At 37.4% G+C, this 60948-nt stretch overlaps 1 protein-coding gene across 1 annotated transcript; it reads right to left on the reverse strand.

Annotated features, from left to right (window-relative positions):
• Positions 1-34209: 34209 nt before the first annotated feature.
• On the reverse strand, positions 34210-37045 carry LOC132284536 (transcription factor bHLH94-like). The gene is made up of 3 exons (XM_059786644.1): positions 35768-37045; positions 35094-35483; positions 34210-34724 (listed from the first exon to the last, which is right to left on the reverse strand). The coding sequence occupies exons 1-3, from the start codon at positions 36242-36244 to the stop codon at positions 34629-34631; spliced, it is 963 nt and encodes a 320-aa protein (XP_059642627.1). The 5' UTR covers positions 36245-37045; the 3' UTR covers positions 34210-34628.
• Between the last annotated feature and the right edge of the window lie 23903 nt (positions 37046-60948).

Consider the following 60948-nt stretch of genomic DNA (forward strand, 5'->3'; position numbering starts at 1 on the left):
GAACATGTTGAATGTTTAATTTTATGGTGTTGAATTTTAAATGCCGTGACATTGAATGTATGGAACATATATACATGCACATACCATTGGGTTTGCATGAAATGGGAGAAATTGTTCTTGAAATAAATATGGGGAATTTCAGGGAAGTGTTTTTGATGAAATGGTTTTATGTGAAACCCGGTCGCTGCGGGGTTACTAACGGGCCGGAGGTTAATATAGCCTAGAAGGGACTAGGGAGTCACCCTAGCGTGGTTGAGCTAGCTGGGTCCCATAATGACGCCGCGGTGTTACCAAGGGTCAAAGACACTAGCCAATCCTCCTCTCGTGTCGCGGCGGGGCTACCAAAGGGCGGGCTGTATTAACAGTTTGGAAACGATGTTTTGGATTATGAAAATGGGGAGCGACACTAGCATGCATTGCATCTCATGCCATTGCATTGGATATACTTGAGATTGAATCGTTATGCTATATTATTTCCCAACATTGTATGATCCCCATTTCCCATTAGCCTATGCTTTGTTTGGATTCACAAGGATACAAGATGTGTATCTTAAGTGTCACCTGCTGAGCTTTATACTTACCCTACTATTTATATTATTTTTTTCAGGTCTTGGAAATGAACTGGTGGACGACAATCCACCTCAAGCTTGAAAGTTGTTAGAAGGTTGTTTCCTATTTTGTATTTTGACCGTTCTATGTATATTCGTAGTTGTGGAAATGTAACTAAGTTAGATTAATTGGTGTGTGGATGTTCCACCATGAGAGGAACTATGTTGAGGTATAATGAACGAATGAATGGGATGCTGGATGATATTATGTGTTTTGTGTTTTGTGACAGGTTGTTGAAGGCCCATTTTGAGGGGAGGTTATGCCGAATTTTTTTTAAATTTTGGCATCAGCTAGGGTCGTTACAAATTTGGTATCAGGGCGATGGTTCGACTACCATTAGGACGACGGGTAGAGGCTTACCTAGGGTTATCTAGGAAGTCATTTGCATTGTTATTTCCTTGTTTGGAAAAGTGTTTTGCTATTTGAAAAAGCATGCTTAACTGCTTACTTGCTTACATGCTTATGTGTTTATATGCCTATATTAATGTGTTCATTATTGCATAGTATTACATGCTAAATGTTTGTACAGTATCTTTTTGCTTTGGGTTGTTCATGGTTGGACCTTAGTGTTATCGTTATTGAATTGTTTCCTTTGTTTTATAGAACGACGTCACGGCGTGAGAAAATCAGGGAAGTTGGCCCTAGACTGTCTAGGGGTGATGTTGGTGAAAGCTCCAGCTCCAATCCGGAGGAGCTAAATGATGAGGACACACTTCTTAGGGACTTGATTCCCCCGAGAGTTGTCCCCACAAGGAAGGATAATGTTGAAGCACCCGTAGAAGTAGGTGAACGTTCTGTGGCACTGGAGTTTAATCGTTTGTTGCAAAATGTCGTGAGGGCAACGATTGCTGCTCAGTCGCAGTCGGCACCACAACCTACAGTTCAAGTTGAGGAGACGCCAGCTCAGAAGTGTCTCAAGATTATTAAGGGGTTTTCTCAGCTGATGCCGGTTATGTTTGAGGGCGGTGCGGATCCAATAATAGCAGATGACTACATGGAGCAAGTTGAAACTCAATTGACTTCTGTGGATGTGACGGAGGATCATTTGAAGATCATCCTAGCTACTTATAAGTTTGCTAAGGATGCCAAATTATGGTGGAAGTCGGTTACGAGCCGGTACAAGGTAAAAGAGATGAGTTGGGACAAGTTTAAGGAATTGTTTTATGAAAAGTACTTTCTGCTTTCCAAAAGATGGGAGTTACAAGACCAGTTTCATAACCTTATCTAAGGGAGCATGTCAGTGGCAGAATATGAAAACAAGTTCACTTCACTTTCTCGCTTTGCTCAAGAAATGGTGAGAGATGAAGTTAACAAGACTCGGAAGTTTGTTTCTGGTCTTAATGATCGGATGAAGCCGTTGATCACGACACAATTCATCAAGGTATATTCTGAAACAGTGGAAAGGGCTTTGATGCTGGAGGCTAATAATAAAGAGAAGGATGCAAGAAAAGAGCAATTGAAGCAAAAGAGGGGTGCAAGGCCATCTTCAGAAGGATCTTCTTGGAAAAGGAACAGAGGCGGTCCATCTCAGTTTCAGGGACAGCAGTCTGCACGATCTGCTCCTACCACTCCGTTGCCAGCTGGGTCTGATAGGAGTGCAGTTGTTTGCTTTCAATGTCAGCAGCCTGGGCATTACAAGTCTAGTTGTCCCATGAGATTGACTTCAGTTTTTTCAGCTCCGAAGGCTTGTTATGGGTGTGGCCAGCAGGGCCATTTAATTCGGGACTGTCCGAGTCAGGGAGCAGGCACCACTAGTGGTAGAGGGTCACGGTACAGGCCGTTACAGTCGGCTACGGTTCAATCAGGTTTCAGACCACCGCCGCCACCACCACAGCCTGCCTTGCCTTCTCAGGGTTCACGACCAGCTAGGAGGGATACTCCTACTGTGTCGGCACAACAATCTGGTGTTCAGATTAGTAGTTCAAAGGCACAGGCACCACAGGGGCGTGTCTTTGTGTAACGACCCTAGCTGATGCCAAAATTTAAAAAAATTCGGCATAACCTCCCCTAAAAATGGGCCTTCAACAACCTGTCCCAATACACAAAACAAAAAAAATATACTTCAGCATCCCATTCATCACACCTCAACATAGTTCCTCTCATGGTAGAACATGCACACACCAATTAATCCAAATTATCATAATTACAGTCCCAAAATACATGGTTAAGATCTAAAGTCCATGTCTTACAACGTTACATGATACAATTACATGAAAATATATACCATGATTCCATTAGTTTCATTTACATTAAACAAAAGATAAGTTCGTTCTTAAATTACAAGGCCATGAATACTAACTTAGTTACATTTCCACAACTATGAATATACATAGAATGGTCAAAATACAAAATAGCAAACAACCTTCTAACAACTTTCAAGTTTGCGGAGGATTGTCATCCGCCGTTTCTTTGCCATGACCTGAAAAAAATAATAAGTATGCAGGGTGAGCTATATGCTCAGTAGGTGACACTTAAGACACGCATCTTGTGTCCCCGTGAATCCAAACATAGAATAGGTCAATGGGGATCATACAATATCGGGATAATACAACATTCCAATCAAACTCAAGTACAAACAATGCAATGCCATGAAATGCGAATGCATGCCGATGTCGCTCCCCGTTTTCACATTTAAAATCCGTTACTTTCAAAATGTTAATATAACCCGCCCTTTGGTGACCCCGCAGCGACACGAGAGGAGGATTGGCTAGTGTCCCTGACCCTTGGTAACCCCGTGGCGTCATTATGGGGCCCAGCTAGCTCAACCACGCTAGGGCGACTCCCTAGTCCCCTCTAGGCTATATTAACACTCCGGCCCTTTGGTACCCCCGCGGCGACCGGGTTTTCCAAAAACATTTTCATCAAAATACTTTTCCCCAAAACTCCCTATTTTCATTTCAAAAACAATCTTCCCAATCATGTCTTGTGATACCCCTCGATTCTAGAGCCACGGGTGATCAAGTCCGAGCACAGATCCGAGGGATACCAGACAATCAATATGTAACCAAGCAAGAATAAAACTGAATTAAGAATAAAATAATTATACGCTGAAAAGAATTCTAATTGTAAAACCTCCAAAATAAAAATTTTAATATAAATAAACTTTCCAATCCGTACAACTCGGGAATCCATCTAGTGGACCCCTAATATTTCCAACTGGTAAAACATTTACAGAATTAAAATCCAAAACCAAAATAAGAAAGAAAATCCTATGTAGTCGGAAGAGTGAGTGACTGTATCTGCATCACCACAATCAAACCCTAAGCCTGGTACTCACGAACACCTGAAAAATAAAGGTGGGTCAGGCCCACATGCAAGTTCCATCCTACTACAATCCGTACATAAACCCGATACGCAGATACATCCTAGATAGCTCGGCAATATCTACAATAGTCCATAGATATATAAATACACACTATAGGATGCTCACTAGCCTATAACATAGTTCAGCTTGGGTAGAAGGTGACATATAAAACACGCTTTTCAGCGGCCAAGTACCTAAACCTACCAGGGAACATTAGCTATATCTAGCTACTCAACATTTGCAATATACGCACCCTAACCGTGATCAGGAGACTCAAGCTCGTATCACGGTACCATAAATATATATATAAATTCCTTCCTAATGCCTAAAGATAAAACAAGCATCCATTATGTCGTTCAACTGTTTTAGTTGACAGGACATGTATCCATGTAGGAGTTAACTATTTTAGTTAATCCATTCCGTATGTAAGAAGGGGTAGGACTTAGCTTTTTGATCTAATCCATCCCTGATATGTCACCGTCCCATGTCGGTACAAATAATGCAAATGATCCATAAACGATGCACATTCAATAGAACATTAAATAAATCCCGAAACCAACATAATAGAAAACAGATATTATTAAGATCCTATTATGCATCCAGTATATGATTATATTCATAGAACCTCCTTTTAAATTGTTAAAATAAGAATAAACAATTTAAACCATCCATTTCCATGTAATTGACAGAACAGAAATTAAGACAGTTCAACAATTATCCTTCATAACATAATATAATGAATATCAGAATTTTAAACTGCACATTATACTAGAATTCCAAAACAACACATCCATACTAGTTCGTTTAAAATGTAAAAATGATGACTAGCATTTACATCCTCTCAAATCCTTTATGGCATGCAAATTTATAATTAAATCTCATGGCATCTATGTAATTCCCCATTATAAATTTCTGGGTCGGATATAATGACACTCCAAAGTTTAAGTACATCATATGAAACTTCAAAAGTATTTTATACCAGTTTCATTTAATTTGCTAACACGAAACTAGCAACTAACCTTCCATTACTCCCGACAATATACAACTTATTAGATACGAGTACATGACGTCATAACCAACATTCCTGGAACTGAACTATGCTAAATATATCATGGATATAAATTCTAACAATAATTACAATGACAGTCCAAATTAAGTTGTCAAAACAACTTAGCAAAACAAGCATTCCTCCTTCCTTGACAGTAGGCCGATCATAAGCTTATGTTTTATGACATGCATTTAGGTTTAGCACCTTAGCATAAACCAACTATTTGAAGGCTTTAACAAGTTAATTTTAATCATTTAAAACCCCCCATCACTTTCCAGTAATTACCTTTAAGCCCCTGACCTTCAGAAAATTGCAGAAAACACCCGTAGGGGGTTTTTTCCCCATGGGAGCCGGCTCCCCTTTATTGGAGCCGGCTCCTAGGCTTCTAGAGCCGGCTCCCCCTCATGGAGAGCCGGCTCTCTCTTCATGGGAGCCGGCTCCCACCATTTAGGAGCCGGCTCTCACCCCTGAGAGCCCCTCTCTGCTTCACTGCTTCGTCTTTGCTTCCGGCAGAAGTTCCAACTGTCTGTCCTAAGTTTCTTAAGGATTTTAAGAGTTCAATTTAAGCCCTAATACTCCTAGAAACTCCTTTGATTTCCCTAAGAATAGTTTGGCAAAAATCTAATTTGAAGACAAAAACAGTTTATGCAAACAACCAATTCAGTTCTTCTTCGCTTCCGGCGAAGTCCAGTGTCATATCCCAAACCTTTGTAGCATTCTTTGGATTCTATTTAAGTTTTTATAGTCCTAGAACCTCTCATACTCCAGTGTAAATCAAACGACAGAAATTAAACTCACAACAGAATAGTTTAAGCAACAATGGGTTTAAACTTTAAAAACACAGAACAGATTTCAGAAATCATCTAGCAATGCATAAAATCCGTTTTTAATAGTTTAATTAAGTTCCTGGAGTCTATATAAGATGCACAGAACACAAGTTTATGGGGAAAGAGATAGTCTGAAACTTGCCTATGAGATTTTGAATTAAAACCTCTACGCCGTCTCTACGTTTCAGAATTCTCCAGATTGTTTTCCTCCTTTAATAAACCTTCTATTCCTCTGTTGTTTCTTGACTTACCCACGAGCAACTCCTCTGCTCGTCCTCTATCCTTCCTCCATTAGCCTCACAGATTCTCTCAAGAACCCTCTCTGTTTTCCTCTCAAAATACTATTCCGTGAATAGGGTTTTGTTTTTGTTTCTCCAACCCTAGCAGACCATACAGTTTTATATATATAGGCTATTATTTAACCTATGTTTAATTCAATTAAATTTAGCAGTCAGCTACACCATGAATAAATGAAACCCTAATTTAAATTAAAATAACCCTAAAATATAAACCATATAAGCCATAAACAAGACACGTCAATTAAAACTAATTAAATTAAAATAAATAAATAATTAATTTAAAATACCAATTCAATTAAACAATTAATTTAAAACCAATAAACAATTAAAATAAATCAATTTATCTAAAACAAATAATTTACACTTAATCAATTAAACAAACCAATTCACTATATAACAATTAAATTAAATACACACAAATAATAATAAATCAACTAATTTAACCAAATAACAAATAAGTCCAATAATTTAAATAAAAATGAAAAACAAACCAAAATATTCCCATTTTATCCTTTTGAAAACTAGGGGTATTACATTCTTCCCCCCTAACAAAAGGATTCCGTCTTCGGAATTCACGAAACTCTGAATTAATAACTTTACAAAATTCATTTCCGTTTTCGTGTGGCACAGCCGCTTATATGAGCTCCACCAAATTCCTAACATAACCAACAACATACCAAGTTTCTATGTAAAAGAAAAATAGTAAATAATGTACAACTCCTAGGTTGTATCTAGCAACGATCCAATCTTACCCAATATTTAATGAAGGGTAACCATCCCTCGTCCTTCCAATTCCATAGAACTAACACATAAAAGTCCTATGCATCCAGCGCTAGTTATTTAGTAACGCTAAACAATAGGCTATATCCTAACTCGAGTGACAACATCCTGGAAAAGTCAGTGTAATACATAAAACTGACCTTCCTCTCAAAACATTGTTTCCAATACGAAAGTCCTCCCAACAACCATTTCCTGATAGAAAACACTCATGTACGAGTTCAACTATCTACAAAATCCGACTGCCGCCTCCAAACCGTGCGCAATCATTACCAAAAGAGAGCATGGTTCTCCAATGTATCCTTACATAAAGTCAAGGTCTTATTAGATAGCCTCGCTTCCATGTCGGACCAACCAGTAAGAGATCGACACAACCCGACTATCTAAAATCCCAAACATTGTTGCACGAACCTCCTTGTGCCAACAATAGCACAGATAATATCTGAAACGGTAAGTAACGCTTTCAATTACCCATGCCAACCTAGGATATGTATCCTAAGCATATATGCCATGATTAAATAGAATATCAGGATCCCATTTCCCGTCTAGAGATGCGAAGCATAGTTGTTGCTCCAACACCTTCAGGAAGCTCCTTTGACATAGCACCGGTTATCTTCCATATTGAATAACCACATGCTATAACTCCGTTATCAGCGCAATGTAGAACTAACATAACACACCAAAGCAACACCACTCACAATGATGTCCACCATCGAACTTGCTTATCCACAACTCTTAATCCATATGGAATTAAAATTCCAAACAATATCTGTACTTTCTACCAACCATCGACCTCCTGATTAGTCCTACTTCCCTGTTGATATAGGAAGTGGCTAAAACCTCCAATGATATTCGAGCCTCAATTTCCCACCTTGTTAGCAGGTGACACTTGGAGACAGTACTATACTTGTCCCTATCTGTACCAGCTCACCAAAACGAGCCTGGCATGTAGTGTTGTAACTCCTATCCATTTGACTACACTACAAAAGTTAGGAATTTTACATCTCAGTCACTCCGACCTTCCTAGAAGCAGAAAGACATCTATCAATCCTCTTTCAGTACCTTAAACTCATCTGAAGAAGGTACTACCTCCTATGAGGTCAGCTCAAATATTCTAAGTTGACCACTTCGATTTCCCTGGTAACAGCGGGTATTATAATTTTCACATGTTAAACCGCAACGGATTGCGCAATAACCACCGAATGTTCAATTACTATATCGGTTGATAAGATCACCTTCGTCCCTATTACTTTCACCAGACGAAGCTTAATGCAAAGTGTGAATCACCACATCTATCCAGCTAAGCCGTCTCGTGATCCGTGCTATTCGTAGGAACTGATATCTTACTAGTTCCCAAATCAGACAAAATGAAGCTGATTTAATTTTATCAGCCAATGATATCCCAACCAAAATCCTGACCCTTTTATAGAATCGGTAATCTCTCATCTAGATCCATGGAAACTACTCTGTCAGTCCCGCTCTAGCATGAGAAGTGGCCGCAAGGATCTAATGATCTTTGACGGTCCATCTAGATTATGTACCAGATATCAGACTTTGAGACAGATATTAGATGTTTGGTCTTATCCTCAAGTCTTTGACATCTTACCTTTCTAACATAAATAAGTGGCTATTAGACATCCCGTCTAACTGCAACCGCATATGGAAATCTTTTCATCCTCCAAATAGTCAAAAATTTTTGAGCAACAACTACTTGTTGCGAACGGTAACCTAAAAAAAAATTTCCATATTATTTGTGCAAATGAGTGACTCTGCCTCTTCCTTGATATGCATCGCCAGCACCTCCTCCTAATGACACCCCCCTGATGAGAAAAATTCTTGATTAAGAATTTACTGATGACTAGTGAATTCGTCTACTAACCTCAGTCGGTGTCATTCCAACAAGTACTTAAACCAGTACCAAAATCCTCTTACTGACTTAGGAACACCTGTTTAAAATTTTCCTAGAAGATATTCAACCAAGCCAGTTCCTTCGATAAACCAGCATGACGTTACAGCTTATCCACTGAATCTATATCATTTGACTCAAAACTGCTGGTTTTTTTTTTTCCTTATCCCATCCTGAACACATACTACAACCACGCACGTCTAGGTTCATTTGATTGACTAAAGTTAGATATACTAACCAAATCCTATGATCACATGCCTACAATCCTAGCATAATTAACGTTATTCCTCCAAACGGTAATTAACTGATACTTGACGAAAAAGAAACACGTAAAGCACACACAATAAAACACAATAAAACACAATAAACTCCTACGTAAAACATCGTTCCTCCTAGCAAAGAAAATTTCTTTTAGAAATCAACTTTACCCGATTAGTTCACAATCTCCTTTCTACAGTTTCGGAGGTAATCACTTAACCTCGAAACATAGCTCAAAACCAACTCCATTTGCCTCAGCAAATGCCAAAGGCTTAACCTTCATCCTCCTTATACACAGGATACAAACCGTCTAATGTAGCTGTATAAAGCGACTTAGATAGTCAAAACATAATCCCCATACTCCCCGAAACGTGTTATATAATCTTTGCTTCGTTCTGAGAAGAACTTCATCCGATTCCCAAACCCCTGAAGAGTTCCCTTTATCTACCTCATTTAAAGGTAATACACAAGGTTAACTATCTACCTCAACTCTATGAGTATCGTTCACTATACTATTAGCGAACAAGGTCACTTTCACGTGATCCTTGCTTTTCAACATTTAATACCCTCTTTCTTGGGTTTGTTGAAATCTCCTCCACTAGAATCCTCTTTGGACTCCTATTCCTCGGTTGTCTCATTTATGAGAATAACTAAAATTGTGTTGGTCCCTTTATACGGCGACCTAAAACACACTCCTATATCCCTCATTGGCTTATACTTCAAAAAGAAGCGCCAACCGGAACTAAACCTTAAATCCCAAGTTCTGCTTCTGATAGAGAACTCGATAACATACTCCTCTACTCCTTCGGTCTGGTTTTGCTGTCGCCACAGACCCCATCCTCCTTCTAGTGTCAACCATTCCATAATTATGGAATATAATTGACATCAGGAGCTCCTCCTAATGAACCGTAAAAGAGTACAACGAATCCTAATATGGCTCTAAGTTTTTTTTAAGAGACGCAACGCGAAAGACTTCTAACAAAAGACACTCCTAAGGACACTAGAACCTGGAGTGCTCTGATACCAACTGTGATACCCCTCGATTCTAGAGCCACGGGTGATCAAGTCCGAGCACAGATCCGAGGGATACCAGACAATCAATATGTAACCAAGCAAGAATAAAACTGAATTAAGAATAAAATAATTATACGCTGAAAAGAATTCTAATTGTAAAACCTCCAAAATAAAAGTTTTAATATAAATAAACTTTCCAATCCGTACAACTCGGGAATCCATCTAGTGGACCCCTAATATTTCCAACTGGTAAAACATTTACAGAATTAAAATCCAGAACCAAAATAAGAAAGAAAATCATATGTAGTCGGAAGAGTGAGTGACTGTATCTGCATCACCACGATCAAAGCCTAAGCCTGGTACTCACGAACACCTGAAAAATAAAGGTGGGTCAGGCCCACATGCAAGTTCCATCCTACTACAATCCGTACATAAACCCGATACGCATATACATCCTAGATAGCTCGGCAATATCTACAATAGTCCATAGATATATAAATACACACTATAGGATGCTCACTAGCCTATAACATAGTTCAGCTTGGGTAGAAGGTGACATATAAAACACGCTTTTCAGCGGCCAAGTACCTAGACCTACCAGGGAACATTAGCTATATCTAGCTACTCAACATTTGCAATATACGCACCCTAACCGTGATCAGAAGACTCAAGCTCGTATCACGGTACCATAAATATATATATAAATTCCTTCCTAATGCCTAAAGATAAAACAAGCATCCATTATGTCGTTCAACTGTTTTAGTTGACAGGACATGTATCCATGTAGGAGTTAACTATTTTAGTTAATCCATTCCGTATGTCAGAAGGGGTAGGACTTAGCTTTTTGATCTAATCCATCCCTGATATGTCACCATCCCATGCCGGTACAAATAATGCAAATGATCCATAAACGATGCACATTCAATAGAACATCAAATAAATCCCGAAACCAACATAATAGAAAACAGATATTATTAAGATCCTATTATGCATCCAGTATATGATTATATTCATAGAACCTCCTTTTAAATTGTTAAAATAAGAATAAACAATTTAAACCATCCATTTCCATGTAATTGACAGAACAGAAATTAAGACAGTTCAGCAATTATCCTTCATAACATAATATAATGAATATCAGAATTTTAAACTGCACATTATACTAGAATTCCAAAACAACACATCCATACTAGTTCGTTTAAAATGTAAAAATGATGACTAGCATTTACATCATCTCAAATCCTTTATGGCATGCAAATTTATAATTAAATCTCATGGCATCTATGTAATTCCCCATTATAAATTTCTGGGTCGGATATAATGACACTCCAAAGTTTAAGTACATCATATGAAACTTCAAAAGTATTTTATACCAGTTTCATTTAATTTGCTAACACGAAACTAGCAACTAACCTTCCATTACTCCCGACAATATACAACTTATTAGATACGAGTACATGACGTCATAACCAACATTCCTGGAACTGAACTATGCTAAATATATCATGGATATAAATTCTAACAATAATTACAATGACAGTCCAAATTAAGTTGTCAAAACAACTTAGCAAAACAAGCATTCCTCCTTCCTTGACAGTAGGCCGATCATAAGCTTATGTTTTATGACATGCATTTAGGTTTAGCACCTTAGCATAAACCAACTATTTGAAGGCTTTAACAAGTTAATTTTAATCATTTAAAACCCCCCATCACTTTCCAGTAATTACCTTTAAGCCCCTGACCTTCAGAAAATTGCAGAAAACACCCGTAGGGGGTTTTTTCCCCATGGGAGCCGGCTCCCCTTTATTGGAGCCAGCTCCTAGGCTTCTAGAGCCGGCTCCCCCTCATGGAGAGCCGGCTCTCTCTTCATGGGAGCCGGCTCCCACCATTTAGGAGCCGGCTCTCACCCCTGAGAGCCCCTCTCTGCTTCACTGCTTCGTCTTTGCTTCCGGCAGAAGTTCCAACTGTCTGTCCTAAGTTTCTTAAGGATTTTAAGAGTTCAATTTAAGCCCTAATACTCCTAGAAACTCCTTTGATTTCCCTAAGAATAGTTTGGCAAAAATCTAATTTGAAGACAAAAACAGTTTATGCAAACAACCAATTCAGTTCTTCTTCGCTTCCGGCGAAGTCCAGTGTCATATCCCAAACTTTTGTAGCATTCTTTGGATTCTATTTAAGTTTTTATAGTCCTAGAACCTCTCATACTCCAGTGTAAATCAAACGACAGAAATTAAACTCACAACAGAATAGTTTAAGCAACAATGGGTTTAAACTTTAAAAACACATAACAGATTTCAGAAATCATCTAGCAATGCATAAAATCCGTTTTTAATAGTTTAATTAAGTTCCTGGAGTCTATATAAGATGCACAGAATACAAGTTTATGGGGAAAGAGATAGTCTGAAACTTGCCTATGAGATTTTGAATTAAAACCTCTACGCCGTCTCTACGTTTCAGAATTCTCCAGATTGTTTTCCTCCTTTAATAAACCTTCTATTCCTCTGTTGATTCTTGACTTACCCACGAGCAACTCCTCTGCTCATCCTCTATCCTTCCTCCATTAGCCTCACAGATTCTCTCAAGAACCCTCTCTGTTTTCCTCTCAAAATACTATTCCGTGAATAGGGTTTTGTTTTTGTTTCTCCAACCCTAGCAGACCATACAGTTTTATATATATAGGCTATTATTTAACCTATGTTTAATTCAATTAAATTTAGCAGTCGGCTACACCATGAATAAATGAAACCCTAACTTAAATTAAAATAACCCTAAAATATAAACCATATAAGCCATAAACAAGACACGTCAGTTAAAACTAATTAAATTAAAATAAATAATTAATTAATTTAAAATACCAATTCAATTAAACAATTAATTTAAAACCAATAAACAATTAAAATAAATCAATTAATCTAAAACAAATAATTTACACTTAATCAATTAAACAAACCAATTCACTATATAACAATTAAATTAAATACACACAAATAATAATAAATCAACTAATTTAACCAAATAACAAATAAGTCCAATAATTTAAATAAAAATGAAAAACAAACCAAAATATTTCCATTTTATCCTTTTGAAAACTAGGGGTATTACATGTCTCATGGTATGCATGTACATCATGTTCTTAATGCCATGGAAGTGAAGGCTTTCACATTATACAATTGTGCATACATTACAAGTACTCTAAAAAAATTACACATGCCATCCCATATCATTCTAGCAAGTTTTACAACAATATAAGCACGGTAAATCAATTTATCAAATAAGAAAATTAGTCAAATAAACATGTTCTCATACAACTCAAGTAACACATTTAATCATAACCTCATATATAACACTTACATCATCTTTAATACAATTAATTTAAAAATAAGCATGCTTTTCAATAATTTAGGAGGTATAATTCACAAAAGAGCAAGAACATCATGAGTTAAAGGCCCCTACCTCAAGATTGCACAAAATCCTTAAAATGGGTCCTTAAATTTGAGCTTCCAAAGAGGACCAAAAGCTGGAATTTCTGGTACTAGCACGTAGAGCTCGTCGTGCTCGTCGTTTTGCCTCAAACGGCACCTAAATCCGCCAAGAATTGAGAGAGAAATCAAGGATTGAAGTTGAAAAAGAAAAAAGAAAAGAAAAAAAAAAACAGAAGCAGCGAGAGAGAGAGATATAAGGTGCCCGAGAGAGAAAGCAAATTGGAATTAAATGGGTCTGTAATGACCCTTATATCTCAGGGGGGCCCCACAGTTGAAATGTCATTATACTAATTATATATATAGATATGTTAAAAACTTTACATTCTCCCCCAACTTTAAAAGATTTCGCCCCCGAAATCAAGACATACCTGGAGAAGAAAAAACTCTGGATACTTGGAGCAAACCTCCTGTTCGAGCTCCCAAGTAGCCTCCTCGACTCCGTGGTGTCTCCAAAGGACTTTCACCATTGGTATCGTCTTGTTCCTCAACACCTTTTGTTGTGTGTCAAGAATCTGAACTGGTCCTTCCTCGTAGGAAACATCCTCATCAATGTCTACATCAACCCAACTCAAAATGTGAGATGGATCTGGCTCGTACTTTCATAACATCGATACATGGAAAACATTGTGGACCCTATCCAACTGTGGTGGCAAAGCAAGTCTGTAAGCAACCTCTCCTACACGGTCCAAAATCTCAAATGGTCCAATGAATCGTGGAGACAACTTGCCACTTTTCCCGAATCTCATCAATCCCTTCCGTGGAGAAACCCGAAGAAAAAAGTGGTCTCCCATCTCAAAGGATAACGATCGTCTTTGCTTATCCGCATAACACTTCTGTCGGCTCTGAGCTGTAAGTAACCTCTGTCTTATTAACTTAATCTTCTCAGTAGTCTCGAGTACAATGTCAGGTCCTAAGGCGGCTGTCTCACCTACCTCAGTCCAACAAACAGGAGACCTACAAGGTCTACCATACAACGCCACAAATAGAGCCATCTGAATGCTCGCCTGATAACTGTTGTTGTAGGCAAATTCAATAAGTGGAAGGTGATCCTCCCAACTACCACCCAAGTCAAGCACACATGCCCGAAGTATATCCTCCAAAATCTGGATAGTACGCTCCGACTAACCGTCAATCTGTGGATGGAATGCCGTACTCAGGTGCAACGCTGAGCCGAACGCTGCTTGAAGTCCTTCCCAAAACTTCGAAGTGAACTTAGCATCCCTATCTGAAACAATGGTTACTGGAACTCCATGCAACCTTACAATCTCCTTCACATAAAAAACACCAAGCTTCTCTGCATCATCTGTTGCCTTAATAGGCAAAAAATGAGCTGTCTTGGTCAATCTGTCAATGATGACCCATACGGACTCATTGCCCCTTCGTGACCTTAGAAAGACCTGTCACAAAATCTATAGTAATATGCTCCCATTTCCATTGCGCTACATGTAATGGTTGCAACAAACTGGCTGGTCTCTGATGCTCGGTCTTCACCTGCTGACAGGTAAGGCATTTAGCCACAAACTGTGCAACATCTTTTTTCATCCCGTTCCACCAATATTGATGTCTCAAATTGTGATACATCTTGGTACTACCTGGATGAACTGCAAAGCGGGAAGTGTGAAACTCCCGTAAGACGTCCTCACGACAAACAGTAGGAATCACCAACAAACCCCTGAACCGTAGACCCCCATCTGTATACAAAGCCCAATCTTTCATTGTCTCACCACTGGAGATCAAAGCGTGAATGGCATCTAAATCCGGGTCCTGTTTCTGTGACTCAATCACTCGTACAACAAGAGTAGGCTGAGCCATAAGACTAAACAAGAATGCCGGCCCGCTGTCAACATCGTCATCAAAACAATACAATCCCATCTCTGCCAAATCCTTAAGCATCTTCCACTTCCGAATAACCAGACAGGCCAAAGTTCCATGAGATTTTCGGCTTAAGGCACCTGCTACTACATTTGTCTTGGCCGGATGATACTGCAAGTCCAAATTATAATCTTCCAAGAATTCAACCCATCTTCTCTGTCTATTGTTCAAGTCCTTTTGGGAGAAAAGGTACTTGAGACTTTTATGATCCGAGTACACCTCGAATCTTTCACCATACAAGTAGTGTCTCCAACACTTCAAAGCAAACACAACTGCCGCCAACTCCAAATCATGAGTAGGGTAATTGTACTCGTGAGTCTTCAACTGTCGAGACCCATAAGTCATTACTCTACCATCCTGCATCAACACACCCTAAACTATCACGTGAAGTATCACAATAGATCACATAACCCAAGTCACGCTCAGGTATCACCAACACTGGAGCCGTAGTCAATCTTGTCTTCAATTCCTGGAAAGATGACTCACAGGCTTCATTCCATGCGAACTTAATCCCTTTTCAGGTTAAACGGGTCATAGACGCTGCCAAACGGGAGAAATCTTTGACAAACCTCCGGTAGTAACCCGTTAGACCAAGAAAACTACGGATCTCAAACACATTCTTGGGTTGCTCCTAATTCAAAACAGCTTCAATCTTTGATGGATCAACTGACACTCCGCCTTCTGAAATAACATGTCCCAAAAACTTCACCTCTTGTAGCCAAAACTAACATTTCTCATATTTGGCATACAACCAGTGCTCCCGCAAAATCTGTAAAACAATACTTAAATGGATCTCGTGTTCCTCCCGAGATCGTGAATACACAAGAATGTCATCCACGAAAACTACCACAAACTGGTCCAAGTAATCGTGAAAGACGCGGTTCATTAAGTCCATGAATGCCGCTGGAGCATTAGTCAAGCCAAAAGGCATAACAAGGAACTCATAGTGTCCATACCATGTACGGAATGCTATCTTCGGGATATCCTCATCCCAAACCCGCAAATGGTAATAGCCAGACCTCAAGTCAATCTTGGAGAAACAACTGGCTCCCCTCAACTGATCAAATAAATCATCTATCCTTGGCAAAGGATACTTGTTCTTGATGGTGGCGCGATTCAACTTCCGATAATCGATGCACAACCTCAAAGAACCATCTTTCTTCTTAGCAAACAAGACCGGTGCGCCCCATGGTGACACACTCGGTCGGATGAAACCTTTCATCCTCAAATCATTAAGCTGTCTTTTTAATTCCTCCAATTCAACTGGTGCCATACGATACGGTGCTATAGAAATCGGCGCGGTACTTGGCATTAACCCAATAGAGAACTTCACTTCTCGGTGTGGAGGCAACTCTGTCAAATCCTCCGGAAACACATCCAGAAAATCACGAACAACTGCAGGATAATATTATTCCACAATATCATCCTCTTCAGCTATAAGGGTAGCCAAAAAGTAATCACCACGACTCCGTCCACGAATTCCATAAAACGATGAAATGTGGGAATCACTCCGATCTCCCACGAAAAAGAAACAGTCTCCCTCGGGAGTACAAACTGTAACCCTTCCTCTGTAACAGTCGATCGTGGCATGAAAGAAAGCTAACCAATCCATCCCGAGAATGACATCAAAGCTAGTCATCTCCAGGAGGATAAGGTCAAACACAAAAGTCTGCTCGGCTATCACAATGGAACAGTCCCTCACGACCCGGCTCAAAGACACTGAAACTCCAACTGGCGTATTAACACACAACGCCCGATCCATAAAACTGACCTCTAACCTCGATGCAAGTGCAAATGATGATGAAATGAAAGAATGAGATGCACCAGAATCAAACAAAACACGGGCCCAAGAACCAAACACTGGAAATATACCTCGGAGAACTGAAGATCTAGGAGATGCATCAGTTAGTGCAAGGGCAAAGACACGCCCCTGCGGTGCCTGTGCCTGTGAACTACTAATCTGAACACCAGACTGTTGTGCCGACACAGTAGGAGTATCCCTCCTAGCTGGTCGTGAACCCTGAGAAGACAAGGCAGGCTGAGGTGGTGGCGGTGGTTTGAAACCTGATTGAACCGTAGCCGACTGTAACGGCCCCTGCCGTGACCCTCTGCCACTAGTGGTGCCTGCTCCCTGACTCAGACAGTCCCGAATCAAATGGCCCTGCTGGCCACACCCATAGCAAGCCTTCGGAGCTGAAGAAACTGAAGTCAATCTCATAGGACAACTGGACTTGTAATACCCAGGCTGCTGACATTGAAAGCAAACAACTGAACTCTTATCAGACCCAGCTGGCAACGGAGTGGTAGGAGCAGATCGTACAGACTGCTGTCCCTGAAACTGAGATGGACCGCCACTGTTCCTTTTCCAAGAAGATCCTTCTGAAGATGGCCCTGCACCCCTCTTTTACTTCAACTGCTCTCTTCTTGCAGCCTTCTCTTTATTATCAGCTTCCAGCATCAAAGCCCTTTCCACTGCTTCAGAGTAAACCTTAATGAACTGTGCTGTGATCAACGGCCTTATCCGATCATTAAGACCAGAAACAAACTTCCGAGTCTTGTTAACTTCATCTCTCACCATTTCTGGAGCAAAGCGAGAAAGTGAAGTGAACTTGTTTTCATATTCTGCCACTGACATGCTCCCTTGGATAAGGTTATGAAACTGGTCTTGTAACTCCCATCTTTTGGAAAGCGGAAAGTACTTTTCATAAAACAATTCCTTAAACTTGTCCCAACTCATCTCGTCTACCTTGTATCGGCTCGTAACTGACTTCCACCATAATTTAGCATCCTTAGCAAACTTATAAGTAGCTAGGATGATCTTCAAATGATCTTCTGTCACATCCATAGAAGTCAATTGAGTTTCAACTTGCTCCATGTAGTCATCTGCTATCATTGAATCCGCACCGCCCTCAAACATAACCGGCATCATCTGAGAAAACCCCTTAATAATCTTGAGACGCTTCTGAGCTGGCATCTCCTCAACTTGAACTGTAGGTTGTAGTGCCGACTGCGACTGAGCAGCAATCGTTGCCCTCACGACATTTTGTAACAAACGATTAAACTCCAGTGCCACAGAACCTTCACCCACTTCTACGGGTGCTTCAACATTATCCCTCCTTGTGGGGATAGCTCTCGGGGGAATCAAGTTCTTAAGAAGTGTGTCCTCATCATTTAGCTCCTCCGGATTGGAGCTGGAGCTTTCACCAACATCACCCCTAGTCAGTCTAGGGCTAACTTCCCTGATTTCCTCACGCCGTGACATCGTTCTATAAAACAAAGAAAACAATTCAATAACAATAACACTAAGGTCCAACAGTGAACAACCCAACGCAAAAACATACTGTACAAACATTTAGCATGTAATACTATGCAATGAACACATTAATATATGCATATAAGCACGTAAACAAGTAAGTAGTTAAGTATGCTTTTTCACATAGCAAAACACTTTTCCAAACAAGCAAATAACAATACAAATGACTTCCCCGACAACCCTAGGTAAGCCTCTACCCGTCGTCCTAATGGTATTCGAACCATCGCTCTGATACCAAATTTGTAACGACCCTAGCTGATGCCAAAATTTAAAAAAATTCGGCATAACCTCCCCTAAAAATGGGCCTTCAACAACCTATCCCAATACACAAAACAAAAAAAATATACTCCAGCATCCCATTCATCACACCTCAACATAGTTCCTCTCATGGTAGAACATGCACACACCAATTAATCCAAATTATCATAATTACAGTCCCAAAATACATGGTTAAGATCTAAAGTCCATGTCTTACAACGTTACATGATACAATTACATGGAAATATATACCATGATTCCATTAGTTTCATTTACATTAAACAAAAGATAAGTTCGTTCTTAAATTACAAGGCCATGAATACTAACTTAGTTACATTTCCACAACTATGAATATACATAGAATGGTCAAAATACAAAATAGCAAACAACCTTCTAACAACTTTCAAGTTTGCGGAGGATTGTCATCCGCAGTTTCTTTGCCATGACTTGAAAAAAAAAATAAGTATGCAGGGTGAGCTATATGCTCAGTATGTGACACTTAAGACACGCATCTTGTGTCCCCGTGAATCCAAACATAGAATAGGTCAATGGGAATGGGGATCAAACAATATCGGGATAATACAACATTCCAATCAAACTCAAGTACAAACAATGCAATGCCATGAAATGCGAACGCATGCCGATGTCGCTCCCCGTTTTCACATTTAAAATCCATCACTTTCAAACTGTTAATATAACTCGCCCTTTGGTGACCCCGCAGCGACGCGAAAGGAGGATTGGCCAGTGTCCCTGACCCTTGGTAACCCCGCGGTGTCATTATGGGGCCCAGCTAGCTCAACCACGCTAGGGCGACTCCCTAGTCCCCTCTAGGCTATATTAACACTCCGGCCCTTTGGTACCCCCGCGGCGACCGGGTTTTCCAAAAACACTTTCATCAAAATACTTTTCCCCAAAACTCCCTATTTTCATTTCAAAAACAATCTTCCCAATCATGTCTCATGGTATGCATGTACATCATGTTCTTAATGCCATGGAAGTGAAGGCTTTCACATTATACAATTGTGCATACATTACAAGTACTTTAGGAAAATTACACATGCCATCCCATATCATTCTAGCAAGTTTTACAACAATATAAGCATGGTAAATCAATTTATCAGACAAGGAAATTAGTCAAATAAACATGTTCTCATACAACTCAAGTAACACATTTAATCATAACCTCACATATAAGACTTACATCATCTTTAATACAATTAATTCAAAAATAAGCATGCTTTTTAACAATCTAGGAGGTATAATTCACAAAAGAGCAAGAACATCATGAGTTAAGGGCCCCTACCTCAAGATTGCACAAAACCCTTAAAATGGGTCCTTAAATTCGAGCTCCCAAAGAAGACCAAAAGCTGGAATTTTTGGTACTAACACGTAGAGCTCGTCGTGCTCGTCGTTTTGCCTCAAACGGCACCTAAATCCGCCAAGAATTGAGAGAGAAATCAAGGATTGAAGTTGAAAAAGAAAAAAAGAAAAGAAAAAAAACAGAAGCAGCGAGAGAGAGAGATATAAGCTGCTTGAGAGAGAAAGCAAATTGGACTTAAATGGGTCTGTAATGACCCTTATATCTCAGGTGGGCCCCATAGTTGAAAAGTCATTATACTAATTATATATATAGATAAGTCAAAAACTTTACACTTTGCCCTTGCACCAACTGATGCATCTCCTGGATCTTCAGTTCTCCGACGTATATTTCCAGTGTTTGGTTCTTGGGCCCGTGTTTTGTTTGATTCTGGTGCATCTCATTCTTTCATTTCATCATCATTTGCACTTGCATCGGGGTTAGAGGTGAGTTTTATGGATCGGGCGTTGTGTGTTGATACGCCAGTTGGAGTTTCTGTGTCTTTGAGCCGAGTCGTGAGGGACTGTTCCATTGTGATAACCGGGCGGACTTTTGTGTTTGACTTTATCCTCCTAGAGATGACTAGCTTTGATGTCATTCTCTGGATGGATTGGTTAGCTTCCTTTCATGCCACGATCGACTGTTACAGAGGAAGGGTTACAGTTTGTACTCCCGAGGGAGACTGTTTCTTTTTCGTGGGAGATCGGAGTGATTCCCACATTTCATCGTTTTATGGAATTCGTGGACAGAGTCGTGGTGATTACTTTTTAGCTAGCCTTATAGCCGAAGAGGATGATGTTGTGGAAGAATATTATCCTGCAATTGTTCGTGATTTTTTGGATATGTTTCCAGAGGATTTGACAGAGTTGCCTCCAAACCGAGAAGTGGAGTTCTCTATTGAGTTAATGCCAGGTACCGCGCCGATTTTTATAGCACCGTATCGTATGGCACCAGTTGAATTGGAGGAATTAAAAAGACAGCTTGATGATTTGAGGATGAAAGGTTTCATCCGACCGAGTATGTCACCATGGGGCGCACCGGTTTTGTTTGCTAAGAAGAAAGATGGTTCTTTGAGGTTGTGCATCGATTATTGGAAGTTGAATCGCGCCACCATCAAGAACAAGTATCCTTTGCCAAGGATATATGATTTATTTGATCAGTTGAGGGGAGCCAGTTTATTCTCCAAGATTGACTTGAGATCTGGCTATTATCAGTTACGGGTTAGGGATGAGGATATCCCGAAGACAGCATTCCGTATACGGTATAGACACTATGAGTTCCTTGTTATGCCTTTTGGCTTGACTAATGCTCCAGCGGCATTCATGGACTTAATGAACCGCGTCTTTCACAATTACTTGGACCAGTTTGTGGTAGTTTTCGTGGATGACATTCTTGTGTATTCACGATCTCTAGAGGAGCACGAGATCCATTTAAGTATTGTTTTACAAATTTTGCGGGAGCACCGGTTGTATGCCAAATATGAGAAATGTGAATTTTGGCTATAAGAGGTGAAGTTTTTGGGACATGTTGTTTCAGAAGGCGGAGTGTCAGTTGATCCATCAAAGATTGAAGCTGTTTTGAATTGGGAGCAACCCAAGAATGTGTTTGAGATCCGTAGTTTTCTTGATCTAGCGGGTTACTACCGGAGATTTGTGAAAGATTTCTCCCGTTTAGCAGCGTCTATGACCCGTTTAACACGCAAAGGGATTAAATTTGCATGGAATGAAGCCTGTGAGTCATCTTTCCAGGAATTGAAGACAAGATTGACTACGGCTCCAGTGTTGGTGATACCTGAGCGTGGCTTGGGTCATGTAATCTATTGTGATGCTTCACGTGATGGTTTAAGGTGTGTGTTGATGCAGGATGGTAAGGTAGTGGCTTATGGGTCTTGGTAGTTGAAGACTCACGAGTACAACTACCCTACTCATGATCTGGAGTTGGCGGCAGTTGTGTTTGCTTTGAAGTGTTGGAGATACTATTTGTATGGTGAAAGATTCGAGGTGTACTCGGATCATAAAAGTCTCAAATTCCTTTTCTCCCAAAAGGACTTGAACAATAAACAGAGAAGATGGGTTGAAATCTTAGAAGATTATAATTTTGACTTGCAGTATCATCCGGGCAAGGCAAATGTGGTAGCAGATGCCTTAAGCCGAAAATCTCGTGGAACTTTGGCCTGTCTAGCTATTCGGAAGTGGAAGATGCTTAAGGATTTGGCAGAGATGGGATTGTATTGTTTTGATGATGATGTTGACAGCGAGCCAGCATTATTGTTTAGTTTTGTGGCTCAGCCTACTCTTATTATACGAGTGATTGAGTCACAGAGACATGACCCGGATTTAGATGCCATTCACGCTTTGATCTCCAGTGGTGAGACAGTGAAAGATTGGGCCTTGTATGCAGATGGGGGTCTACGGTTCAGGGATTTGTTAGTGGTTCCTACGGTTTATCATGAGGACGTCTTACGGGAGTTTCACACTTCCCGCTTTGCAGTTCATCCAGGTAGTACCAAGATGTATCACAATTTGAGACGTCAGTATTAGTGGAACGGGATGAGAAAAGATGTTGCACAGTTTGTGACTAGATGCCTTACCTGTCAGCAAGTGAAAGCCGAACATCAGAGACCAGCCGGTTTGTTGCAACCATTACCTGTAGCGCAATGGAAATGGGAGGATATTACTATAGATTTTGTGACAGGTCTTCCAAGGTCACGAAGGGGCAATGAGTCCGTATGGGTCATCATTGACAGATTGACCAAGACGGCTCACTTTTTGCCTATTAAGGCAACAGATGATGCAGAGAAGCTTGGTGTTCTTTATGTGAAAGATATTGTAAGGTTGCATGGAGTTCCAATAACCATTGTTTCAGATAGGGATGCCAAGTTCACTTCGAAGTTCTAGGAAGGACTTCAAGCAGCGTTTGGCTCAGCGTTGCATCTGAGTACGGCATTTTATCCACAGACTGACGGTCAGTCGAAGCGTACTATCCAAATTTTAGAGGATATGCTTCGGGCATGTGTGCTTGACTTGGGTGGTAGTTGGGAGGATCACCTTCCACTTATTGAATTTGCCTACAACAACAGTTATCAGGCGAGCATTCAAATGGCTCCATTTGAGGCGTTGTATGGTAGACCTTTTAGGTCTCCTATTTGTTGGACTGAGGTAGGCGAGACAGCCGCCTTAGGACCTGACATTGTACTCGAGACTACTGAGAAGATTAAGTTGATAAGACAGAGGTTACTTACAGCTTAGAACCGACAGAAGAGTTATGCGGATAAGCGGAGACGGTCGTTATCCTTTGAGGTGGGAGACCACGTTTTTCTTCGGGTTTCTCCACGGAAGGGATTGATGAGATTCGGGAAAAGTGGCAAGTTGTCGCCACGATTCATTGGACCATTTGAGATTTTGGACCGTGTAGGAGAGGTTGCCTACAGACTTGCTTTGCCACCACAGTTGGATAGGGTCCACAATGTTTTCCATGTATCAATGTTACGGAAGTACGAGCCAGATCCATCTCATATTTTGAGTTGGGTTGATGTAGACATTGATGATGATGTTTCCTACGAGGAAAAACCAATTCAGATTCTTGACACACAATAGAAGGTCTTGAGGAACAAGACGATACCAATGGTGAAAGTCCTTTGGAGACACCACGGAGTCGAGGAGGCTACTTGGGAGCTCGAACAGGAGGTTCGCTCCAAGTATCCAGAGTTGTTTTCTTTTCCAGGTATGTCTTGATTTCGGGGACGAAATCTTTTAAAGTTGGGGAGAATGTAACGTCTGTAACTTAAAAAGGCAAAAGAAAAAGAGAAAAGAAAGGAAAAAAAAAATGTATGGGACCCACGAAGTTTAAGTGGTTATAAGACCACGTTTTTTTTTTTTTTTTTTTCCTTTTTTTTTTGTTCTCTGTTGTTTCTTCTGTCTCGCAGCTCTCTGCCTCTTTGTATTTCTTTTTTTCTTTTTCTTTTGTAAGCTTTCACTCTTGATTTCTCCCTCGTCTCTTATCGGATTAAGGTGCCGTTTGAGGCAAAATGACGAGCACGACGAGCTCTACGTGCTAGTACTAGAAATTCCAGCTTTTGGTCCTCTTAGGGAGCTCAAATTTAGAGACCCATTTTAAGGGTTTTGGCTCACTTTTGAGGTAGGGACACCTTAATCCACTACTTTCTTGTTCCATTGTGAGTTATAATCATTTGTTGTGCCAAGCATGCTTAATTAGAAGTTAATTGTATCAATGATTATTTTAAATGTTGTATAGAGAAATTCATGTATTTGAATGTGAGTTGTTTTATATGTAAAGCATGCTTAAATGTATTTTGTTATATCTTAATGTGTTAATAATTACTTGGGAGATGTTGAACATGTTGAATGTTTAATTTTATGGTGTAGAATTTTAAATGCCGTGACATTGAATGTATGGAACATATATACATGCACATACCATTGGGTTTGCATGAAATGGGAGAAATTGTTCTTGAAATAAATATGGGGAATTTCAGGGAAGTGTTTTTGATGAAATGGTTTTATGTGAAACCCGGTCGCTGCGGGGTTACCAACGGGCCGGAGGTTAATATAGCCTGGAGGGGACTAGGGAGTCGCCCTAGCGTGGTTGAGCTAGCTGGGCCCCATAATGACGCCGCGGGGTTACCAAGGGTCAGGGACACTAGCCAATCCTCCTCTCGTGTCGCGGTGGGGCTACGAAAGGGCGGGCATTATTAACAGTTTGGAAACGATGTTTTGGATTATTAAAATGGGGAGCGACACTAGCATGCATTGCATCTCATACCATTGCATTGGATATACTTGAGATTGAATCGTTATGCTGTATTATTTTCCAACATTGTATGATCCCCATTTCCCATTGGCCTATGCTTTGTTTGGATTCACAAGGACACAAGATGTGTGTCTTAAGTATCACCTGCTGAGCTTTATGCTCACCCTACTATTTATATTATTTTTTTCAGGTTTTGGAAATGAACTGATGGACGACAATCCACCTCAAGCTTGAAAGTTGTTAGAAGGTTGTTTGCTATTTTGTATTTTGACCGTTCTATATATATTCGTAGTTGTGGAAATGTAACTAAGTTAGATTAATTGGTGTGTGGATGTTCCACTGTGAGAGGAACTATGTTGAGGTATAATGAACGGATGAATGGGATGCTGGATGATATTATGTGTTTTGTATTTTGGGACAGGTTGTTGAAGGCCCATTTTTAGGAGAGGTTATGCCGAATTTTTTTTAAATTTTGACATCAGCTAGGGTCGTTACAAAAATCCTACCCATATGGGTGGAATCATGAAAGGGAATTAGGATCCCTCTACACAAGAGGAGAGGTTACGTGCACATCATGTGCACGACCTCGTTTCAGGCACATGACGTGCTCATGATGTGCACTCATGGATCCAAATTTCATGCGGTTGATAGACCAATTTTGGAGGTAGTTTTTTAGATAGTGGAAGTTGAAGCAAATACATTTGAGTTTTCTAAATATGATCGAGTTGGGTCGCATAGTTACGTTCTAAAATAAATAAAGGTGTAGTCTTTCTAGAAATATTCTACTAATGGAGCTTTGATGATGATCCTAACTTCATATATAGATAATAAGTTAGTATTATTACTCAATTTGTAAGAATATATTTGATACTGTCAAAGCTTGCATCAAATGATATATTTACTCATATAGAAAGTTTTAGTTCTAATTGCCCCTTTTTTTTTTTCACCAATCTGGTAGTAGTGAAATATATGGTTTGTAATCGGTTCTCCATTTTAGTATCACCGATACACATCCTCCCAAATTGATTTTGCTAGCTTTAAACAAATATGGTTTAAGACACAATACTCAATTCTAACTAACTATAATAAAGTATTTAAATGAAATTTGAAAAAAAAAAAAATTCTTTATTTTTAAATGTTGCTTCTTACTTATAATTATTGTAATATTATCTGATTGTGATTCAAATAGTTAGATATACTCCGATATAGAACTAACTAAAGTTATATGTGAGGCTTTTCAAACTTTATGAGACTAATAAGGTACTGATTTATGTTGAGTTTATGTAATTCTTTAATTTACTACTTTGATATCTAAGCACTAGCATTTGAGTTTTCTGAATAAATAAATGTGTAGCCTTTCTAAAAATAGTCTACTAATGGAGCTTTGATAATGATCCCACTTCATATTTAGCTAGATGATAAGTTAGTATTGCTGTAAGAATATTACAGCAATATATTTGATACTGTCACAGTTAATATCAAATGATATAATTACTCATACAGAAAGTTTTAGTTACTTTAGTTCTTGTCACACACACACACACATATATATATATATATATATTTTCCTCACCAATCTTGTGGTGGTGAAACATATGATTTGCAAATCTTTCAAGTTGGTTTTGCTAGCATTAAACAAATCTGGATTGCTGAAACATAGCACAATCTTAAGTAAAATATTAAAATGAGAGACGGAGTACATTGTTTGTGATAAGTTTGAAATATATTTTCTTAATTTTTAAAAGTTGCTTCCTAATGGAAAATTATAATAAAAGTTGTGATTGAAATAGTTGGTGTACTCAGAATTTGTACATAGGAATCCTTAAAAGAGTGTTGCTCACATCAAGGTGATACAACTGTCAGTTTGAACGAAAAAGAGAGATATAGATGGATAGAGATGAAGAGAGCGTGACGTTGAAACAAATATCTTGGCTTTTCCATTGAAAAAAAAAAAAAAAAAAAAACATTTAAAAGTGTTTATGGTAAAATAGCAAATTGTACCGAAAAAATTATATACACAGTACACATGGGTGATGACACATTCTTCTCTCACACAGATGTCTAAACTATACAACTTATACAGTTAAGGAACCCAGGTAGTCCACTGGAATAGAACCTTCAGAGTAGCTCAATACAGATAACATACTATCCTTGACCGAGTTAGAAACATCACTCAAATAGATCTTTTTCTTATTAACATTGGTTTTCTTGCCCGAGAGCTCAGGGTGGTATAGGTTTGAAGTTTTGCAGGCTTCTTTATTTTTCTTTTTTCCATGCCCTTCATTGTGGTAGTATTGTATTGTTGGTGACAAAGGCGTTTGCTAGCATTCTCACCAGTCTTCATGGCGACAATGTTGGTTGTTGCGATTTCAACGTTCTTGTATGACCAAATATTATATTATGTTTGCGTGCGTAGCTATTTGATGGCATTTAAAAACGAATGTCTTATATGAAAAATATGCATATGAGGACTATAAAAATCTAGATAATAGTTTAAATTGTTTTTCGGACAAATTACATGTAAAAAATATGTGAATAAAATATCTAGAAAATTATAACTCTAGAATAATCTAGCAAAACTAAGTGGGTTGAAGTGGTCTATAAATGTACGAATAACTCAATAATCTAGCAAAATTAAGGGGTTGAAGTAGTCTTTAAATTTAAGAAAGTATTTGTCAATGAAAACCAAGATAGCTAGTTTATTTTCTAAAATCATGTTCACTGGTAAGTGCACTACTAGTTCTTTTATATAACAAAATCAAATGTTAACAATCAAACAGAACTCCATCTTTATCATATTTTACTATCACTCTTTATCATCAATCCAAACTCAAGGTTTGACATATCCTAAATATTATTATATCAGTCCCCTTTAATATCCGATACTTCAATGCAAAAAGATATAAATGAATTTCATTAGACGAAAAAACTAAAATCTGTTCTCAAAAAAGTTGTTTCTTAACACTGTTACATAATAATCCTTTAAAGTCCTACATATCTAGCCTTGAATCAAGATTCAAGACCGCCCAATAAAAGAGGGCATTTTGTGCACATCATGTGCACGACCTCGTTTCAGTGGAATCAACATTCAGGATTCCCTTCACACAAGAAGGGATTTTGTGCATATCATGTGCATGACCTTGTTTCAATGCACAGGATGCCTCTGCATAGGAGGGATCCAGATCCCTTTCGATTCTATTTGATTGACATAAATCTTTTTGTTAGTTTGAAACGTGTCAAAGAATAAAATAAAAATCAAAACTAAATAGTCAAACTAAACTCCCGCCATAGTCTGTGTGTGTATATATATATATATTTTTTTTCATGTTTTTAACGATACAATAAAAATCAAACTTAAATCATCATATTTTAACTTTCCCTTGTTTTGATCTTCCACCTCTGTTACCACCATATTTATTTGATGACATCATTATAAATGTACTTAATGGCATTTCATTATAGAAAATTATTTTTTACTACCAATTAATGAGATGTAACAATAATTGATTTGTACAAAAAAAAAAAAAATGCGAATAGTGTTCACTACTTGTGTTTCATGATTCTTCATTTCCTCCTGTTTTTTAGGAGGACAATAAACACAAGTAGTGAACACTAAATTTTTGAGAATACCTAGATAAGAACAAATTGAACCACCTTTTCTGATTTAATACTACTTTTGATTGCGTTTAGTATATAGCTAGAGATAGGAACAAATTGAACCAATTTTCAAAGAGATGATCAGGTAAGAAAAAATTCAACCGATTTCCTGTTTTAATTCGTCAAATACTCCCTCACTCATTTTCCAATAAAATTAACCATTACTTTCAATTTAAACATTGTTTCCTAAGGAAAATCATACTGAGTTATATAACTTATCCAGTTGTTGTGATTTAAATAGTTGGATACACCTACAGCTTTTCGTGATGATTTAAATAGTTGAATATGCCTACAGCTTTTCGTGATTCGTCAAACTGTGCTAGAATACTTTGTTCGCATCTTCATACTAAAATATGGATCAAAAGGCTATAAACAGATATTTTATTGGATAATCTGTTGTAATTCTGTTTCTGGGCTTAGCCGAAGTGTTTTCTTTTTTTTTTACCAGGCTTAGCCAAAGTTAACCGCTTTTATTTAGCTTGTTTCGGCCTGTGGGTTGGGCTTGTTTTACATTAGGGATTGGGTTGGTATTGGCCTTTGCCTGATCTTGATTATAATGTTACTGCCGAAGAATTTTTTTGAATGGTTATCGACTAACAATGTCAGTGCTAGATTGCATATGAAATTTCTTTAAGATTAACTCTTTCCATATACAAGTAGAAAATTGCAAAGGATCCGGTTAAAGGTAATTCTTGAGTGTAATTTTTTTTTTTTAACACTTGAACCTTTATGGCGCAAATCAAAATCTAATTGAGAGATTTTTGTTTCAAATAGTGAAACTTATAGTGATGTTCTCTTGTTGTGATTCAAATTGTTGGTATACTCAAAATGGTACATAGTTACTTAAAATCCTAAACACATATGGGCACTAGTATCATCAATTTATAACCTTTTTTGGTCTAATAATTTCATAACAGTACAACATAGTAGTAAAATATATATATAAGATTACACAATTTTTGTAGTAAATTATTGTGCAACATTTGAGATGATAAATGATCTAAAAGGCGGACAATTCGATTGTTTTATGTTAATAGAGAATGACATTACAATAATGTTATTAATTATAAAAACATCATGATGATGTATATCTTTCACTCACATAAATGGAGTTTGAGTCAGATACATCCGATTTTCGAATGTTATATCATTACTCTTTAAATAACTGTCCTGTATCATTACTTTCTAGATAACTGTCCTGTATCATTACTATCGAGAGAATCAAATGTAAATATCTCATCCATAACTGATTACCAGGAAGAACTATAACAGAAATTTGAACTTCAAATCTTAGTCGTTTGGGGTTGAGGTGGCTGTTGTAAGATTCCAATTTTTTTTTGACTTTTCAACAATGAAATGAGAACAGCACGGAATTCAAGTTCTGTACATAGACTGCAATGAATTCATTTGTGGATTGAATCTTATTATAATGAGTTGTTGATTTGCTGAAATTTAAATTTCACACAGATTGCTGAATATATTGTAAATCTCATGTTATCAGTGAATCGTTGAGCAGAATTTGTCAGTAGAAAAAGAACATGCAAGTGTTTTTCAGTCAACTCTTGTCATAATCACATGCTACGTACATGTATTAATAGCAACTTAGAAAGTAAGAACTTCTGGGAACCGTTCTTGTACAAAAGTACTTTTGGGTGGCTTTACAGCTTTCTTTTGAGCTCCCATAGCTTTTTTGCTGTTTCAAACTTCTTGTGAGAATCAAATCTCCTCAAGCTTTGTGAATATTGAACATGTATGTATGTATATATATATGTGTGTGTGTGTGTGTGTTTGTCATGATATGAACTTTTAGAAAGGTCAATGATACTGTCTATGATTTTTTCAAAAATCCTGATCTATATATGTATATAGTCCAGCTAGATGAAACATCTCTCTCCAAAAGGTCTTTTGGCATACATGCTTGTACAGGTTTGTGCAAATAATTGTAGACATCTATTCAGGTGACCTCTCTTGTGATGTCCTCACTAAATTGTGTTAGGAATGGAAAAACAATCACACAATAAACACAAAATTACTGGGCAAAATTTTTGCCTATGTTTACGGAACCCATAAAAAATTTCACTATCAATAATGGGAGTTAACAATAGAAAGCTCTCACGAAATCCTAACAAATCTCACTATCGATGATGGGTGTTTACAACATAGAGCTCTTACAACACCCTAACAAATTCGAGTGCTAGCTTTTCAACATTAGCAACCTTAACACGAAAGAAAAAGAAAACTTACATACAAAGGGCGTCCACAGGTATAAAACATAATTAATCTCCAAAAGAAAAAAATAAATAAAAAATTGTGATGCAGTCTCCACAACCTTAACAAATTTACAAGTCTTATTTATTTTTATTTTTTTAAAAGGTTAATCAAAATGAGTCTTAATTTTAGCAAAACTGAAGTCATTAATTCAGTGTATTAATCAGGTCTTAATTATATATATATATATACACATATATATATATTGATAAATGCACTATCTTCAAAGGATAAAATTATATATAACATACTTCCTTATCCCATAATACCTAACTATTATGGGACAGAGCGAAATATTCTAATCAGGTCGAAATCAAAATTTATAGTTTCACAAGCTTATTGCAAAAATGTCTTGAGTATTAAAACACAAATATGCTACTAAAAATTTAGTTGCTAAAATATCATGAAACAGAGAATTGGAATGAGGAATTTGTTATTTTGGTCTATCATTGTTGGGCGTGTAATTGATGTTTTTATTGACGAAAGTCTTCTGATATTACTTTAAAGAACCTGCAACGAGTCCGCACAAGGGTGTCTCTTCCCCGCAAATATAGAACCATCATTGCTACGAAATAGCTGTCACTGAAAGACATGTTTCATCTTAAGTCCCTATAATCATATATATATATATATATATACACACACACACACGTGTGTATATATGTATATATGTAACATTGTTGAAATTTTACCGCAACTTTACCAAATAGTTACCACTTTGTTGGTTAATAAGTGTTGCAAGTTTATAATTATTGAAACTTTTGCGAAGAATATTTGTCTTGGATTGCAAACCATTTAATCTCTTATTTGAACATTTTTCTTACTGTTTCTTCCAAAAAATTCATCCACTAGTCCATTCCGATCAAATATAGTGACAATGTTTTATTGACTCTTAAAGAGACTGAAACATAAATTATGTTCAGGTGGCACAATGTAATAAAAAAATTTCAGAGAGAATAAATTTAATTTTTTAAAAAAAATATACAAACAAAAATGTAATTTTTTTTATAAATTTAGAAAAGGGTAATTTTAAAAAATTATCTGAAAACATATCTTTTTATAACTAAATTTTTAGGAAAAAAAAGAAAAACTGAACTACAATTTTCTGTTTTCAGAATTTCAAACCAAGCAGATCCTTAATTTTGAATGAGGAGAAAATAAGCAAAAAGCAACTTAGGGCTGCTTGATTTGTAACTTTAAAAATAAAAAATTGTATAAAAACTATGCTTCGTTTATTTTCTGAGAACTATTTTAAAAAACTTAATTATAAAAATGTTTCTTTTCCAATAGTGTCTTTTATATTTCTCTAAAAATAATTTTTTATTTTCTAAATTTTTTAAAGCTATTTTTAAAATTTATACACCAAGTAAACCCCTTAACTTTATTATTTTTTCTTTTCAACACAAATTCACAACTTTTTTTGGTCTGGAATAGGTAGTACAAAGCCCAAATAGTAAATGGGCCCAACAATAGGAGACCATAAAGCTGGGATGAGTAAGAATGAGACAACACAGCCATGGAGGTGACCCCACAGCGAAAGATGTTAAACTGGGTAGCACCCTGGGGCTAATGGTCACACCACCATCATTAGTGACCGACTCGAGAAATTTTGTGTGGGGTAAGGTCTTTAAAGATAAATTTATATTGTGAGTTTATTTTTGTAATTTTAAAAAAAGAAAAATTATAAAATGTAAAAAAAGTTAAAGAATAAAATGTAAAAAAAAATTAATAATAATCAGTGGGGGCAATTAAAAAATTAATACAATTTTAGTGGGGGCATCTTCATAAATTATTAAAAAATTGAGATATAAAATGCAAAATAAAAAAACAAAATTCAGTGGGGCGAATTGTAATTTTAGTGGGGGCATCTTCATAAATTTTTTTAAAAAAATGATGTATAAAATGAAAATATTAAAAATCTAGTGGGGGCATCTGCCCCCACTGGTCTTATGTTGAGTTCGTGCCTAAACATCAACATAGTTCTTGCTTTTATAAGTTATAGATGGAGTCTGTCTCATAAATTCTATTTTTTTACCTTTCTCTTCTATTATCCATTTTTTAAAATTTAAGTGTTTTAAATCATTTTTAATTACTTTATCTCATGTAAATTTTGGTCGACCTCCCAACCAATGATAAGACCATATATGCTAAAATGACAAGGAGAAGCATCATAGTGTTTTTTTTTTCCTGTAAATGGAGAAAAATAAACACTTTTATTTAACAGAATAATTATATATTTTGTTCATTTTTCAGAAAAATTTCAACTGCATGCTTAGCCTATGTTATCACTTATCACTTTATCAGTCATGGGATGGGATGGACGAGAGGAAGTGGATTCTTTTTAAGGGTTTGAAGTTAAAACTATCCAAATATGGAAATCCCAATCTTTTCTAGTTATTCTAATAAAAATAAATAAACCCGGGCCATACTCTTTTTGTTTTATTGAGAAGGCCCACTCCTAATCTACAGGTTACCCACCCTTGTAGGCCCAAAATTTGGAATTCGTGGACCACTAATGGACAATTTTTGTTGTTCCCTGTCTTGCATTCTCATTTAAAAGTCATAGATGGGTGTCTTGGTGTTAATTCAAAAGATAATGTCAGAGCTAGCGTTCAATGTTTCTAATAGTACTTTTTGTTTTTAGAAAATTAAAAAATTAAAAAATTAAAAAATAATATAATGTTAGATTATATTAGAAGGTGTAGTGGCTCAAGCTCCCACACTTCAATTTTTACTTGAGACTTTTATCCAATCCCATAATGGAACACGGACATAGAGAAACACTTTTTAATTATTTGAAATGCCTAAAGAGTCCTTTTTACTATTGTTGCAAAATGACCCTAACATCCCTCCACCAACTTTACTAAATAACCCACTTTTTTTTTTTTACCCCTCTTCCTCACAAATTCTCAAGATATGTAACACAGTCTCTCTATTTATCACTGAACATAGTCTCTCTCTCTCTCTCTCTCTCTCTCTCTAAATATATAAATATGGTAAAGGTTGGGCCGAGGGGTATTAGGGTTATTTTGCAACAACAATAAAAAGGACTCTTTAGGCATTTCAAATAATTGAACGGTGTCATGCCAGTATAGTATTTTGCTCAAATTCATTATTTCAAAACCACATAACTTTGATTTCATAAAATGATAAGTAGGGGTACAAAAATTTATGTAATTATCCTATTTTAGACTACCGACCCAAACAAATCCAAAGTGCTTTGGATCATGCCTTGTGTTTAGGGTTCACTAGATTTTTTTAGACTCACTCTAAATATAAATAAGATTCCCTAATCTCTTCGGGTCACATCTAGCTCAAATTATTCCAGACACGAATCTAAGGGCATGTACCTACATTTGAAGGATTAGTTTCACTCAAATGTTGAAGATACCCTCATTATAGATAATCAGCTTTTCATTGGCAGATGCACTGAATTGGCAAAAAGATGCTCCCACTTCAACCATTTCATGGTACATCATGTTCCTAGAAACATATATATATATATAATACAATAAAGTCGGAACCTTAAACCTATGATTTCAACTACTAATAATTCAATTACATAACATGGGAAAATAATTTGCCGATCACAAGAGAACTTAGGGTTTCTCAACATGACATGGCCTCCTTTTGAATCTTATCCACCATCTCATGCACAACATTTGCTATCTCATTCACTGTGCTCAGCTGACAATCATCTTCCACCTGTCTCCAATCCCAAAAAAAAAAAAAAACGAAAGAAAGAAAGAAAGAAGAAGAAAAAAATGCCATATTAAAAAAAAAAAAAAAAAAAATTTAAAAATGGTATGCAAACAGTAATAACTTCCAAGAAAAACAGAATCTATAACAATAAATTCAATAATATAGACTTAAATTAAGGAGTAGTTTGCTGTCATTTTGAAATAAAAAAACCATTAATGTTCATTGTGTTTTTCACAAATGTTTCTAATCTATATTTAATTCTAGACAAGGGTTCTCAATTATTATTTAATTTTATTTGTAAATTAATCAACTTCCTCTTCATATATTTGTCAAATAAATATGAAGTAAAAGTTTACATGTAAAATAACCAACCTTGACGCTGAAAGAATAGAGCACCATATGATCAACAGTGGTGACATTAAGATGGAGGATGGTAAGGCCGAGCGAGTGAAGTCCGGTCACCATCTTCAAGAGCTGTCTCGGTCTTCTTTTTGTTAGTACTTTGATATCGGCATGGGTATCCGCCATGTTCACTTCGATCTCGGCCACCGGCTCGCGGGTAGCGTCCGCCACTGAGTTGTTTTGCCGAGTTGAACGAGTCGAGTATTGGGGTGAGTGGAAGAAATTGGTGAAGAAAGGAGAGTAACCCATGTTGGACGACTGTTGTTGACTGAGTTGCTTGTGTGCTTCCAAGAATTGGAGGAGTTGTTCAAGTTCCTTCACAAAATTAATGGCACCCCCTACTATTGATGCTTGGTCCCCCTACTTAAAATAAAGAGTAAAACCTCAATTATTGCAAAGAAAAGCTATACAACACTAACACAATATTTAATCATATCGGACCTACCTACTTTCATATAACTAGGACTACTCCAATCAAGCTGCATTAATTTACCTCAACTTTTTATTGTTCGAGCGGGATTCGGATAAAGATTTTGAATCTTTTTACCTTTATCTTTCGGGTCAGTATCAATGGGTAATACTATATCATTAATATGATTGATGTATATTAAATTATATTTTTGAGAGAGAGATTGAGAGAGTACCCTTTGAGCGTAAGAAGGCGGCATCAAAGATCGGAGGACGGCGAGATAGTCATTCATCTGTTTGCGGCGATTTCTTTCAACAGCAATGTGAGTCATCCTCTGGTTCTCCACGTCTTTCTCGTTCTTACAGTTTTTAGTGCGCCGTCTCTTTCGCCGGCATGAGTTGGGTACCGGAGCTACAGACTTAGTGTAGCCAGCTCCGGCGAAGTATCCTTCATCTGTGAAAACCTCTAGGGAAGAAGAGATGGTCTCCCCAGGCACCTTCACGCTTTGCACAATCAATGATGATGGAGTGTCCAAATATCCATTGAAACCTTGCTCCATCATAGTCATAGTTTCGGAGTTGACCTTTTGATCTTCTTGAAAGCCAAAGCCAAAGCCAAAGCCGTAACCTCCTACACATCCCGAAGGACTGTAGAAATCTTTGCTGTCATAACTAAACGGGTCTTGTTTGAAGAACACAGCTTCTAAGGCCATTCTCTCTCTTTATCTCTAAAGTACTTCTAAATTCTTGACCAAGAAGGGATCTATTTCTCTCCTTTTAAAGGCTTTTACTCCTTAATAAAACAACATGTAGTGTACACTCTACACCAAACCAACTTGGACCAATCACATAGTAAACATTGTGTGGTGTGTGTGAGAGAGAGTGATTCTCTCTCTTATTTTAGTATTGCTCCAATTAGTAAACAATTGTTGATAGAGAGGAATACATGTATTCGAAGGAGTGTGTAACACACACTTATATAAGAAAAACCATGTACCCAATTAATATTTCCATAGAAACTAACATTGATTGAGTACTAATTAACATAACATCTAGCAGATGATGGAAAAGGAAATTACAAGAGTTATATTGAAAAAAAAAAAGAAAAAGAAAAAAAAAAGTGCTCAGAGACAGAGAGAGAGACAGAGAGAAAAAGGAAAACATAGAGAGAGTCAGTCAGTAAGAGAGAGAGAGTGTTGGGTGCAGGCAGGGGGAATCCATGTGACTGACCATACAAACAAAGGCAGTCTGCAATCATCTACGATAAAGACTATTCAACTCCCTTTCCAAAGACTGTCTTCTTTTGTGTTCAACGCCCAACTTCTCCTTTCTATCACTCCCTTTTTCTTATCAGCCTTTCTATGCTAATCCCATTTTCGATAAATAAAAAAAAAAAAAAAAAAAAAAGACATATATTCTCCCTCTCCTCTTGAAACACACACACACACAACACGCCACACGTTTTTGTGATTCTCTATTCCTTTCTGTAACTCACTATCCTTCCTAAAAATCACTATCCCATTGTTGGTATAATCGAGGATAGTTTAATTAATCATGCAAACTAAGTAATATATGCACTTGGTTTTTCACCCATTTATTGTCGTCATTTGAATACCTAATAGTTATTGTTGTAATTGTAAATTAAGAAGTGATTGGGAAACTCATTAGTTTCAATGTCGTCTCAATTAATTAAGAAAAAAAAATGTTGGCATATTCAATTAAAAATTACAATTTTAAAAATAATTACCATCAACATTCATGTATGAAACCATATATAAATAAAACAAATCATGAATCTTTCTTCCCTACCAAGAACAATGATATAAATAGGTTAATTTGAACCTGTAGTCAGTTTTTGTTGTGGGAAAAGAAGGACCACTTGTTTGTTGTTATAATAATATTCGATCACAATGTTTGATTAAGGTGTGTGTGATGGGATTGGGATATCGATTTTGTCGGTAAGATTACAAATGTAGATGGATGATTTTTCTAAACGCACCTTGAAATTATGTTCGATATTATGTTTTTCAGATTAAGCACGCAATGCTGAATATAAATTTTGATATAATTAATCTTTTTCAAGGATTTCCCATTTCTGTGACCTATTTTGGAGTTCTCTGTATAAACAGCTAGTATTGTCCTTATTTGCTTTGTTATATATATGAAACAATTGTAGACAAAGTTAAAGAATTATTTGAGTACCTCCTTGAACCAAACAAATTCCTATAAGAATAATTGTATTCAGTCCGAAAAATTTGGCCCAATAATGCATCATGGCATTTGGCCATACTTGTTGAAATGAATAAATATTATAATTCTTTAGATAAACAAAAGTTAAAGAAAAATAATTTGGAGTCCTGCAGTTGGACTGATTCGAAATGGTCACATCACGTGATGGTGAGGTGTGATATTGTGATTATTTTAAATTTGTTCGACTATCAAATTTTCAAATGAGCACTCAAGCTAAAATAGTTTTGTCATTAGGATTGGGAAACTTTTCTAAGCCCGACAAATAAAAACTTACACTTCACGAAATCTATGTGGCAAGAAACATTTTGAATGTATCACCATTATTATTTATTTGTGTTTCAACCCCTACTTTTTCTTTAAAAGACAAATACATTTTGTAGAACTTTAACAGGATGAATATATTATATATTAAAATTTCCTTGATATAAATTTTAAAACAATAAATATTTATTTATATAAATTTTAATTATTCTCCTAAATTAAATTCCCACCAAAGTTCAGTAACAGATGATATAACACTTCATTTTATGACCCTAAATATTGGCCTAGTTGAAAAAATACTTGAGCCCGGTGCTATAAGGTCTCATTATTGATTTCTTTTCGGTGCAAACAATTCATTAGGATCCATGCTAGCGGACATAGTTCAAATTTTACCTAATTAGTGTGGAGTGCGCTTTGCATGAGTCTCGTGAATTAGTAGGACAAAGCCCCGAACATTGTCACATAAACCCTTCTTCATTACTTTTAATACAATCTGAATTGATAAATACTCATATGTGTGCGACTTTAATTAGAATTAATTGATCAATATTTGTTCTCACCAAGGGTTATGACTCTGTTTATGTTCTCTACCTATCAAAATTGAAGATTAAAGGTTCAAGAGGCAAAATGGGCGATTAAATTATTTGATATGACAAACTAATAAATAAATAAAAGTGATGCAGTATTCAAAAAAAAAGAAATGCAAACATCACCACCCTATCACAACATATACCAGAAAAATCACTAAATGTTGAATAATTTTGTTGAAAAAAAAATATAGATTTTATGATAGCAATCATTAGAAAACAATTTTTTATTTTATTTTATTTTTTTTTTTGAAAGTTAAAGTTAATATTAAAATGGAGAAAGATACAGTGTAGTAGTTAGCCCAATGCTAACGCAATAGAACTATACAAACACAGCCCAGAGGCACAATGGGAACAATTTTCTTGTTAAGCTAGTTTCCCCTAAATATTATTGTGAAAGACGTTTGATGAGAAGTTTATTGGAAACAAGTCAAAAACATGGTGTCCATTAATACAAGTCTGTAGTGTTGAAGCAATAACAATTTTAATCCAGAAAGCAATGTATGTATACAATAACAATTTTATATCGATCATTATCAAGTGAAGCAGGGAAGAAAAAAAAAATTTCGAATTTGGTGATTAAAATGGGAACATTAAAGCTCTGCAGTCCACATTAAACTTCTGTCTCGTTCTTAACCAACTTGATCCCTTAAGATTTGCGGGTAATCTCTTTGGACAAGACTAAACTTTATACTAGCTTAAATAATATTAATGCAAAAACTTTAAAAATTGACTCTTTTAATCTCTCTCTTAACTTAATCTAATGCAACAAACTGAGTTGTTGTTAACGAGTTAGTGGTTTGGGAGTGCCACATGTAAGTATCTTGAGGTAAGGACTAATTTAGAAATTGTGTGAGGAGGGGCAATAGTATAATTTTTTAAGTAATTTCCGGGGTGTTAGTATATATATATATATATATATATATATATATATATGTCAAAATGAATAAAATAGTAAGATATATTACTAAAAAAAGAATTATCCTCCCCTACCTCAGAGCATTGTAATATGGCACATTAGAAAGAAAAAAAAGGTTGTATTAAACTTGAGGTATTGTACTTAAGTATAAGTCAATGTTTTTTTTTTTTTCCTTTCAATAACTGGGGTATTTGGAGCTTTGTGTCAGCCCTGCAACCAAAAGGCTACACCACGCAGGCACTACGTAGACGCTCAGCCAACGATGACATGACAGCCTGCATGGACCGAGAGTTTTCTAGACTTCTTTACACAAGTATGGAACTTTCTGGAATTCTCTAGAATAGTGTGGAGTTGTCTAGTCTCTTCTGGACTTGTCTAGAGTTGTATAAAATTCTCTAGAATTCTCTAGACTTATCTTGTACATTGTAGATAGTTCTTGAATTGTGTAGATAGTTCTTTGAAGGATTCTAGACACTTATTCTAGGCCACACATTTGTACACATCTAGAATGTTCTTGTAAGGGACAAAGGCCTATAAATAAGAGGTGGGAGTTCATTTACTCCTCACCAAGCAGCCAAGTTGTAATCTTCTCCTTGTAAGCAATACAAATTCTATACATTCCCAAACTCTCTTACTCACTTGCCTAATCTCTTCATACACACTTAAGTAAGCAAAACACTTGTCTAGCCTTAGTCTTCACTAAGCTAGCATACTTGGGTAGGCTGACTTAGCGCTTCAAGGGGGCTTGAAAGTGTCTAAAGCCGCATGTGAGCTTGGAAAGGTCCAAGTCCGTGACAATTCGTATCAAAGCTAAGGTCGTGAGGCGTCACACCTTGTGTAAAGGAAGCTATGGCGGAGCACTCAGACATGACTAACATCCAGGAGGATGAGTTGCATGGAATGGATGAAAGCCGCCCTCCAGTCGAACCGAGGACGAGGGCTAAGTCGAAGGACATCGTTGCGGGCTTAGAGGCACGTTTGGCAAACATAGAGAAGTCCATGGCCAACGTGAAAGGGTAGCTTGAGGATGCTTACCAGTGCATAGACGAACTGGAGTTGGAGGACGTTGAGGTCCAAGATGCTATCAAAGGGTCACTCAATGCCCTAAGTGGTGACTTTCAGTAGGAGCTCCAAGCACTTCGGGAACTTATGTTGGGCGAGTTTGCCACCCTACATGGTTATGTTAATCCGGAGCTTAGCACTTTTCGCGAGCAAACGGAGAAAATATGAGCGGATTGGGCATTATGCAAGCGGGCAGTGGCGTCCGGCACAGCTACTACGGGGGTAGTAACTCCCTAGGTTGATATTCCCAAGCCTAAGTGCTATGGTGGGAACAGGGTAGCGAGGGAGTTGGAGAACTTCCTCTTCAGCATGGAGCAGTACTTTGAGGCTACGGATATGACAGATGAGACCATCAAGATACGCACGGCAACCCTCTACCTTACTGACCATGCCATGCTATGGTGGAGGAAAAAGTACGGTGACAAGGGCAAATGTACGGTCTCTATTGATACTTGGGCTGATTTCACAAGAGAAATTAAGAAGTATTTCTATCCTGAGAATGCCGAAGATGAAGCCAGGGGCAGACTCCGACGGCTAAAACAGGTTGGGTCGATCCGGGACTATGTGAAGGAATTCACTAACTTGACTCTTGAGATCCCGGATCTATCCGACAAGGACTCTCTTTTCTTTTTCATGGATGGCTTGCAGTTGTGGGCCAAGACAGAGTTGAGGCGGTGCAACGTGCAATACCTTGTCACGGCTATTATAGAAGCGGAGTCCTTTATTGATTTCAGCTCCAAGAAAGAACCCTCGTCTAAGCCAAAGGACAAAGACAAGGTATGATACCCCTCGGATCAGAGACACGGGTTGATCAGGCCCACGCCCGAACTCAAGGGAATATCAAACAATTAATATTTTAAAACGAACACAGAATACAAAACGAAATAAGAAATAATTAACAGCTGGAAGAAACTAAAAATAAAATCCTTTAAAATTAAATACTTAGATCCAAAACCTCCAATAACAAAACAACTCGGGAATCCATCCATTGGACCCCTAATACAAAAATCCAAACTGAAATAAAACTACAAGACATCCAAAATTAACCCATGGAGAGAGGTCCTACATCATCGGAAGAGTGACTAGTAATCTCTGCAATTCAAGTAGAGACTCGATACGCATATACATTATAACCAACTCAAAAATATCTATATAGTCCGTATATATTTATATATCCACACTACAGGACTCTCACTGGACTATGCAAGGGATCTCAACCTGAGTAGAAGGCAACATGCAAAGCGCACCTGAGTGGGCATGAGTACCTAAGCCTAACAGGGTACACCTCAACCTAGCATATCCAGCTACGCATCAATTTTCGTTTTAAAAAGGATATTCCTGATATTTATTTAGTATTAATTTTCATTTTGGTTGTTTTATTTGTTTATATTTGCATTAATTATTGACGTGTATATATGTTAATTTAATTATTTTCATTGTGGTGATTTAATTGAATTTAATTATTTACTTGCTTTACTTTAATTGTTCTAATTATAGTTAATTATTTAAGTGTTTAATCTCGTTGTTTTAATTGAATTAAGTTAATTAAATTTAATTGGTTTTAATGTGACTGTATGGCGGCACACATATAGTTATATTAGGGTTACAGTTTATAGCCGACATAGATTTTAAATGTATGTTGTTATATGGGCCGACTAGGGTTAAGAGTAGGGCTCTGTCTTTAATCATACTGGGAATATGTTTGTATTCACGTCTCTATATATATGGAACAGTACGTTGGTTTAGGGTTACAAACAAAACCCTATTCACTACGGTGAGACAGAGAGAACTTTGAGAGATTTCCAGAGAGGTTCAAGGATAACTGGACGGAGTGCTTCTGGGTTGAACCAAGAGCACCGGAGGTGTAGAACAGGAGTCTCAGACGTGAACGGAAGCTTCAAAGACGGTGGTTTAGAGTTTCAAAACTAAAACTCAAGGCAAATCACTATTCTATTCCTTTCCTTTAATTCGTGTACTGTGCATGCCTAGTTAGACTCCAGGGATTAATCAAGCATTAAAATAGATTAAATTGAAGTTAATATTAATCTTGTAAGCATGTTTGAATTAACTGTTAAATCGATGCATTAATCTGTTTGTGTTGAAAGTTGTTCTCGTTTAAGAATCTGTTTGCATTGGTTTTAATCTTGCTTAACCTTGGTGTATTTGGGATTGGATGCATGCTTATAATTAATTCTAGGACATCAATTGAACCCTGAAATAATTTATAAAAACTGTACAGTGGCTTTGAACTTCGCCGGAGGCGAAGAAGACGAACAGGTTAGGGGATACAGCTCTCAAAGGAAGAAAACCGGCTCACCAAAAGAGGGAACCGGCTCTAAGGCTTGTAGAGCCGGCTCCATAAGGAGTAGAGCTGGTTCCACATGAGGTGGAGGCGGCTACACCAAAGGGAGAGCCGGCTCCTTTGTTTTAGGAGGCGACTCTACCCTATTTTTCTTGGTTTTTCGTGTTCTGGGCTTGGGTTGGACAATAGGGGTTGGTTTAAAAGGTTCCAGTGGCTGTGAATGGGATTTATACTTGTTACAGACTTGTAAAAACTCTTGGGAAGCATGTTGAATTATTATGTCGAAGCATGCAATAATATAAGGTTCAACAATAAACTTGTTTGTGGAAAATTGGATAAATGAATTGAAACTGGATTACCGTTCTTACTGTTTTTCCAAAACAATTTGGATACTTTGCATAGTTTAAAATTATTAAACATGTCTCAGTTGTGTTACAAGCATATAGTTATTTATCTGAAAAAAATAAGTATGTTTAGTTGGAATTAATTGATGGTTACTTCTACTGATTGTTGCATCAATTGCGGTACTGTTTGGATAAGTTAAATGTACAGCCTTATTTTGTTTATATAAAGAACTGGAATGTGATTTCTAAATCTTATACTGAATGCATTATTTGGCCATATACATTATATTTATGCTAATTCTGGAGTTTGGTTGATAAGTATCTATCACTGTTTTGTCAACTCTGTTAACTGAAGGATTGTACGTACCGGTATGGGACGGTGACATACTAGGTATGAACTAGTTCAAACACTAAGTTCTACCTAATTTGGATTAAGGTACGGATTAACCATATAGGTTAAGTCCATCACCTACTTGTGTCGTGTCAACAAAATAGTTGAATGACTTAATGTGGTTTCAAGACGGATGACTATACATATATCAGACCACTACACAGATAGATGGTATTTTGTATTAGGAGGAGTACGGACTTTATATATTTATTATATAGTGACATGGTATGAGCTTAAGTCTCAGGACCATGGTTAGGGCGCATATATCACCTAGGATGGATAACTGGACATAGGTGTTGTTCCCTGGCAGGTCTAGGTACACATAACCACATTATGTGCGATTTGCATGATATCTCTACTCAGGCTGAGACAGACCTATTGGACTAGCGAGCGTCCTATAGTGTGTACTATATATACATATGGACTACTCTAAATATTGTTGGGCTATCTAGGATGTATCTGCTTATCGGATTACTGTATGGATTATAGTAGAATAGGACTTGCATGTGGGCCTGACCCACTTTCTTATTTTTCAGGTGTTCGTCAGTTCCAGGGTTAGAGCTTAGACGTGCAGCACAGATACAGACATTCATTCCTCCGACTACGTAGGAATCTTTTCTATGTTTAGCTTTAGATTCTTTTCTGATGTTTTAGTTTCTATTGGGATTTTTAATAAGGGGGCCACTGGATGGATTCCCGAGTTGTTAAACTTATGGAGTTTTAGAGTATCGGATTTATATTTTGAGGATTTTAAATTAGCATTCCTTCAGTTTATTATTTTTATTTCTTATTTCACTTTGTATTCTGTGTTCGGTTACATATTAATTGTTTGATATTCCCTTGGGTTTAGGCTTGGGCCTGATCAACCAGTGTCTCGGATCCGAGGGGTATCACAATTGGTATCAGAGCACTCTAGGTTCAAGTGTCTCTAGGATGTTTCGTAATAAAACTTCCGCATAGCGTATTCTCTATTGTGTAGAGCTTAAGTTTAGGATTCGTTGTATTATTTTACGGTTCGGTTAATCGTTATGATGTCTGTCTTTCTGTGTTGACAGAATAGTTAACGCAAGAACCAGACAGAACAATCGGCAACGAAGGGAAGTGGCCCGTAGGCAGCGTAAGGAGGATAAGGGTCAATTCTATGAAGAGAAGGAGGAAGTTCAGTAGACTCAGGATTAGGGAGGAGATCCAGAGTTTCCTCCTCACATCAACGACCTTATTGCTCGGGCTATAGAAGCAGTGGTAACAGCTGCACTTTGGAATCAGCCTCAGGTACAGCCGGCACTGTTACCAGCACCGGTTGTTCAGACTGATACTTGGGAGAAGGCCAAGAGTTCTTTCACAAAGGGGAGCCCACCTGAGTTGACAGGCTCCACCGATGCGAGAGCAGCTTACAGTAGAAACAGGACATCGAGCGACATCTTCGCTTGGTTTAGTGCAAGGAAGTTAAGAATCAGATGCTTGCTACCTTCAAGCTAGTTGGGGATGCACTGCAGTGGTGGGAGTCAGTTACCACCATAGAGGAGAGGATGGCATTGACTTATGATGAGTTCAACACACGCTTTGAAGAGAAGTACTTCCCTTATGCAGTCAGGGCAACCATGAAGACTGAGTTTCTTAATCTGCAATAGGAGAACATGACTGTAGCGGAGTATGAGCAGCAGTTCACACGCTTGTTTCTTTTTGCACCGGAGGAGGTGGATACAGAGGAGAAGAAGCGCAACAGTTTCGTTAAGGGACTGATGTGGTTTATCAGGAGAGCTATCACAGGTAGTCCAGCTTATACTACCTATGCTCAGGTAGTAGACGCCGCTCTACAGCAGTATCTGTGATACCCCCGGATTCCCGAATATGGGTTGGCCAGGCCCACGCCCAAATACCAGAGGATATCAAAACAAATTGATAATAAATGAACACAGAGTACAAAAGAATAAAGAAGAATAAATAAAATGCTGACAAGAAACTAAAATGATAATCTAATAATAAACCTCATAATATATTTCCATTAATTAATAAACTCTTCTGATACAACTGATCCTCCAAAATACAACTCGGGAATCCATATTGTGTGGACCCCTAGAAAATCCAAACTAAACAAATGGCAACAATAACTGTCTAAATCAAGAAACTGAATCATAAAGGAACTCCTATGTAGCATCGGAAGAATAAAGTAGACTGATCCCCGCTCAGCACGAACAACCTCTACTCCTGACGAACACCTGAAAAATAATGGTGGGTCAGGCCCACAAACAAGTTCTACTCTACTATAGTCCAAGCAGAGATCCGATACACGTATACATCCTAGTCAATCCAACAATAACTAGTAGTCCGTATATATATATATACACACACTAAAGGAACCTCACTAGACTATAGGGTTGTCTCAACCTGAATAGTAGGCAACATGCAAAACGCACATATAGTGGGCATGAGTACCTAGACCTACCAGGGTACACAATTACACTATATCTAGCTACACATCCCTGGCGATATACGTACCCTAACCACTGATCCTGAGACTCAAGCTCATATCATGGCACCATACTTATATATATATAATCTAGTAACCATCCTATCCAGTATAAATTAATCCTCCATAAGTCATTCAACTTGTTCAGCTAACCTGACCTGAATATAAGTAGGACTTAACATTTTAGTTAATCCATTCCCTTATATAATAAATTAATCCTCTATAAGTCATTCAACTTGTTCAGCTGACCTGACTTGAATATAAGTAGGACTTAACATTTTAGTTAATCCATTCCCTTATATAAGAAATTAATCCTCCATAAGTCATTCAACTTGTTCAGCTGACCTGACTTGAATATAAGTAGGACTTAACATTTTAGTTAATCCATTCCCTTATATAAAATAGGTAGGACTTAACTGATAAGTTAATCCGTCCCTAGAATGCCACCGTCCCATACCGGTGCATTAAACCACACAATCCAACAATTGATGTAATAATTAAAGAAATACATCAAACATTTCAGAAATAACTATGATAATATGATATCAAGTTATCACATAATATGAATGACTTATTATTTATTTAAGCTTCCTATATCATATGTCCTACACAAACTGAATCTTATACATGATGATATTTTATTATATCGTCAAATAAGCATTCTCCATATCCAATTTATCCTACACATTTAATCTCAATTGCTAAAGCATTTTAAAAGATTAAATCCATTCGTTTGTTTAAACATTCAAATAGCAAGCATCGTTATGATTGAGTGTATTTAAATTTATTTAAACCCAAACCGAGTCCCTATTTAATGTTCAGGAATCTTAGGCATGTTTCTACGTTCCATCATTCCACAGATATGAAAATTACATAATTCAAACATGTAAAAATTCACACCAGAAATCAAATCAAAATCATGCATTTATCAATTTATAACACAAGAACAAATATGAACCAATTTCATAAAAACATATGCTTTAATCCAATTAAACATGCATAATTATTTAATTTTATGTGTTTAATAAATCCTGGAATTTCTTTGGCATGTACAGAAACACGAATCAAAGGGAAAGAGATAGAAGAAGAACTTGCCTTAAACTTTCGGATCGAAAGTTAAACTTCTTCTTCCTTGATCTTCTCTCTACAGGTTTTTTTTCCTCCTTCCTTCATTTTCATCCTTCCCTCTCTAACTCTCTCTCTCTCTAGAATATATCACGTGAATATTTCTAACCCTTTTTTATAACCTATAGCTATATATTTATGAGTTAAATAAAATAACCCTAACCCTTTTCCCAATTCAAGTCAACTTAAAAAATATATATATATTAAAATATTAAAAAGGTAAGTAAAATATGTTACATATATAATTTATGTATATCTTTATTAAATAAATAAATTATACACATCCCATTATTTTTTAATAGATTATCCAATAACCATAATATTATAAAGTAACTTAAAACATAACACGTATCAAATCTATGTATATTTTTATTATTTAAATATAAAACATATACATAAGATTAAATATTACTACCCAAGTTACCATAAAAGTAATTAATAAATTATTTTCCCTTTTATATATATTAAAAAGGTAAGTAAAATATGTTACGTATATAATTTATGTATATGTTTATTAAATAAATAAATTATACACATTCAATTATTTATTAATGGATTATCCAATAATACTTAAGTTACCATAATATTATAAAGTAACTTAAAACATAACACGTATCAAATCTATGTATATTTTTATTATTTAAATATAAAACATATACATCAGATTAAATATTACTACCCAAGTTACCATAAAAGTAATTAATAAATTACTTTCCTTTTTATACATGTATATAATATATATCTATATATATACATACATAACTATCCATGGGTAATAATCCACACACATCTAACCTCCTATCCAAGTAGTCCATGTGACTCAATTGGTTAGCCCATTACTACTAACCATAACCATAAAAGAAAAATAAAATAAAATAATAAAATAAAAGAAAATATTTAATTTACAATTAATCAAAACACCATTTAAGCGCATAATCTAATTAAACAATTAACACATAGATAAATACAAATAATACATAGACATGTAATCAAATAATCAAGAAATACCTGATTCAATTAAACACATAAGTGATTAGTTAAATAATCAATTAAATAATTAACAATACAATTAAAACAAATAAATAAATACCGAGACTAACCTTTTAAAATTAGGGGTATTACAGTATCAGTTGACCGTGGACTTCAGACAGGCCAAGAGTGAGAAGCGGGGTGACAGAGACTCTGCGAATCAGTCAGCTGAGAAAGGGAATGGGAATAGTCATCGACAGAACGATAAGGGCAAATTCCGGGGACAGCAGCCTTGGAAGAAGCATAAGGGTGGTTCAGATGCTCCCAGAGAGGTGGCACCTATTCAGCGACAGCAGAATGAGGGACCACAGGTAGGACAGGGTCAGCCACATGCTAATCGACAGAGGAGGCCATTTGGTACTTTCCAGGGTAGTTGCTATACTTGTGGAGAGTATGGTCACACTTCCAGGCAGTGTCCTACAGCAAGGTAGGGACAGAAACAGGGACAGGGACAGCATGTGCAGCAGGGGCAGAGGGCGCCAGTGCCTTTACCAGCTCCACAGGTTCCACGGATTCAGGGACAGACTTATCCGGCTTTACCAATGCCACCACAGCCTCAGGGACAGGTACCGCAGCAGTTACATTATGGCAGGGTGTACAAACCCATGCCACGGGATGTTCAGGCACCTCACGCTATTGAGGGTAAGTTTCCTATTCATGGTTTGCATGGACGTGTTTTATTTGATACGGGTGCTATACACTCATTTGTAGCTAGGACTTTTGTTACTTTATCTGGGATGAGGACGAGAGTATGCACTAGACCTCAGGGTATTTCTACACCATTGGGCGACACAACCATTCTACATGAGAGTGATGGGCCTGTGACACTAGATATCGGCAGACTCAGATTTCTAGCCAATCTATTGGTCTTGGACATGCATACTTATGACGTGATACTTGGGATGGATTAGTTATCTCACTACCATGCCTAAGTTAATTGTTTTGATAGGTCTATTGTATTTACCATACCTGGTCAGGATATGTACGTTGTAGCTATGCCTTGTTCTAAGGAGGGCAGTAGTACTTATTTGTTCCATGTGGAGGAGGAGGTTACTGTATCATTGGATCATATACCGATTATACAGGATTTTTCGGATGTTTTTTAGGAGATTCCAGGGTTGCTGCCTAGTCGCGAGATCAACTTTGTGATTGACTTAGCTCAGAGCACTACGCCTATTGCTAGGGCACCTTATAGGATGGCACCAGTGGAGATGAGAGAGCTGAGGGATCAGATTCAGCAATTACTCAGCCAGGGTTTTATTCGTAGGAGTACGTCACCCTAGGGAGCACCGGTCTTGTTTGTGAAGAAGAAGGATAGTTCGTTTCGTCTGTGTATAAATTATAGGGAGTTGAACAAGGTTACTATTCGTAACAAGTATCCTTTACCCAGGATTGATGATCTATTTGATCAGTTAAGGGGAGCCACATACTTCTCCAAGATTGATCAACGTTCTTGTGATACCCCTCGGATCCGAGACACGGGTTGATCAGGCCCAAGCCCAAACCCGAGGGAAATATCAAACAATTAATATGTAATTGAACACAGAATACAAGATGAAATACGAATTAAAAATAATAATAAGCTGAAAGAATCTAGAAATACAATCCTTTATAATTAAATACTTAAAACCTGATAATCCAAAACTCCATAAGTTTACAACTCGAGAATCCATCCATTGGACCCCTTATTTAAATTCTCCAAACGATACTGAAATAATAAAAATAAAATCCAAAGCTAACATAGAGAAAATTCCTACATAATTGGAGGAATGAATAGCTGTATCTGCTCTGCACGTCCAAACTCTAACCCTGGAACTGACGAGCACCTGAAAAAAAAGGAAGTGGGTCAGGCCCACATGCAAGTCCTGATCTACTACAATCCAAATAGTAATTCGATACGCAGATACATCCTAGGAAGACTCAACAATATCTAAAGTAGTCTATATATGTATATAGTACACACTATAGGACGCTCGCTAGTCCAGTAGGTTTGTCTCAGCCTGAATAGAAGGTAACATACGAATACGCACCCTATGGTGGGCATGAGTACCTAGACCTACCAGGAAACAACACCTATGTCCAGTTATCCATCCTAGGTGATATACGCGCCCTAACCATGGTCATGAGACTCAAGCTCATACCACGGCATCATATAATATATATATAAAGTCCGTACTCCTCCTAATACATAATACCATCCATCTGTGTAGTGGTCTGATATATGTATAACACATCCATCCTGAAACCAAAGTGGATCATTCAATTCACAATTGATATGACATATGTTGGTGATGGACTTAATCTTTAGGATTATTCCATACCTTAATCCAAATTTAGGTAGGGCTTAGTGTCTGAACTAATCCGTACCTAGTATGACACCGTCCCATACCAGCGCATACCATCCTCCAGTTTCCGTAGTTAATAACACAGTATAATTACTTATTAACCAACATCCCAGAATAAACATAAATATAGTTTAGCATGTACACAACCAATATATGCATCCAATATAACATTTAGATATCCCATTACAGTTCTTGATATAAATGAAAAGACTGTACATTTAGCTCCTCCAGATAACACAATTGATGAAAACAGTATCAGATACTAATCAACCATACTCCAAATTTTTTTTGCATAAATATAGTTTAACATGTGTATAACTAAATTGTGCCTCCAATAACAATTTTAGAATCCCAGTTCCAATCTTTTAAATTGACAAATCAAGATTATACAATTAATTTCTCCATATAATACCATAACTGATGCTGGTATGTTAGTTTGTAAACATCAGTTAATTCCAGCTAAGAACACATATATTTTAACAGTCATATGCTCTTAACACAGCTAACAATAGGATTCATAATTTAAGATCATGCAATAAAACCAATTGCTAAAACAGTAAGCAGCGTAATGTAAATATTTAACCATTCATCTATGAGCCCTCTATTTGATCTTAAATTAATTCCTATCCTCAATAACTGAATGTGAACTTGTTTCTTAACATTATTATAAGTCTCAAACGCATATTTACAACATTCAATAGCTTCAAAACAGTTCCAGAAATTCAATTTCAGCCAAACGAACCCCAAAACACAGTTTCTGGACCTTTTAAGAGAGAGCAGGCTCTAGAAATAAAAAGAGCCTACTTTTCTTTTCTTCAGAGCCGGCTCTAGGCTCATTAGAGCCGGCTCCACAACATCCTAGAGCCGGCTCTACCTTCTAGGAGCCGGCTCTAAGGGTTTTTTAGAGCCTGCTCCCTTTTCCCCTTAGCAGCTTCGTCCGTTTCATCGTCTTCTCTGACTTCTGTGAGTACCAGTTCTTGTAGTAAACTTTTAGTGCATGTTCTAAGGTCTAATTCAGTTCCATATTGATTGTAAAACAATGATATACCATCAAACTTAAATTGAAAATGAAACACTACATAACGGAGCAAGGTTACAGAACTACAGTTCCTTTACTACCTTTCTGAAACAACGAAGAACAGGTTAAATTTCATGAGTTTAAACATTAATTAAACATGCATAAAGGTTATAATTAAGCCTTAGTTTATCCTGGAGTCTTCCTAAACATGCACAGAACACAGATTAAAGAGATAGAGAAGAACAAGACTTGCCTTTGAATTTCAGATTTGAAATTCTAATTCACCGTCTCTGTGTGATATGTTTGTGTCCTACACTGTAGTTCCCCACTACCACGCTCCTTCCTCCTTGAGTTGCTTGGCTAATCACCAAAGTTCACTCTGTGTTTCTCTTAAATCTTTCTCTCTGTATTCCCCCTATCTCACTGTATAAGTGAATATGGTGAATAGGGTTTTATTTGTAACCCTAAACCAACGTATAATAACATATATATAGACACTACAGAAACCCTAAGTCCATAAAGATATAACTCGGCCCATAGATAAACCTAGGTTATAATTAACATCGGCTACCTATGTAAATTTAAGCCTAACTTATAAACCTAACTTACGATAAGCAAGTAAATTCAAAAAAAAAAATGAAAACAATTAATTAATAACAATTCTATTAGGTAATTAAATCAAATAATACAATTTAAAGAAAATCAAAGTCAAATAAATAATTAAAACAATTAACTCAAATAAGCACAATTAATGTAAATAATTCAAATAATTAATTAAATCAAAGAAAACAAGTAAACCAATTAATTAAATCAAAGAAAACAAGTAAACCAAATAAGTAATTCAAACAATACAAATAAGTCAAGTAAGTCAAATAATTAAAAAGTCAATTAAAACATAAATTAAATATCAGGACTATCTTTTTGAAATTAGGGGTATTACAGTTCTGGATATCATCAGTTGAGGGTTAGGGAGTAGGATGTTCCTGAGATAGCATTTCTTACGAGATATGGATCTTATGAGTTCCGTGTCATGCCGTTTGGGACGACTAACGCACCAGCAGTTTTCATGGACCTGATGAATCGAGTCTTCAGGACTTACTTGGATCAATTTGTCATTATCTTCATAGATGACATCTACGGATTGTGTTGCAGACACTTCGTGAGCACCAGTTGTATGCTAAGTTAGAAAAGTGTGAATTTTGGCAACGGGAGGTGAAGTTTTCGGGTCACGTGGTGTCAGAAATGGGAATAGCGGTGGATCCGGCCAAGGTTTCAGCGGTGGTTGAGTGGGGACAGCCTACTTCACCTACTGAGATTCAGAGTTTCCTCGATTTGGCAGGATATTATAGGAGGTTTATCCAGGGATTCTCAAAGATAGCGGGACCACTCACTCATCTGACTAAGAAGGGTGTACGGTTCATATGGGATGAACATTGTCAGAAAGCTTTTGATGAGCTGAAGACTAAGTTGACTTCTGCATCGATTTTGTCTACCCCACAGAGTGGGATAGAGTATCTGGTCTACACGGATGTTTCTTTGCAGGGTCTTGGATGTGTTTTGATGCAGGAGGAGCGACCGATTTTGTATGGATCTCGGAAGCTTAAGCCTCATGAACTTAATTATCCAACACATGATTTGGAGTTGGCAGCTGTGGTCTTTGCCTTACGTATTTGGAGGCATTATCTGTTAGGTGAATCCTTCAAGTTGTCTAGCGATCACAAGAGTCTGCAGTATTTGTTCACTCAGCGGGAGCTGAATATGAGACAGCGCAGATGGTTGGAAGTTGTGAAAGACTATCACTTTTCTATACAGTACCATCCAGGGAAAATGAATATGGTGGCGGATGCACTCAGATGCCGACCTGTTGGTAGTCTTTCTGCTCTATTCGCTACTGAGTGGAATGCTTTGAGGAATGTGGATGAGTTGTCGGATGCTTTTATGGCTTGCTTAGTGGTTACACCTTCCATCATTCGCAAGGTTCTGCAAGCACAACTCACGGATCAACAGTGCATTAACAAGGTTGCAGAGATAGCTTATGGGGAGGTTCCATTTTACCATGTTGGGACTGACAGAGGGTTGAGGTACAAGGGACGTTTAGTGGTACCTTCTGCTGAGGATTTGAGGAAGGACGTGATGACTGAGACTCATCATTCTGAGTTTTCTGTTCGACCAGGCGGAGACAAGATGTATTAGGATATGAAGTGGCAGTTCTGGTAGGCAGGTATGAAGAGAGACATTGTTCTTTTTGTTTCTCAGTGTAGTACTTGTCAGATGGTTAAAATTAATCATCAGAGGCCGTCAGGAGCTCTACAGCCACTACCGATACCAGAGTGGAAATGAGAGAGCATTTCTATGGATTTTGTAGTGGGATTGCCCATTTCTTTCAAGGGTCACAATTCTATTTGGATCATCATGGACAGATTAACGAAATCAGCTCACTTCTTACCTATTCGCACTGACTTCACTTCGGAGCAGTTGGCGAGACTTTACATTTTAGAGATGGTAAAGTTGCATGGCATTCCATTGTCTATTATATCGAACAGAGATTCGAGCTTTGTGTCAGAATTTTGGAAGAGTTTTCAGCAGGCTTTGGGTACAGAATTACACCTTAGTACTGCTTATCATCCTCAAACTAATGGACAGATTGAGAGGGTGAATCAGATCATGGAGGATATGCTTAGGTCGTGTGTTCTTGATTTCAAGGGCCACTGGGAGGATTACTTACCGCTTGTGGAGTTTGCTTATAACAATAGTTTTCAAAAGACTATTGGGATGACACCATTTGAGACGTTATACGACCACCCATGTCGATCGCCTGTTTGTTGGATGGAGGTTGGTGAGAGCAGATTCTTGGGTCCTGAGTTCATCAAGGATACTTCTGAGAAGATCGCTCTTATTAAAGATCGCATGCGCACTGCTCAGAGTCGGCAGAAAAGCTATGCTGATCGTCGCACACGTGCTTTGGAGTTTTAGGTTGGGGATCAGGTTCTACTCAAAGTGTCGCCTGTGAAGGGTGTAATGCGCTTTGGGAAGAAAGGGAAGTCGTCACCGCGGTTTGTCAGTCCATTCATGATTACGGATTGAGTTGGAGCTGTCGTTTATAGGTTGGCACTTCCGGATAATTTGGATCGAGTCCATAATGTGTTCCATGTTTCCATGTTGCGGAAATTTCTGCGAGATGAGGATCGGTATCAACATATCGATGTAGGGGAGATTGAGTTGCAGCAGGATGTAACGTATTTAGAGCCACCATGTCTAATCATTGACCGTCGGGATCAAATCTTTCGTAATAAGGTTATCCCTTTGGTGCGTGTTCAGTGAAGTCATCACAATGAGGCTGAGTCCACTTCAGAACAAGAGGATGTCATTCGCTCGAAGTTTCCTGAAATATTGGAAGAAGGTAAGAGCGAATTCCTTTTGTTAGGGGGGAATAATGTAATACCCCTAATTTTAAAAAGGATATTCCTGGTATTTATTTAGTATTAATTTTCATTTTGGTTGTTTTATTTGTTTATATTTGTATTAATTGTTGACGTGTATATGTGTTAATTTAATTGTTTTCATTGTGGTGATTTAATTGAATTTAATTATTTACTTGCTTTACTTTAATTGTTCTAATTATAGTTAATTATTTAAGTGTTTAATCTCGTTGTTTTAATTGAATTAAGTTAATTAAATTTAATTGGTTTTAACGTGACTGTATGGTGGCACACATATAGTTATATTAGGGTTACAGTTTATAGCCGACATAGATTTTAAATGTATGTTGTTATATGGGCCGACTAGGGTTAAGATTAGTGCTCTGTCTCTAATCATACTGGGAATATGTTTGTATTCACGTCTCTATATATATGGAACAGTACGTTAGTTTAGGGTTACAAACAAAACTCTATTCACTACGGTAAGACAGAGAGAACTTTGAGAGATTTCCAGAGAGGTTCAAGGATAACTGGACGGAGTGCTTCTGGGTTGAACCAAGAGCACCGGAGGTGTAGAACAGGAGTCTCGGACGTGAATGGAAACTTCAAAGACGGTGGTTTAGAGTTTCAAAACTGAAACTCAAGGCAAGCCACTATTCTATTCCTTCCCTTTAATTCGTATTCTGTGCATGCCTAGTTAGACTCCAGGGATTAATCAAGCATTAAAATAGGTTAAATTGAAGTTAATATTAATCTTGTAAGCATGTTTGAATTAACTGTTAAATCGTTGCATTAATCTGTTTGTGTTGAAAGTTGTTCTCGTTTAAGAATCTGTTTGTATTGGTTTTAATCTTGCTTAACCTTGGTGTATTTGGGATTGGATGCATGCTTATAATTAATTTTAGGACATCAATTAAACCCTGAAATAAGTTATAAAAACTGTACAGTGGCTTTGAACTTTGCCGGAGGCGAAGAAGACAAACAGGTTAGGGGATACAGCTCTCAAAGGAGGAAAACCGGCTCACCAAAAAAGGGAGCCAGCTCTAAGGCTTGTAGAGCCAGCTCCACAAGGAGTAGAGCCAGTTCCACATGAGGTGGAGGCGGCTACACCAAAGGGAGAGCCGGCTCCTTTGTTTTAGGAGGCGACTCTATCCTATTTTTCTTGGTTTTTCGTGTTCTGGGCTTGGGTTGGACAATAGGGGTTGGTTTAAAAGGTTCCAGTGGCTGTGAATGGGATTTATACTTGTTACAGACTTGTAAAAACTCTTGGGAAGCATGTTGAATTTATTATGTCGAAGCATGCAATAATATAAGGTTCAACAATAAACTTGTTTGTGGAACATTGGATAAATGAATTGAAACTAGATTATCGTTCTTACTGTTTTTCCAAAACAATTTGGATACTTTGCATAGTTTAAAATTATTAAACATGTCTCAGTTGTGTTACAAGCATATAGTTATTTATCTGAAAAAAATAAGTATGCTTAGTTGGAATTAATTGATGGTTACTTCTACTGATTGTTGCATCAATTGCGGTACTATTTGGAGGAGTTAAATGTACAGCCTTATTTCGTTTATATAAAGAACTGGAATGCGATTTTTAAATCTTATACTGAATGCATTAATTGGCCATATACATTATATTTATGCTAATTCTGGAGTATGGTTGATAAGTATCTATCACTGTTTTGTCAACTCTGTTAACTGGAGGATTGTACGTACCGGTATGGGACGGTGACATACTAGGTATGGACTAGTTCAAACACTAAGTTCTACCTAATTTGCATTAAGGTACGGATTAACCATATAGGTTAAGTCCATCACTTACTTGTGTCATGTCAACAAAATAGTTGAATGACTTAATGTGGTTTCAAGACGGATGACTATACATATATCAGACCACTACACAGATGGATGGTATTTTGTATTAGGAGGAATACGGACTTTATATATTTATTATATGGTGACATGGTATGAACTTGAGTCTCAGGACCATGGTTAGGGCGCGTATATCACCTAGGATGGATAACTGGACATAGGTGTTGTTCCTTGGCAGGTCTAGGTACACATGACCACATTATGTGTGATTTGCATGATATCTCTACTCAGGCTGAGACAGACCTATTGGACTAGTGAGCGTCCTATAGTGTGTACTATATATATATATGGACTACTCTAGATATTGTTGGGCTATCTAGGATGTATTTGCTTATCGGATTACTGTATGGATTGTAGTAGAATAGAACTTGCATGTGGGCCTGACCCACTTTCTTATTTTTCAGGTGTTCGTCAGTTCCAGGGTTAGATCTTGGACGTGTAGCGCAGATACAGACATTCAATCCTCCAACTACGTAGAATCGTTTCTATGTTTAGCTTTAGATTCTTTTTTCTGATGTTTTAGTTTCTATTGGGATTTTTAATAAGGGGTCCACTGGATGGATTCCCGAGTTGTTAAACTTATGGAGTTTTGGAGTATCGGATTTTAATAATTATATTTTGAGGATTTTAAATTAGCATTCCTTCAGTTTATTATTTTTATTTCTTATTTTATTTTGTATTCTGTGTTCGGTTACATATTGATTGTTTGATAGTCCCTCGGGTTTGGGCTTGGGCCTGATCAACTCGGGTCTCAGATCCGAGGGGTATCACACGCACCCTAACCATCGACTCTGAGACTCAAGCTCATATCGCGGTACCATAAAAATATATTTAAAGTCCCGTTCCATCCATCCATAAGAAATCTAGTTGGTCATTCAGCTTTTGCAGCTTCTTTGACCTAACATAGATATCCAGCAATCCAGTTAGTCATTCAGCTTGTGCAGCTTCTTTGACTTAAGTATAAGTAGGATTTATTTTATAATCCATTCCCTTATTCCGTGTAGGTAGGATGTAGTATTTTGAAACTAATCCAAACCTAGACATGCCACCCTCCCATACCGGTGCATGTAATCCAATAACCAGCAGTTGATAAAACAAGTAATAAATGTAATTATCAACTATATAGTATATCCAGAAACCGACAGTCAAACATTTAATTGTAAACATCAACTGTTTTATATTAAGCATGCTAAAACTTTGTAATTTAACAGGCCTATTTAATACTACTCCACACAGTTCCATAATTGATAATACAAATCATATATGTAACTTTCAATTAAATCCAAGTAAGCATATAAGATTTTACAAATTTACATGCTTATCTTATAATACCACACAGTTGTTCAGGAGTGAATAAAACAGTTAATGTATGTATACATCATTCATCCATTATAGGCATATAATCATTCTGTAGTCCTACATGCTTATAATCCACTACAAAAACATGAACAAAACATAACTCCATTCACAGATAAACTGCTACACATAAGTTGTGCAGTTTAAATCCTCAATCTCCAAGACAGTCTACTAATTTTCTTTAAAATTAGTATGTTCCAACAACAAACATTACTTGATTTATTATGAATTTTCAAGCTCTCTGAAGAATGAATTTGATCATAGACCTCAACCAAAACTCCCAATTACAGCTCCTACACACACCTGTAGCATCAGAACCCAGTCCGGAACCAACCCAGAGTGTCAAAAACACAACAGAGGAGGAAAGAGACGTCTCCCCACAAGGGGAGCCACCTCCCCTTTGAGTGGAGCCAGCTCTACACCATGTGGAGCCGCCTCCACCATTGATGGAGCTGGCTCCCCCATGTGGGGAGCCGCTTCTTTAACTCTCTGCTCCAAATCTCCTCTTCTCCTCCAACTCTGTCCCCTTTGGCGACGTCCAGTGCATACATCCTAAATTTCTAAGGCTACAACTGGGTAACCTATGTCCCAATGTGATCCAGAAATAGTTCAATGCCTTAGTCATTCACCGACAACAATCGGAACAAGAATTATGTAACAAAAAGTTAGAAAATCAATTTATCCTTCAAGAACACACGCAGTTCTAACTAAATCTACCATGTGAACCAGAGTAATATTAAAGCTTCTCAGAGTGTTATAAACTAACTCAACACGGTATATACCAGTTTACATGAATTATCAATCCAGTTACATGTATTATTTTATGCGTTACATATAAAAGATTTCAGAACAAACAATATAACACAAGGCTACGTTCAGTTTAAAAATAACAGAGTCATGCAAACCAGTTTACTTTTAATCCTTATACATTCCTGGAGTTGTATTAGACATGCAAAGAACACAAATCAATGGGATAGAGTTAGGATTAGAACTTGCCTTACACCGACGTCTTCCTAACGTCTCCGGCCAATTTTATGTTTCTTCCCTCTCTGTTGCTTCCCAGACTTCTCCAAATTACTCACTACTTTTATTATATCTTGAATATAGTTCTTAAACCCTAGGCAGATCATTATTGGTATATTTATAGGCCACGAATCCTAGGTCAATTAAACCCTAACTGACTTACCCGGCCCATAGACCAACCTATGTTGTATAAACGTCGGCTACTTAAGTTAGTTTTATGATAAAGCTAAAACCATAACCTAATTTAATAACCTAATTATTACAACAATGACTTTAAATGGAATAATACAATTAACAATTTAATTAGCACACAATAATTAGACAATTAAAAAAATCACATAATTCACACAAAACAATAAATTAAATAATTCACACAAAATAATTAAATCAATTTAAATTCAAATATAAAATAAAACTAAAACAAATAATCAATTAAACAACCCAAATTAACAATTAAACAAATAAAAATGCAATAAAAGAAAAATTAAAATGCCGAGACTATCTTTTTTAAAATTAGGGGTATTACACAAGGACAGGGACAAGGGGCGGTATGCCGGCAAAAGTGGGGGAGACAAGGGCGCTGCATCACACAAGAATTGGTCCCGTAAGCAAGGTGGTGGCCATGGTGGCAAAGATGGAGGGAGAATAAGGAGGGAACACCTAAGGCCAATGGCTCATGTTTTATATGTGATGGGCCACATTGGGTGAGAGATTGCTTAAAGAGGAAGACCTTCAATGCCATGACAAGCCACTATGATGAGCAACAACAACAATAGGAGGTGCAGATGGGTTCACTGCAAATCCTTAATGCCATTAAGGCTAAGACGGAAGTCCCAAAGGAGGTGGCTAAGGGGCTAATGTTCGTAAGGCAAGCATCAACGGGACACCTACACGTACTTTGGTGGACACGGGTGCATCCCACAACTTTGTGAGCATTGACGAGGCCAAGAGGTTGGGCCTCAGGTATAACAAAGAAGGGAGCTCCATGAAGGCAGTTAACTCGGCGGAAAAGTCTATACATGGCATGGCACACGGCGTCAAAGCATGCATTGGCGAGTAGGGTGGCCACATAGATCTATCAGTGGTACCCATAGACAACTTCAAATTAGTCCTTGGTTTAGAGTTCTTAGACAATGTGAGAGCCTTCCCCATTCCTTTCACTAACACTATGTGCATTATGGAAGGTAACACAGCATACATGGTACCGGTGGAGCGAGGCGCCAAGTTGAAAGCCCAAGCCTTGTCAGCTATGTAGTTCAAGAAGGGCTTCAAGAAAGGGGAGACTAGCTATCTTGCTACGTTGCTAGAGACGCCTGATGATGAACTAGTCCCTCCCCCACAAGAAGAGGTGCCTAAAGAGATACAAATCGTGCTAAACGAGTATACAGACGTGATGCCTAAGGAACTGCCCAAGAAGCTTCCACCTAGGAGGGAGGTGGATCATAAGATTGAGCTGAAACCGAGGTCCAAACCCCCTACTTTGGTGCCTTACCGGATGGCACCCCTAGAGTTGGAGGAGTTGCAGAGGCAACTCAAGGAGTTACTTGATGCGGGCTATATTCGACCTTCGAAGGCCCCATATGGCGCACCGGTGCTGTTCCAGAGGAAGAAGAATGGGTCCTTGCGCATGTGCATCGA

This window comes from Cornus florida, unplaced genomic scaffold (genome assembly GCF_030987335.1).
Source record: "Cornus florida cultivar Cherokee Brave unplaced genomic scaffold, ASM3098733v1 CherokeeBrave_3.0.0_Hap2_Chr11, whole genome shotgun sequence".
NCBI classification, from domain to species: Eukaryota; Viridiplantae; Streptophyta; class Magnoliopsida; order Cornales; family Cornaceae; genus Cornus; species Cornus florida.

Coding starts and splice junctions, on each gene's coding strand:
- LOC132284536 (XM_059786644.1), bottom strand. CDS start 36,244: ATGGCCTTAGAAGCTGTGTTCTTCAAACAAGACCCGTTTAGTTATGAC. Junction 35,484..35,767: donor CGCCTTCTTACGCTCAAAGG/GTACTCTCTCAA, acceptor TATTTTAAGTAG/GGGGACCAAGCATCAATAGT. Junction 34,725..35,093: donor TCTATTCTTTCAGCGTCAAG/GTTGGTTATTTT, acceptor GATTGGAGACAG/GTGGAAGATGATTGTCAGCT.